We start from the raw sequence: 71192 nt of genomic DNA on the forward strand, positions 1-71192 counted from the left end.
AACCCTCTCGAGAAGAAACCCACGCTGAAGTCAGCAACTACAGACCGGTCTCTCTTCTTCCTTTTCTCTCCAAAACTCTAGCTATCTTGAGCCAAGTGTCCTCCTATCTCCACAGTAACAACCTTCTTGACCCTCACCAGTCTGGATTCAAGGGCCACTGACAGAGACGGCCCTCCTTGCTGTCTCTGAGCAGCTCCACACTCCTAGAGCAGCCTCACTCTCCTCTGTCCTTATCCTCCGCGACCCTTCTGCAGCATTTGACACCGTGAACCACCAGATCTTGATCGCTTCTCTTCAGGACCTGGGGATCTCAGGCACTGCACTCGCTCTTTCTCTTCCTACCTTAAAGACCGCACCTACGGGTAACTTGGAGAGGATCTGTGTCTGATCCTTGTCCTCTCACTACTGGGGTTCCTCAAGGCTCCGTCCTGGGTCCCTCCTCTCTCTCTGTATACAAATTCTCTCGGCTCTGTCAATGGCTTCTCCTACCATAGCTATGCTGATGACACCCAACTGATCTTCTCGTTTCCACCGTCCGAAACACAGGTGGCATCTCTGCCTGTCTGACTGACATCTCTCAGTGGATGTCTGCTCACCACCTGAAGATCAACCCTGACAAGACTGAGCTACTATTCCTTCCAGGAAAGGCTCCCCACCCACGACCTGACTATCACCTTCAACAGCTCTGTGTTGGCCCCTACCCGGACTGCCAGGAACCTCGGGTGACACTCGACAGTCAACTCTCCCTGACGGCCAACATCGCTTTCCTGTAGGTACATGCTGCACAACATCAGGAGAATCGGCCTCTTCTTACTCAGAAGGCGCAGGTTCTGATCCAGGCTCTGGTCATTTCACGCCGACTACTGCAACTCCTCCTGGCTGGTCTACCTGCTAAGGCCATCCGACCCCTGCAGCTCATCCAGAATGCAGCAGCTCGACTGGTCTTCAGCCTCCCGAAATTCACCCACACCACTCCGCTCCTCCGCGCTCTCCACTGGTTACCGTGGCTGCTCGCATCCGCTTCAAAACACTGGTCCTGGCGACGGATCGGGCCCGTCTACATCCGGGATATGGTCACACCGCTGCAACAGCCAATCGACTTGTGACTACTGCACCGAGCTAATCACTCAAATCCAGACTGTTTGCTGTCCTGGCTCCTCAGTGGTGGAACGAGCTCCCCACTGACATCAGGACAGCAGAAAGTCTCTACATCTTCCGTCGCAGACTGAAAACACACCTTGTCCGACTATCTGGATTAAAACACAGATTAGCACTTCAGTGGCACTTAGATAGCACTTACTTATGGTACTTTTGTAGTTCGACTATGTTGAGGAAATGTTACTTCCTGTATTCTTGTTGTTCTTAGTTTGTACTCTAGGTTGAAATGCACTTATTGTAAGTCGCTTTGGATAAAAGCGTCTGCTAAAAATGACATGTAATGTAATGTAAAAGGAGGGATTGTTGAATTAGATAATTTACTAAAGCAATATGTAAATTAGGATTTACTAATATACCATAACTTCATACATGTTGTTATAGAATGTGTGTTATTGTTTAATAATTTACAATGTTGTTTGGTAAGTGTCTGTGTATTATTGTTTAATGCATTGCTGTAACACACTGGTGAAGACGAATCTCTTTGTGTTCCAAGAACACAGATCAGTGGCAGAAAGGAATCCCCTCCCCCTCCCCGGCATGGAGAGAGCCCCTGAAGGAAACCACATTCCTGCAGTGGACCGCATGGCAGAGGGCAAATGGTGGCCGGAGTGATGACGTCATGTGGATATGCAAATCTACCAACAGCCAGACGGCTCGGCCAATGAGCGAATTGGGGAAAGGTGTTACCAAGACAATGTATCCAATGAGAAGTGGATATTTCCCCTGGGGCGGGACGCCCGGGAAATATAAAATGAACTTTCGGAGGCTGCGAGACACTTCTTTTCGGTGAAGCAAGAGACAGTTAACTACAAATGGTTTAGCCAGGAGTGGTCTGTGGATTGTGAAGCCTTAGAAGTCCTCGGCCGAGAATTTATACTCTGTATCTGAACAGTTATTAGTTATTATCAACGATTGGTTATACTTTTTATTAAATACATTTTATTATAACTTTTCGACTCCGGACATTTTCTTCGGTTCAGCACCAGGGGATTTCTGAATACTTAACACTTCTATGAACTATACATACACTCTGTCACATTCATTGAATGTATTTTAACTCTAATCCGTCCTTCTGGTCACATGACATCTATTGTTCTGTCCATCCTGGAGAGGGATCCTCCTCTGTTCTCTCCTCCAGGTTTCTTCCCTTTTTTTCCCCCTGAAGGGTTATTTGGGAGTTTTTCCTGGTCCGATGTGAGGTTTTGGGGCAGGGATGTCTATGTGTACAGATTGTAAAGCACTCCGAGACAAATTTGTAATTTGTGAAATTGGGCTATACAAATAAACTGAATTGAATTGAATTGAATGTAGAAGATCACGTGGTCCAGGTCACATGTAGAAGGTCACGTGGTCCAGGTCACATGTAGAAGGTCACGTGTAGAAGGTCACATGGTCCAGGTCACGTGTAGAAGGTCACGTGTAGAAGGTCACGTGGTCCAGGTCAGGTGTAGAAGGTCAAGTGGTCCAGGTCACATGTAGAAGGTCACGTGTAGAAGGTCACGTGGTCCAGGTCACATGTAGAAGGTCACGTGGTCCAGGTCACATGTAGAAGGTCACGTGTAGAAGGTCACGTGGTCCAGGTCACATGTAGAAGGTCACATGTAGAAGGTCACATGTAGAAGGTCACATGTAGAAGGTCACGTGTAGAAGGTCACACGGTCCAGGTCACATGTAGAAGGTCACGTGGTCCAGGTCACATGTAGAAGGTCACGTGGTCCAGGTCACATGTAGAAGGTCACGTGGTCCAGGTCACATGTAGAAGGTCACGTGTAGAAGGTCACGTGGTCCAGGTCACATGTAGAAGGTCACGTGGTCCAGGTCACATGTAGAAGGTCACGTGGTCCAGGTCACATGTAGAAGGTCACGTGGTCCAGGCCACGTGTAGAAGGTCACGTGGTCCAGGTCACGTGTAGAAGGTCACATGTAGAAGGTCACGTGGTCCAGGTCACATATAGAAGGTCACGTGTAGAAGGTCACGTGGTCCAGGTCACATGTAGAAGGTCACGTGTAGAAGGTCACGTGGTCCAGGTCACATGTAGAAGGTCACGTGTAGAAGGTCACGTGGTCCAGGTCACGTGTAGAAGGTCATGTGGTCCAGGTCACATGTAGAAGGTCACGTGTAGAAGGTCACGTGTAGAAGGTCACATGTAGAAGGTCACGTGGTCCAGGTCACATGTAGAAGGTCACGTGGTCCAGGTCACGTGTAGAAGGTCACGTGGTCCAGGTCACATGTAGAAGGTCACGTGTAGAAGGTCACGTGGTCCAGGTCACGTGTAGAAGGTCATGTGGTCCAGGTCACATGTAGAAGGTCACGTGGTCCAGGTCACATGTAGAAGGTCACATGTAGAAGGTCACGTGGTCCAGGTCACATGTAGAAGGTCACATGTAGAAGGTCACGCGGTCCAGGTCACATGTAGAAGGTCACATGTAGAAGGTCACGTGGTCCAGGTCACATGTAGAAGGTCAAATGTAGAAGGTCATGCGGTCCAGGTCACATGTAGAAGGTCACATGTAGAAGGTCACGTGGTCCAGGTCACATGTAGAAGGTCACATGTAGAAGGTCACGCGGTCCAGGTCACATGTAGAAGGTCACGTGGTCCAGGTCACATGTAGAAGGTCACATGTAGAAGGTCACGCGGTCCAGGTCACATGTAGAAGGTCACGTGTAGAAGGTCACATGTAGAAGGTCACATGTAGAAGGTCACGTGGTCCAGGTCACATGTAGAAGGTCACGCGTTCCAGGTCACATGTAGAAGGTCACGTGGTCCAGGTCACATGTAGAAGGTCACGTGGTCCTACACGTAGCTTCAGATGGCCTCTGTCCTCCGGCAGTGATGCGGCTCTCCGTCCCGGAGGACCTCCAGGTCTGCCTGCCGTGCGCCGGCTCCGACGGCTCCGACGTGATCTGGACTCACCGAGACCAGAAGGTCGGCTTCGGGGCCCAGGAGGAGGGCCGGCGCTACCGGCTGCTGCCGGACGGCGGCCTCTGCCTCCGGCGGCTCCACGACTCCGACGGCGGAATGTTCAGCTGCAATCGGCAGCCGGTGGCCGAGCTGCAGGTGCTAACAGGTACGCTGGAGGCGGAGCTAGGAGCAATGCATTATGGGAACCAGAGTGTGTCTTTAAAACTTTAGTCCTGGTCCTCTGTAGACCTCCATCAGTAAACAGACCACCAGAGAGAAGATGGTCTGGTTCTAGAAACTTCTTTAAACTGTTGGACTGATTGAAGCAGAACCAACACTACCCCTTTAGTCCACAGGGGGCACCAGAACCAACACTACCCCTTTAGTCCACAGGGGGCACCAGAACCAACACTACCACTTTAGTCCACAGGGGGCGTCAGAACCAACACTACCACTTTAGTCCACAGGGGGCACCAGAACCAACACGACCACTTTAGTCCACAGGGGGCACCAGAACCAACACTACCACTTTAGTCCACAGGGGGCGCCAGAACCAACACTACCACTTTAGTCCACAGGGGGCGCCAGAACCACCACTACCACTTTAGTCCACAGGGGGCGCCAGAACAACACTACCCCTTTAGTCCACAGGGGGCGCCAGAAACAACACTACCACTTTAGTCCACAGGGGGCGCCAGAACCATCACTACCACTTTAGTCCACAGGGGGCACCAGAACCACCACTACCACTTTAGTCCACAGGGGGCACCAGAACCACCACTACCACTTTAGTCCACAGGGGGCACCAGAACCATCACTACCACTTTAGTCCACAGGGGGCACCAGAACCATCACTACCACTTTAGTCCACAGGGGGCACCAGAACCAACACTACCACTTTAGTCCACAGGGGGCACCAGAACCACCACTACCCCTTTAGTCCACAGGGGGCACCAGAACCAACACTACCACTTTAGTCCACAGGGGGCACCAGAACCAACACTACCACTTTAGTCCACAGGGGGCATCAGAACCAACACTACCACTTTAGTCCACAGGGGGCGACAGAACCAACACTACCACTTTAGTCCACAGGGGGCGCCAGAACCAACACTACCACTTTAGTCCACAGGGGGCACCAGAACCAACACTACCACTTTAGTCCACAGGGGGCACCAGAACCAACACTACCACTTTAGTCCACAGGGGGCGCCAGAATCATCACTACCACTTTAGTCCACAGGGGGCACCAGAACCACCACTACCCCTTTAGTCCACAGGGGGCACCAGAACCATCACTACCACTTTAGTCCACAGGGGGCACCAGAACCACCACTACCCCTTTAGTCCACAGGGGGCACCAGAACCACCACTACCCCTTTAGTCCACAGGGGGCAGCAGAACCACCACTACCCCTTTAGTCCACAGGGGGCGCCAGAACCATCACTACCACTTTAGTCCACAGGGGGCACAAGAACCATCACTACCACCTTAGTCCACAGGGGGCACCAGAACCACCACTACCCCTTTAGTCCACAGGGGGCACCAGAACCATCACTACCACTTTAGTCCACAGGGGGCACCAGAACCAACACTACCACTTTAGTCCACAGGGGGCACCAGAACCATCACTACCACTTTAGTCCACAGGGGGCACCAGAACCACCACTACCACTTTAGTCCACAGGGGGCACCAGAACCAACACTACCACTTTAGTCCACAGGGGGCACCAGAACCAACACTACCACTTTAGTCCACAGGGGGCACCAGAACCAACACTACCCCTTTAGTCCACAGGGGCACCAGAACCAACACTACCACTTTAGTCCACTGGGGGCAGAACCAACAAACCAACACTACCACTTTAGTCCACAGGGGGCACCAGAACCAACACTACTACTTTACTCCACAGGGGGCACCAGAACCAACACTGCCACTTTAGTCCACAGGGGGCAGCAGAACCAACACTACCACTTTAGTCCACAGGTGGCACCGGAACCTACACTACCACTTTAGTCCACAGGGGCACCAGAACCAACACTACCACTTTAGTCCACAGGGGCACCAGAACCAACACTACCACTTTAGTCCACAGGGGCACCAGAACCAACACTACCACTTTAGTCCACAGGGGGCACCAGAACCAACACTACCACTTTAGTCCACAGGGGGCAGCAGAACCAACACTACCACTTTAGTCCACAGGGGGCACCAGAACCAACACTACCACTTTAGTCCACAGGGGGCGCCAGAACCAACACTACCACTTTAGTCCACAGGGGGCGCCAGAACCAACACTACCACTTTAGTCCACAGGGGGCAGCAGAACCAACACTACTACTTTAGTCCACAGGGGGCGCCAGAACCACCACTACCACTTTAGTCCACAGGGGGCAGCAGAACCACCACTACCACTTTAGTCCACAGGGGGCACCAGAACCACCACTACTACTTTAGTCCACAGGGGGCGCCAGAACCACCACTACTACTTTAGTCCACAGGGGGCGCCAGAACCACCACTACCACTTTAGTCCACAGGGGGCACCAGAACCACCACTACCACTTTAGTCCACAGGGGGCACCAGAACCACCACTACCACTTTAGTCCACAGGGGGCACCAGAACCACCACTACTACTTTAGTCCACAGGGGGTGCCAGAACCAACACTACCACTTTAGTCCACAGGGGGCACCAGAACCACCACTACCACTTTAGTCCACAGGGGGCGCCAGAACCAACACTACCACTTTAGTCCACAGGGGGCACCAGAACCACCACTACCACTTTAGTCCACAGGGGGCAGCAGAACCAGAGTATTTAATAGTGGCGAACAATTATATTTGTATTTGTTTATGTCGGCTGATAAAAACAAATAAATTAAAAATAAATTTCTCGGTTTGTGAACTACTTAAAAGTTTTAAGAAATTGTGTAAAATGGAGGAAATGAGTCCAGTCCCCACGGAGTAAATAAACATCTTGTTTTTATTTGTAAGAGACATTATATGATATATAATATATAATAGAGATATTCAGTGTGATATTCGTCACCAGCCGTCTGGAGGGAAGTAAACACGTCTGTTGTTGATCTCTATGTTTAACCGTTAAAGTTCCCACGCTCTGAACGTGACACTCAACTCATCATAAATGTTCACAACTCGCACGTGAAATACCGACTGAGCGCATGTTCACGCGTTAGCTGGAGGATGGCGGCCATCTTGGATTTATCAACGTGGCGGATGGTCCTCAGTGACTCATCAGATGTTTTTTGGGGTTTTTTTGCATAAAATTACAAATAAAGAGCGTCATGGCATCTTCATGTTGTCCAGCAGGACGTTAGAATCTCCAGGATGATCTTTGCTAATAACATCATTTTAATGATGAAGTGTAAAGTGAGGAGCTAACGCTAGTCGGTAGAAGAACTCTACCACGGTCCAGGAGGTCAGGAGGACTAGGGAGGACGCTTAGTGTCTCCTTCAGAGGGGCGTTCACTGACCCGTTTTATAAATCAGACGACTCTCACAGACCTCGTTACTGGACTATTACCCAAAATCCCTCTGGTGTCTCCGCCCCTTCAGGCCGTGACTTCCGGGTGTCCGCGGGCCGCACGCTGCTGCTGCCCTGCAGCCGCTCCCCGAAGCCCAGAAAGAGGTGGTCCCCCGGAGGGCGGGGGGGCGGTGGGAGGCCGTGCTCACCTGGTTCAGGAACGGCACGGTGAAGCCGGAGAGGAGCCGGATCGGCATCGGGAACCGGGCCCTGCAGATCCAGGACCTGCAGCCGGGGGACGCCGGAGAGTACAAGTGCAACGGAGAGCCTCAGGGCCGACTCACCGTCACAGGTCGGCTTCACGGAAACAATCCTGTTATACTTTTTATATTTTATTCATTTATCTTGCTAAAAAGATAAAATGCTTATAGTGTGTTTTGACTGAAATGAATTCCCTTAATTATACTACTTATGTACCTCAGCTGCATTGAGTAGCAGGCTTTAGGGGCGGGGCTACAAGGTGATTGACAGGCCTCGTCATATATTTTTTTGGCCTCTACATTTAGCTCCTCCCTCTTTTGTGTTTCCCGTCAGATGCACATCTCAATAAACAAACAGATGTTTCTGGTTCTCAGGGCGGCCTCAGCCGACCTCCATCCAGAGGACCACCAGCACGCCGGTAACGGCCGTTGTCATGGAAACAGGTCGGATGCTTTAAAAAAAAAAAAAAGGACGGAAAACATTTAGGAGATAAACTTTTAACGGTGAACGAATGAATCTGCTTTGTGTTTGTCAGACGAGGAGAAGAAGAGACCTGAGAACGGTCAGTCAGCCCCTCCCCCCACACTGAACCTCCACCACAGATCACCACAGATCATTACAGATCATCACAGATCACCACAGATCATCACAGATCACCACAGATCACCACAGATGATCACAGATCACCACAGATCATTACAGATCATCACAGATCACCACAGATCATTACAGATGATCACAGATCACCACAGATCATGACAGAATTCCCGTCCCCTCTCAGCCGTGCTGCTGGTCTCGGTGGGGGGCTCGGAGCTGGTGGTCTTTCTGCTGGTCGCCGTCTGCGTCCTGCTGACCAGCCTGAAGTGCAGCAGCAAGAAATACAGACCTGCAGGTATCTGATGATGTCACTGGTTCTACAGGTCCAGACCCTGACCAGACCCTGACCTACACCCTGACCCCGACCAGATCAGACCTATTTCCCTGATTTTATCAAAACGTGTACATTTGAACGTTTCTTTGACATTTTAAGTTGAATTGAAAGAATTTCTTCAACCTGTCCATCAAATATCTCCAGCAGAGCGGCGTGAAGACACCGAGCTGCAGCCGTGGACCACGTCCACCGCACCACCCGGTAACACCGTCACACCTTTAGCCGGTAACACTATCACTTTATATGGTAACACGTCAGACCCTTAGCTGGTAACACGTCACACTGTTAGCCGGTAACACGGGCACTTTATACAGTAACACGTCATACCGTTAGCCGGTAACACATCACTCCGTTAGCCGGTAACATGTCACACAGTTAGCCGGTAACACGTCACACCGTTAGCCGGTAACACATCACACCGTTAGCCGGTTACACGTCACACCGTTAGCCGGTAACACATCACACCGTTAGCCGGTAACATGTCACACAGTTAGCCGGTAACACGTCACACCGTTAGCCGGTAACATGTCACACAGTTAGCCGGTAACACGTCACACCGTTAGCCGGTAACACGTCACACCGTTAGCCGGTTACATGTCACACCGTTAGCCGGTAACACGTCACACCGTTAGCTGGTAACATGTCACACAGTTAGCCGGTAACACGTCACACCGTTAGCCGGCAACACGTCACACCGTTAGCCAGTAACACGTCACACCATTAGCCAGTAACATGTCACACAGTTAGCCGGTAACACGTCACACCGTTAGCCGGTAACACGTCACACCGTTAGCCAGTAACATGTCACACAGTTAGCCGGTAACACGTCACACCATTAGCCAGTAACATGTCACACAGTTAGCCGGTAACACGTCACACCGTTAGCCGGTAACATGTCACACAGTTAGCCGGTAACACGTCACACCGTTAGCCGGTAACACGTCACACCGTTAGCCGGTTACACGTCACACCGTTAGCCGGTAACACGTCACACCGTTAGCTGGTAACACGTCACACAGTTAGCCGGTAACACGTCACACCGTTAGCCGGTAACACGTCACACCGTTAGCCAGTAACATGTCACACAGTTAGCCGGTAACACGTCACACCATTAGCCAGTAACATGTCACACAGTTAGCCGGTAACATGTCACACCGTTAGCCGGTAACATGTCACACAGTTAGCCGGTAACACGTCACACCGTTAGCCGGTAACACGTCACACCGTTAGCCAGTAACATGTCACACAGTTAGCCGGTAACGCGTCACACCATTAGCCAGTAACATGTCACACAGTTAGCCGGTAACACGTCACACCGTTAGCCGGTAACACGTCACACCGTTAGCCGGTTACACGTCACACCGTTAGCCGGTAACACGTCACACCGTTAGCTGGTAACATGTCACACAGTTAGCCGGTAACACGTCACACTGTTAGCCGGTAACACGTCACACCGTTAGCCGGTAACACGGGCACTTTATACAGTAACACGTTATACCGTTAGCCGGTAACATGTCACACCGTTAGCCGGTAACACGTCACACTGTTAGCCGGTAACACGGGCACTTTATACAGTAACACGTTATACCGTTAGCCGGTAACATGTCACACCGTTAGCCGGTAACACGTCACACTGTTAGCCGGTAACACGGGCACTTTATACAGTAACACTATACAGTAACACGTCACACCGTTAGCCGGTTACACGTCACACCGTTAGCCGGTAACACGTCACACCGTTAGCCGGTAACACGTCACACCGTTAGCCGGTAACACGTCACACCGTTAGCCGGTAACATGTCACACAGTTAGCCGGTAACATGTCACACCGTTAGCCGGTAACACGTCACACTGTTAGCCGGTAACACGGGCACTTTATACAGTAACACGTCACACCGTTAGCCGGTTACACGTCACACCGTTAGCCGGTAACACGTCACACCGTTAGCCGGTAACATGTCACACAGTTAGCCGGTAACACGTCACACCGTTAGCCGGTAACACGTCACACCGTTAGCCGGTAACACGTCACACCGTTAGCCGGCGGCTGTGTTTCCCGTGGTCACCGCCTGTGTCTCTGCAGAGCGGCTGCAGGTCCACGAGAGTCCGACTCCGCCGGAGGAGGCGGTCCATTACGCCTCTCTGGGTCGACAGAACTGGAGGGAGAGACCCGCCAGGACTCCACCGGACCAGAACCAGAACCAGGACCAGGACCAGGACTGCCACCACGTCATCTACTCCTCTGTCGTCACCAGGCCGGCCGCCGAGCAGAAACGTTACCCGTGAAACCGCGACCGGCTCTACGACTGAGTGGTGCATTGGGGAGAGCCTCCGCGATGACGTCATCAGTTTCCTCAATATGCAAATGAGCGATGACATCTTAATAAATGTGCTGCACCTGAACGCTTTAAAATGTTTTGATCTTGTTTTTACAGAAAATTCATCTTTTTATCAGAGAATAAAACATGTCATCCTTACTTCAGGAACAAAGAGCCGTATAAATCAGGTTAATACTACTCATTACATGAACAAGAGGAGCTGTGATTTATAAATCATAAAGTATTTATTAAAACAACAAAGTGAGACACAGTGGATGCGGCGTATTAAATATTATATATTGGGTTTGTATAAATATACTTTCACCGTGATGTGAGTTTGTCTCGTCACATTTTAACTTTTCTGCTGTATTTGTACGTTAATTATAATAAAGAAGCAAAAGTACAGAGCATCATTCAGTCGATTAGATGAGAAGAAAAGAGAAATAGATTAACGTCGTAATAAAAGAGATTAAAGGAGTTCTTTATTTAAATTAAAGTCTCCCAGTGTTTCTCTGGACCAATCACAGCTCTACCTGAGGTCACGTGACGCGTTCTCACGCCTCATCACTGCCGAGTACGTGACGTCGTCTTCGACCAATCCCGTGCCTCCTCGGCCGGTGGGGCGTGGCTTGTGAGCGTGCCTCAGGCTGGAGTAGTGCAGGGACTCTTCCTGGAGACGGAACACACGATGTTCACGAAGACAAAGAGAATGTTTAACCTTTGTGAAGAAAGATGACCCATTCAATACAAGTGTGTCACTAAGTTATGGAGGTCAAAGGTCAACGCTTTAACAGTGAAGGAAAGAGGGAAGGAAAAGAAGAAGGGAACGAATAAGGACACAAAGAGTGAAACATTAAACTGATATTAACAGAAGAGAAGAGGAGGAAGAGGAGTGAGAGGAGGGAAAGGAGGAAGAGGAGTGAGAGGAGGAAAATGAGGGAGAGGAGGAAAAGGAGGGAGAGGAGGAAGAGGATGGAGAAAAGGGAGAGGAGGAAGATGAGGGAGAGGAGTGAGGAGGAAGAGGAGTGAGAGAAGGAAGAGGAGGGAGAGGATGGAGAAAAGGGAGAGGATGAAGAGGAGGGAGAGGATGGAGAAGAGGAAAAGGAGGGTGAGGAGAAAGAGGAGTGAGAGGAGGAAGAGGAGGAAAATGAGGGAGAGGAGGAAGAGGAGGGAGAGGATGAGAAGAGGAAAAGGAGGAAGAGGAGAAAGAGGAGGAAGAGTAGTGAGAGGAGGGAGAGGAAGAAGAGGAGGAGGAAGAGGAGGGAGAGGATGAGAAGAGGAAAAGGAGGAATAGGAGAAAGAGGAGGAAGAGGAGTGAGAGGAGAAAGAGGAGGAAGAGGAGTGAGAGGAGTGAGAGGAGGAAGAGGAGGGAGAGGAGGAAGAGGAGTGAGAGGAGGAAGATGAGTGAGAGGAGGGAGAGGAGGAAGAGGAGGGAGAGGAGGAAGAGGAGGAAGAGGAGAGCCGTGGTCTTCACACTGACCTCTGTGACCCTCTGACTCTGTGGATGACAGCAAACAGCTTGTTTACCTGAAGTAAACAAAAGGAGATCTATTAGTTATTCATTAATTATATTTAATGGTATATTATTATAGTAGACGTACCAGGTTTATCAGAAATAATAAAGTTATAAAGAATAAATAAAAAACAACTTAAAAGCAGCTACACCCCTTTAATTATTAATATATAACTGTTGTTGTTATATTATTACCTTCGCATTGAAAATGCCGGAAGGTTATGTTTTGATCGCCGTGTATTTATTTATTTATTTATTTGTATGCGTGTTATTCGCAAAACTCAAAAAGTATTGAACCGAATCGCATGAAATTTGGTGGGATGATTGTTTATTATCCGGGGACCAGTTGATTAGATTTTGGGATCAATCGGGTCAAAGGTCAAAGGTCATGAACAGGTCAAAATCTTTCGCAGAACTCAAAAAGTATTGAACCGAATCGCATGAAATTTGGTGGGATGATTGTTTATTATCCGGGGACCAGTTGATTAGATTTTGGGATCGATCGGGTCAAAGGTCATGAACAGGTCAAAATCTTTCGCAGAACTCAAAAAGTATTGAACCGAATCGCATGAAATTTGGTGGGATGATTGTTTATTATCCGGGGACCAGTTGATTAGATTTTGGGATCGATCGGGTCAAAAGTCAAAGGTCATGAACAGGTCAAAATCTTTCGCAGAACTCAAAAAGTATTGAACCGAATCGCATGAAATTTGGTGGGATGATTGTTTATTATCCGAGGACCAGTTGATTAGATTTTGGGATCGATCGGGTCAAAGGTCATGAACAGGTCAAAATCTTTCCCAGAACTCAAAAAGTATTGAACCGAATCGCATGAAATTTGGTGGGATGATTGTTTATTATCCGGGGACCAGTTGACTAGATTTTGGGATCGATCGGGTCAAAGGTCAAGGTCAAAGGTCATGAAAAGGTCAAAATGTTCTTGAATCGCATGCAATTTGGTGGGATGATTGGTTATTATCCGGGGACCATTGTATTAGATTTTGGGATCAATCGGGTCAAAGGTCAAGGTCAAGGTTATGGAAAGGTCTTTTTTTACCATAGCACGATACATTTTTGTCCAATTCAAGATTCAAGATGTTTTATTTGTCACATACACACACAGGGTGTGCAGTGAAATGAAAGTGGCAATGCTCAGCAGGAATGTGCAAGGGCAACAAGAACACACTATTTACAATAAAAAACAACACAATATTTACAGTAAGTGTGTGTGTGTGTGTGTGTGTGTGTGTGTGCCTAAGAGGGGCAGTTGTGTGGGTCTATGTGGGGGTCCTGGTGAGGTCGGAGTTCACAGTCCTGATGGCCTGAGGAAAGAAACTCCGTCTCAGTCTCTCTGTTCTTGCAGCGTGACTACGGAGGCGCCTGCCTGACCGCAGCAGCTGAAACAGTCTGTTGTTGGGGTGGTGAGGATCCTTCATGATCCTGCCGGCTCTGGTTCTGCACCTCCTGGTGTACAAGTCCTGCAGGGTGGGGAGTGTAGTTCCAATAGTGCGTTCAGCCGAACGCACTACTCTCTGCAGAGCCTTCCTGTCCTGAGCGGAGCAGTTGCCAAACCAGGCTGTGATGCTTCCTGTCAGGACGCTCTACAGCTCCAGAGTAGAAGGACTGAAGGATCCTCTGGGAAACTTTAAATTTCCTCAGCTGCCTGAGGTGGTAGAGGCGCTGCCTTGCCTTTCTCACCAGAGTGTCTGTGTTTGTTGACCATGTCAGATCCTCGGTGATGTGGACTCCCAGGTATTTATACCCGCTCACCCTCTCCACAGTAGTCCCGTTAATCCCCAGTGGTGAGTACGTCCTCTGTTGTTGTACCCTCCTAAAGTCCACAATCAGCTCCTTAGTTTTGGTGACATTCATGATGAGGCTGTTGTCCTGGCACCAGAGTGACAGATCAGCAACTTCCTCCAGGTAGGCCTTCTCGTCGTTGTCGGAGATCAGGCCCACCACCACTGTGTCATCCGCAAACTTGATGATGGTGTTGAGCTGAACCTGGCCACACAGTCATGTGTGTACAGGGAGTACAGTAGGGGCTGAGGACGCAACCCTGGGGATCCTGTGTTCAGGGTGAGGGATTTGGAGGTGTGTCTGCCCACCCTGACCACCTGTGGCCTGGCGGTCAGGAAGTCCAGGATCCAAGCACACAGGGGGTGTTCAGTCCCAGCTCAATCAGCTTGCCGGCCAGTCTGGAGGGACTATGGTGTTGAAAGCTGAACTATAATCAATGAACAGCAGTCTCACATAGCCCCCTCTGGCTGTCCAGATGAGAGAGTGTGGTGTGCAGTACCTGGGAGACAGCATCATCTGTGGATCTGTTTGGGCGATAAGCAAACTGCAGCGGGTCCATGGAGGAAGGGAGGAAGGCGCAGATGTAGTCCTTTATCAGCCTCTCAAAGCATTTCATGACCACCGAGGTGAGGGCCACCGGTCGGTAGTCATTCATACATGCTGGAGAAGCATTCTTGGGCACAGGGACAATAGTGGATCTCTTGAAGCAGGCGGGGACCACGGACTCAGCCAGGTAGAGGTTGAATATTGTGGTGAACACTGGAGCTAGCTGGTTAGCACAGGTCTTCAGTACTCGCCCAGATATGCCATCTGGACCTGCAGCTTTCCTGGTGTTCACCCTCAACAGAGCCCTCCTCACACTGTGCTCGGTCACAGAGAGTGTGTGTTCATCCCCAGCGGTAGAACTCACCGCTACGCTTAACGGTGTTGTTGTTAGCGGCGAGCTAGCGCTGTTGTTGCTAGCCTCAAACCGTGCATAAAATGAGTTCAGGTCGTCCGCTAGGGATGCGTCGGCACTCACCATAGCGCGGGGTCTGCTCTGGTAGTCTGTGATAGTCCGTAGCCCCTGCCATAGGCGCCTGGTGTCGCGCTGCTCCATCTGTGATTCCACTCTGTCTCGGTACTTCCTCTTGGCCTCCTTCACCGCCCTCCTCAGTCCATAGACCGCTGCCTTGTACTGCCCATGTTGCCGGATACAAGACCGGAGTTATAGGCAGCAGTACGGGCGTTCACAGCTTCACGGATGGATCTATCAACCCACGGCTTTTGGTTAGGAAAGACCCTAACTTTTACCGTGGGGACGATGGTGTCCGTTAGCGTTGCTATGAGGCTCATTGCTACTTCCGCAAACTCGCTGACGTCACTGGAACTGGATTGGATCATGTCCCAGTCGGCGACACGCAGAGCGTCCTGTAGCTCAGCCTCTGATTGGTCAGACCACCGCTTCACGTTCCTCGTCACTACCGCTTCCCGCGCGATCTTTTGCCGGTATCCCGGAAGCAGAAAAATGGCGGCATGGTCTGATTTTCCGAACGGAGGGAGAGAGACAGCCTTGTAGCCTCTCTTGAATGGCGTATAGCAGTGGTCCAACGTTCTTTCCCCTCTGGTAGCACACGTAATGTGCTGGTGAAAGTTCGGCATGACTTTTTTTAGGTTTGCCTTGTTAAAGTCCCCAGCCACCACCACAGCCGCGTCGGGATACTTGTTCTGATGCCGACATAACACATCATGTAGGTCCGATAGTGCTACGTCGGTGTCCGCTTGTGGTGGTATGTAGACGGCTGTGGTGATGACCGAGCTGAACTCCCGGGGAAGGTAGAATGGACGGCATGAGATCGTCAGATGTTCCAGGTTCGGCGAGCAGGAACGAGAAAGAGTCTTAATGTTCTTGGGGTCGCACCACATGTTGTTCGTCATGAAGCAAACCCCTCCACCCTTGGCATGCAACTAATGCCAAAATGTTCATAATTCAATGCCCAATCTTGTGATATGCGAAGGTATGCGCTCTACCGAGTGCCCATTCTAGTTATCATTATTATGATCATTATTATTATTATTGTTGTTATTATTAATAATAATAATAATATCCATGCCCAGCCCTGCAGTACCCGACTCCTCCTCTAGTGTGGACTTTAAACCTTCAGCTGGTTCCATAGCTGGTCCTGATCCGCTGTTTTAACCTGGGTTAGATGCTCTGGCTCTGAATGCTTTATTGTACAGGTGGGTCAGGTGATCTCTGACGCGCCCCCAGGACCCTGTCCGGGTCCGGGTCTGACCCCATACCGCAGCCCAGGAAGTGAAAGTGAAAGCCAGACTTGTTTGTGTCCGCAGCAACAAGGCGCACTTCTTCCCCGCAGCTCGAGCTCCGTCTGCAGGTCTCTCTCTCTCTCTCTCTCTGCGGGCTTCCCTCTCACAGGTTCGAGTCCCGCCGCCGCAGCATGGCCGACCCTTGTGTTTTGCTGGAGGCGCTGTCGGCCCTGTCGGGCTGTGCCGTGCGGCCCACCGCCGGCCCCTCGCAGGCGTGAGGAGGAGGCGTGGGGAGGAGGCGTGAGGAGGAGGCGTGAGGAAGAGGCGTGAGGAGGAGGCGTGGGGAGGAGGCGTGGGGAGGAGGCCTGGGGAGGAGGCGTGAGGAGGAGGCGTGGGGAGGAGGCGTGGGGAGGAGGCCTGGGGAGGAGGCGTGAGGAGGCGTGGGGAGGAGGCGTGAGGAGGAGGCCTGGGGAGGAGGCCTGGGGAGGAGGCGTGAGGAGGAGGCCTGGGGAGGAGGCCTGGGGAGGAGGCCTGGGGAGGAGGCCTGGGGAGGAGGCGTGAGGAGGAGGCGTGAGGAGGAAGCGTGGGGAGGAGGCGTGGGGAGGAGGCCTGAGGAGGAGGCCTGGGGAGGAGGCCTGGGGAGGAGGCCTGGGGAGGAGGCGTGAGGAGGAGGCGTGGGGAGGAGGCCTGAGGAGGAGGCATGAGGAGGAGGCCTGGGGAGGAGGCGTGAGGAGGAGGCGTGAGGAGGAGACTTGAGGAGGAGGCGTGAGGAGGCGTGAGGAGGAGGCGTGAGGAGGAGGCGTGAGGAGGAGGCGTGAGGAGGAGGCATGAGGAGGAGGCGTGGGGAGGAGGCGTGGGGAGGAGGCGTGGGGAGGAGGCGTGAGGAGGAAGCCTGGGGAGGAGGCGTGAGGAGGAGGCGTGAGGAGGAAGCCTGGGGAGGAGGCGTGAGGAGGAGGCGTGGGGAGGAGGCGTGGGGAGAAGGCGTGAGGAGGAGGCGTGAGGAGGAGGCATGAGGAGGCGTGAGGAGGAGGCGTGAGGAGGAGGCGTGAGGAGGAGGCGTGAGGAGGAGGCCTGGGGAGGAGGCGTGAGGAGGAGGCGTGAGGAGGCCGATGGTCCTCGGGCCTCCTCCTAAATAAAAGTTCTCCTGCATTTCGAGATTTTCTTACTTTTAATCCTAAATATTTTAAATAATCAGAATCATCGTTATTTCACTTCCTGTTCCTCAAACCTTAGAAATAAAAGTCACTTTATTTGATGAGTGGATGACTAGTGGAAAATAAAAACACTTCAATAAAGTTTGGTTTGAATCCAGTTTGTTCAGGATGTGGGAAGAAGAGACGCTTCCATCTAGTGGAGGACTCCAGGATCTCTGTTTTCCTCTCTTGGGAATCAAATAAATGAGAAATAGATTAACTTAATGAGTTTAATGTGTGTGTGTGTGTGTGTGTGTGTGTGTGTGTGTGTGTGTGTGTGTGTGTGTGTGTGTGTGTGTGTGTGTGTGTGTGTGTGTGTGTGTGTGTGTGTGTGTGTGTGTGTGTGTGTGTGTGTGTGTATGTGTGAGTGCAAGGCCTTCTCTGCTGGCCTAAACATCATCAGAATATATATTTTTTTCTAAATATATTTTTCCACAAATATGTATTCAATTATTTCCCAGAGTAAGAGTTATTCTCTTAATTTCATAGCGTTCCTCTTGGTTGCACTGCTTCCAGACCCAGGTTGAGATTTGGAGGGCTGGTCTTTATGTTAGATCTTTTATCCAATCATATTCAGCCATCGTGTGTTGCCAGGGGGCTAACATCTGCCCTTAGGCCTTCAGAATCAACATTGCGAGCGCTGGTAGCTTCAAGTGAATGGGAATGACAATGTTGTGTCAACCAATCAGCTTTAGAGTTGGCTCCTCTAGGCCTTCTAGAAGGCCCCGGAACCGGCACAGGAGCCAGCTAGCAGGCGGAGTGCTGCAGGTCTTTTGATTGGATTACCAATATTGAGAGGCGGGTCCTATGGGCAGGTAGATGCAGAACCTCAGAACTAGGAAACTGAATTTGATAAAGGAATTAATTCGCGGACTACAAAGCTGTTTTTTCAACCCACAATGGCGGAAGGAGGAGAAGATGTCGATTTGGTCGAGCATATACTTGAAATCTGCTTTGGGTGCGACAATGCCCTGTTTAGTGAACAAACGAGTGCAAGTGACTTTTTTTCTTCTTTTTCTCCGTCATGATGCGCGCATTCTGCAGCGGGCGAGACGGAGAGCCGAGAGAAATGACATGCTGTTGTGTAGATACGATCAACATCAGACGGCTGTTTAGTTTAATAAATGAACAAAGACGTGCTATAGAGAAAATGACGGGGGCGGGCCAATTGTTTTTAATGTCATGCGATCTACCAATACTACGCCGCGATGGACGCATTGAGCCCTGGTCAAGAGCCATGGCATCATAATGATGTAATAAGAGGTGGATTAATTCGGGTGGGACTGTAGGACCTCACTGAAGGCCCAGGCCCCAGGCCCACGGCCCGCCACTGATGTATATGTGTGTGTGTGTCAACCTTAAATGTAATGAAACATGTGCACACATCGTGGCATGAGGACACTTTAACGTTATTCAATACTTCACCAGATGCTTTTATTGTGAAAAAAAGTATGCAGAACTATTCCAGACTATATGCACTAAAACTAGGAAATACACACACACACACACACCTGAGTGCAGGCAGAGTCCAGCGATGAAGACGAGGATGAGGAGGAGCAGAGCAGGAAGAACACAGATGCCCAGACTCCAACATGGCGGCCGGCCCGCCTCCTCACCGAGGCCTGGAACTGAAGAATGAGAACAACACGCGTGTCTCCTATTACATCCTTCACATGTTCAACATCTTTTATATATATATATATATATATATATATATATATATATATATATATATATATATATTTATATATAATATATACTGTATATATAATATATATGAATATAATATATATATATAATATATATATTATATATACATATATATAATATACATATATATATTATATACATATATTATAAATACATATATATTATATACATATATAATAAATACATATATATATAAATATATATTATATATATATATTTATAAAATATACCGAATTTAAAGATTCTGCATGAAGCCAAAAGCTGCAACACGTAGTGAAGTGAACGCAGCTCTCGAGGATGTGACCCATTTGTGGCTATTAAAGCCCCCCCCCACACCCCCTGCCCACTGCCCCCCCCCCACACTGCCCGCTTCCTGCAAACACAGTCGGATTAGAAGAAACGTCCTCACCACGGAAACTTCACTGTTCACAGAAGCACCAGCAAGAAGAAGTCTGTGTGTGTGTGTGTGTGTCTGTGTGAGTGTGTGTGTGTCTGTGTGAGTGTGTGTGTGTCTGTGTGAGTGTGTGTGTCTGTGTGAGTGTGTGTGTGTCTGTGTGTCTGTGTGTGTGTCTGTGTGAGTGTGTGTGTGTGTGTCTGTGTGAGTGTGTGTGTGTCTGTGTGTGTGTGTGTGTCTGTGTGAGTGTGTGTGTGTGTCTGTGTGAGTGTGTGTGTGTCTGTGTGAGTGTGTGTGTGTCTGTGTGAGTGTGTGTGTGTGTGTGTCTGTGTGAGTGTGTGTGTGTCTGTGTGTGTGTGAGTGTGTCTGTGTGAGTGTGTGTGTCTGTGTGAGTGTGTGTGTCTGTGAGTGTGTGTGTGTCTGTGTGAGTGTGTGTGTGTGTCTGTGTGTGTGTGTCTGTGTGAGTGTGTGTGTGTCTGTGTGAGTGTGTGTGTGTGTGTCTGTGTGAGTGTGTGTGTGTCTGTGTGAGTGTGTGTGTGTCTGTGTGAGTGTGTGTGTGGGTGTGTGTGAGTGTGCGTGCGTGTGTGTGTGATTGTGTCACACTGCTTCTCTTAATCTGGGTTTAGTTTGGACCTGTGTTTCTCGTGGAGGGTCCTGACGCTTCCAAAGAGACCAACTGCATTCTGGGTAAACGTGGAAAGTTTCCCCGTTTGATTTCATTTTCAATTCTCTGGTGCAGAAACCAGATGAGATTAGTTTTAGTATATATATATATATATATATATATATATATATATATATATATATATACTTATATATATATTTATAAGTATGCATATATATAAATATATATAAGTATATATATATAATTATATTCATATATATATGTATAATCATATTCTTATATATAAATATATATAATTATATTCATATATAAATATATATAATTATATTCATATATATAAGTTTATATATATAAGTATATATATAATTATATTCATATATATATAAATATATATAGTTATATTCATATATATATAAATATGTATATATATAAGTATATATATGATTATAGTCATATATATAAATATATATAATTATATACATATTCATATATATAATTATATTCAAATATAAATATATATATAATTATATTCATATATATACTAATATACATATAATTATATTCATATATATATAAATATATATATAATTGTATTCATATTCATATATATATTAGGGCTGTGAAACGAGTAACATTTTTAATCAGGTTAATCACAGGTTTCTGTGGATTAATCATGATTAATCACATATTACCGATATTCTCGGTATATTTTTGTGAGAACATAAAGATTTATGACAAAAGACGGATATATACATTTATACACAGGGGTGTGCATAACTTGCTCACCAGTGTGTGCGCATCGCGGCATCCGAGCTCTGCGGCGCGCGAGACGGAGATCGGAGTCGTGTTAACGCGACACTAGAGACAGAATGACACGCTGCTGGAGAGACGACCAACAACAGACGGACTGGAAGCTCATTCTGTGCATGTGTTAAATGCGTTAAAAGAAATTAACTTATTAATCCTGTAATTTAATTATTTTTCACAGCACTAATATATATATATATTCTTTTCATATATATATATATTTAGACTTTTCATCATTTAAAGAGAAATTCAATAAGAAGTCACATGATGTTTGATCGTAGACTTCATATCATAACGATGGCTTCATTTAAAGGGCCAGTGTGCAGCACTGATGGAATATATTGTTAATAAGCATGTTTTTCATTCAAGTATAATCTAAAACATATACCTTTGTGTCTACATATGGAGCCGGAGGCGGAGCCTACCATGTTTCTACAGAACTATGTCCCCTGAAGGCCACTGGAGATCTCTTGTTAGGGGGGTTGTCTCTTTAAGACCATCTCTTTTGTCCCTGAAGGCCACCGTAGTTCTCTTATGATGACATAAACAGTAAAGTCCTCCTCACCATCGACCACCAGACGGATGGCAGCAACACCAAGGCTCCTTCCGCAGCGGGCGGTGCAGAAGTACAGCCCGGCGTCCTGCGGCGCCACCTGGTGGAGGCTCAGGTGCACCGGGTCTCCCACCACGGCGCCCCCTGTGGCGGAGAGACGCCGGTCCTCAGAGTGGAAGTTGATTGCCGGTCCAGCCAGCTGGGTGGGCCTGACCGTCAGCAGAGGCAGCAGCCGGTCCGAGTGCAGGCGGTACCAGGTGACCTCGGAGGTAGAGGTCAGGTTACAGGTGACCTCGGAGGTAGAGGTCGGGTTACAGGTGAGCGAAGCGTTGCCTCCCACCGGGGCCGCCAGGGCCGAGGCCGAGGACAGGAGACGTCCTGCGACACCTGAGGAGAGACACATCTATATTGCCACGCCCCTGGAGTTGAAGCCATGCCCCTGAAGTTGATGCCACGCCCCTGGAGTTGAAGCCATGCCCCTGGAGTTGATGCCACGCCCCTGGAGTTGAAGCCACGCCCCTGGAGTTGATGCCACGCCCCTGAAGTTGATGCCACACCCCTGGAGTTGAAGCCACGCCCCTGGAGTTGATGCCACGCCCCTGGAGTTGAAGCCACGCCCCTGTAGTTGATCCCACGCCCCTATAGTTGAAGCCACGCCCCTGGAGTTGATGCCACGCCCCTATAGTTGATGCCATGCCCCTATAATTGATGCCACACCCCTTTAGTTTAGGCCACGCCCCTGTAGTTGACACCACTCCTCTATAGTTAATGCCACGCCCCTTTAGTTTAGGCCACGCCCCCACACTAGATCCGGGCCATAATTCTGAACCAGAAAAAAATAGATTCGAAACTGTAGAGAAAATCTGCTACTGAATAGTAAAAATAAATTAAATATATAGATATATTTAAATATAGAATATTTTATTATATTTATACAATTTATAAATATTCAATTCCATTCAGTTTTATCGTCCATTTTCACAGATTCCAGATCCCCTCTGCTTTACGATCAACACGGACATCCTGACACAAACTGAACACATTAAACGGATTTGTATTCAGAATATATTTTAAACTTTAATTTTCATGTTCAAATCTTTTTTCAAAACAAACTGGATTTCATTTCCTAAATGACCAGGAGCATGCACGACATAAACCACTCAGAGGTCGTATCAACAACAACAACAACAACAAGCTGCATTTAAAATCAACAAACACACAAAACCTTCGGTAACTTACTGATGAAGACGAGGATCCAGCTGACAGCCGCCATCACGCTGAGAGCCACAGAGCTGCCGGGGGACTGGGGCCCCGGGGCCGCAGGGCCATGAGTAGCAGGAGGGGGCGGGACTTCATTGAGCCGCAGGACACGCCTTCATGTGGAGGGGGGAGGGGGGGCAGGGTGGAGGAGGGTGGAGGGTGCAGGCGGTTTAGGTTTCGTTTCTGCAGCCTTTGGCTGGTATTACAAAATAAAAGCCCAACAGCTCGGGTTGTTCAACAGGACACTTTCATATCTCACTCACTGAATTAATATTATAAATATCTCGACGGTTTGTTGTTGTCATTCCAGTGACGTTGAGAAGAGAATACTCATTTTAATATTTAGATGATGTCATAAAACCACATAAACACAAAGAAAAGAAAAAAGAGACGCACATTAAAAAAGATATAGAACAATTAATGTAGTTAATTAACCCTTCACCATTTCAATCATGTTTGTTAAACTGATGATTTGTCAAGACTTTAGGCGAATTAAGATATTATCATGTATATTTGTTTTGTACTTCGCAAGAAAAACATATTTTAAAGAAAAAATACATATACAATTACATTGATGTAAAGTGTACGTAAAGTAACATAAAGTTTTACCTTTTAAATTATAATACATATGTGAAGAAAGGAGATGCTTTTATTTTCTTATCGCATACCGGAAGTGACGCTCGATGATAAATAGTGATCTCGCCTAGAGAGTAAACATCCTTCAGAAGTGGTCCTAAGGACGAGGAGATAAGTGAGGAGAGGAGAGGAGACAAGAGGAGAGGAGACGAGACGAGAGGATCGAGGAGACTTGACCCGCCGCCGCAGGATGCAACGCGTCTTAAAGCCTCGATGGTAAGAAGCTCGACACTTTATTTTGAAATCTAAAAGCTTCCCGAAGTGTTTTCTGTCTTTGTTGTTGTTGTTATTGTTTTCTCTTTTTTCATGCACAATGAACTGAATAAGAAGAATAAACACGTGCAGAATAAAAACTATCTGCTTGGTTTGAGTCCCTCGCGCAGATCAACGGGCATGCGCACTGCGGAGAGGCGCGTTTCGTTTATAAAGAAACGAAACTTAGTGAGAATGAAACTCAGGAGCTTATGTAATGTTTTTAAAGAATAAGGAATAATAATAATAATAATAATAAGTAGGTTAAATGGTTTAGTTCATATTAATATACATTAAAAATAAATGATTAAATTAATAAAATAGGATTTCTCAATCCTCATTCTTTTTTAGTACAAACAATAACACATATACTAAATACTTTCTTTAGTTCAACTATATCATATATATATATATTATATATAATACATTAATGCAATCTACAATTTATTTAATTCAACAGTTTAAATAAAAAATGTAATTGATTATTACAAATAATTAAATAAATAAGGAATCCTCCCTATCTCATGGTTTTAATAACAACTGAATAAAAACAAAACATATTAATATATTCGTTAATTTAGTTCAGCTATATAAATAAACAAAGTAAAAAATGAATACAAATACATATTTAAATAAACAAGCTCCTCACTGTCTCATGGTTTTAATAACAACTGAATAATAAGAACAAATAACAATAAATAAATAAGATACTTTATTTCATAGACAAATATTTATCAGAAGAATAAGCATCTGAAACGTATTGCTTCATGTTGTTTTAACATGTTTATTAGTTTGGGCCTTTATGAATATTCACAACTCAAATGAAAAGATGAAGATTTAAAGTTCAGTTTTATTTCATAATAAATGAATGGAGTCTTCAGAGTTTCACCTGGAGACAGGAAGAGGAAGTTCAAACCCACCGGACCGGCTCGCTTGTTCCTCTGGCTCAGAACACGGCTCCTTGTGTGACATGTTGACGTGTGACGTGTTGACGTGTTGACATGTGACGTGTTGACGTGTGACATGTTGACGTGTTGACATGTCGACGTGTGACATGTGACGTGTTGACGTGTGACATGTTGACGTGTGACGTGTTGACGTGTGACATGTTGACGTGTTGACATGTTGACGTGTGACATGTCGACGTGTGACGTGTCGACGTGTGACATGTTGACGTGTGACACGTTGACGTGTGACACGTTGACGTGTGACATGTGACGTGTGACATGTGACGTGTGACGTGTTGACGTGTGACATGTCGACGTGTTGACGTGTGACATGTTGACGTGTGACACGTTGACGTGTGACATGTTGACGTGTGACACGTTGACGTGTGACATGTTGACATGTTGACGTGTGACGTGTTGACGTGTGACATGTTGACGTGTTGACGTGTGACATGTTGACGTGTGACATGTTGACATGTTGACGTGTGACATGTTGACGTGTGACATGTTGACGTGTGACATGTTGACATGTTGACGTGTTGACGTGTGACATGTTGACGTGTTGACATGTTGACGTGTGACATGTTGACGTGTTGACGTGTGACATGTTGACGTGTGACATGTTGACGTGTGACATGTTGACGTGTGACATGTTGACGTGTTGACGTGTTGACGTGTTGACGTGTGACGTGTTGACGTGTTGACGTGTGACGTGTGACGTGTTGACGTGTTGACGTGTGACGTGTTGACGTGTGACATGTTGACGTGTGACATGTTGACGTGTGACATGTTGACATGTTGACGTGTTGACGTGTTGACGTGTTGACATGTTGACGTGTGACATGTTGACGTGTGACATGTTGACGTGTGACATGTTGACGTGTGACGTGTTGACATGTTGACGTGTGACATGTTGACATGTTGACGTGTGACATGTTGACGTGTGACATGTTGACGTGTGACATGTTGACGTGTTGACGTGTGACACGTCGACATGTGACGTGTGACATGTCGACATGTTGACGTGTGACATGTTGGCGTGTGACATGTTGACGTGTGACATGTTGACGTGTGACATGTTGACGTGTGACATGTTGACGTGTTGACGTGTGACATGTTGACGTGTGACATGTTGACGTGTTGACATGTGACATGTTGACGTGTGACGTGTTGACGTGTGACATGTTGACGTGTGACATGTTGACGTGTGACATGTTGACGTGTTTACATGTTGACATGGAACTCACCTGGCTCTGTTTGTGTTTCCTCAGGACCCTCATGTTGACGTGCTTCCTGGTCGGCGGCTCAGTGGGTGAGTTTCATCCTGTGATGTTTTGTTTACTGAATTCTCTTGTTGTCAGAAAGAAGAAACACAACAACACAACAACACAACAACACATCTCTCCAACACACAACCACTTTCTTTAAAACATAATATTCACAATATTCAGAGTTTGATAGCTGGCTTTGGGCTCTTATTTTGAAAGAATAAACATTTCTGGAAGGAGATTCAGAAAACTTGTTCATATTCATACTTTTTTATACGCCGCAGTGTCTCCCCTCGTTCTCTACCCTCCTTAACCCTTCCTCTGCCTTTATTTTGAAAAGCCTGCACCCTCCTCCCTCCAGTCGTCTACTCCGCTCGTCAATGTCACTTTATTTTGAAAAGCCTGCCCCCCCCCCCCCCAGAGGCGTCGGCCCCGCCCCCCCTCCACCTGTCCGTCTCCTGCAGCGTGGGCCACCGGGCCGTGCTGCCCTGCAGCTGGCGGCGGCTCCTGGGCTCGGTGGCGCCCCCTGCCTGCCACCTGCAGTGGGCCACGCCGGACGCCGCGGTGCTGGAGCAGCTCGGCGCGCAGCGCTGGGAGGCCCCCGGCTTCCGGGGCCGCCTGCAGGGCCCCGGGGACCGGCTGGGGGCCGGCGACTGCTCCCTGGTCATCAGCGACGCCCAGATCGGAGACGCCGGCCAATACGAGAGCTTCATGGTGCTGGAGGGGCCCCGGGGCCCCACACAGGTCTTCATCCAGAGCGTCAGGCTGGCGGTGCACGGTCAGTCGGACGCACTCTAGTGTCACTCTAGTGTTCTATTGCTACTCTAGTGTTCTATTGTCACTCTAGTGTTCTATTGTTACTCTAGTGTTATATTGCTACTCTAGTGTTCTATTGCTACTCTAGTGTTCTATTGTTACTCTATTGTTCTATTGCTACTCTAGTGTTCTATTGTCACTCTATTGTTCTATTGTCACTCTATTGTTCTATTGTTACTCTAGTGTTCTATTGTTACTCTAGTGTTCTATTGTTACTCTAGTGTTCTATTGCTACTCTAGTGTTCTATTGCTACTCCAGTGTTCTATTGCTACTCTAGTGTTCTATTGCTACTCTAGTGTTCTATTGTTACTCTAGTGTTATATTGTTACTCTATTGTTCTATTGCTACTCTAGTGTTCTATTGTCACTCTATTGTTCTATTGTCACTCTATTGTTCTATTGTTACTCTAGTGTTCTATTGTTACTCTAGTGTTACTCTAGTGTTCTATTGTTACTCTAGTGTCACTAGTGTTCTATTGCTACTCTAGTGTTACTCCAGTGTTCTATTGCTACTCTAGTGTCACTAGTGTGCTATTGCTACTCTAGTGTTACTCTATTGTTACTCTAGTGTTCTATTGCTACTCTAGTGTTCTATTGTTACTCTAGTGTCACTAGTGTTCTATTGCTACTCTAGTGTTACTCTAGTGTTACTCTAGTGTCACTCTATTGTTACTCTAGTGTTCTATTGTTACTCTATTTCTACTCTATTGTTCTATTTCTACTCTATTGTTGTTATCTTGTTACTCTATTGTTGTTCTATTTCTACTCTATTGTTACTCTAGTGCTACTCTATTTTGGTTCTATTGTTACTCTAGTGTTCTATTGTTACTCTAGTGTTCTATTGTCACTCTAGTGTTCTATTGTTACTCTATTGTTACTCTAGTGTTCTATTGTCACTCTATTGTTCTATTGTTACTCTAGTGTTCTATTGTCACTCTATTGTTCTATTGCTACTCTAGTGTTCTATTGTTACTCTAGTGTCAGTCTCGTGTTCTATTGTTACTCTATTGTTCTATTGTCACTCTAGTGTTCTATTGTTACTCTAGTGTCACTAGTGTTCTATTGCTACTCTAGTGTTACTCCAGTGTTCTATTGCTACTCTAGTGTCACTAGTGTTCTATTGCTACTCTAGTGTTACTCTATTGTTACTCTAGTGTTCTATTGTTACTCTATTTCTACTCTATTGTTGTTCTCTTGTTACTCTATTGTTGTTCTATTGTTCTATTTCTACTCTATTGTTACTCTAGTGCTACTCTATGTTGGTTCTATTGCTACTCTAGTGTTCTATTGTTACTATATTGCTCTATTGTTACTCTAGTGTTCTATTGTAACTCTATTGTTCTATTGCTACTCTAGTGTTCTATTGTTACTCTAGTGTCAGTCTCATGTTCTATTGTTACTCTATTGTTCTATTGTCACTCTAGTGTTCTATTGTTACTCTAGTGTTCTATTGTTACTCTAGTGTCACTCTTGTTACTCTAGTGGTGTATTGTTACTCTAGTGTCACTAGTGTTCTATTGCTACTCTAGTGTTCTATTGTTACTCTAGTGTTCTATTGTTACTCTATTTCTACTCTATTGTTGTTCTATTGTTCTATTTCTACTCTATTGTTACTCTAGTGCTAATCTATTTTGGTTCGATTGTTACTCTAGTGTTCTATTGCTACTCTATTTCTACTCTATTGTTGTTCTATTTCTACTCTATTATTGTTCTCTTGTTACTCTATTGTTTTTCTATTTGTACTCTATTGTTCTATTGTTAGTCTAGTGTTCTATGGTTATTCTAATTTTCTTGAATACCTTCTGTCCTTCCCTTAGTTTTTGTTTTCTATTGTTCTTGACTTCTACTTTCTGGGTTTATCGTAGACCACGAGTCCCAGGAGTCTCGGGGTCTCGGTGAGGACCTGGTCCTGGACCTCTACACCCGCCACTCGGAGCGAGTCGTGTTCCAGAACAGGTGAGCCCCTCCCCCTGAAGCCCCGCCCCCTGAAGCCCCCCCCCCCTGCTGGCTGCTTCCAGCAGGACTCGACGCGTCCCGATGTAGTCGATAACACGGTGTTGGCTCCGCCCCCAGGAGCGGCGCCCCGTGGGCGGAGCTGTGGTCGAGGGGCGGCGGTGGCGGCGAGCGTCTGGTGAAGCGTCCGCAGGCGGAGCAGCTGACCCTGAAGGAGCTTCACCTGGAGGACCAGGGGACCTACCGGGTCCTGGACCAGCACGGCCTCACCGTCAGCACCGTGCAGCTGTCCGTGGGAGGTGAGCCGCGAGCTCGTCAACAACAACAACAACAACAAGCTGTGGTTTCACTTGTTTGTGAATCGATTCTCTTCAGCTTGTTGGTCCAGAGCTGCTGACCCCACCCATCGTGTTTTAAATACATAAAATGACCTGTTTCCTGCTCCACAGGAAGCCCCCCAGCTGCCTCCCCCCATCTGGGAGAACGAGCTCCGACAGGTGAGAGAAACATTTCTGTTAAAGCTGTTTTTAAATAAACAACACAAACATGAACTTGTGTGTCTCCAGGTGACGGAGTCAGAGACGGCTGCTCCACTTTCTTCTTCTCTCTTCTCCTCACAATCTTCATTCACCTGGTCTGACTACAAAGAGCTCTGCTAATAATAATATATATTATAATATATATATATTATAATATCAGGGCTCTCAAGTGTCACGCATTGAGCGTGAGACTCACGTCTTAAGTCACGCACTCCCGCCACACATCGTATTTCTCACGCTGAAACAACTCTCGGCTATTTAATGTTTTAATGTGCCGCAGCGCGCCAACATGAGCCGCGCTGCCCTCACCGTGGAGGAATCAAGCGCTCCCCTGGAGTTCTGCTGCGAGGAGCCACTTATCAGCCAATCCAACAAACAAAAAAACTTGCCTGTCTACAAAACTTGAGAGCCCTGTAATATATATATATATATTATAATAATTATAATATATATATATTATAATTTGGACGGTTTGTTGGGAATATAAATCATGTCATGTTAATGTTTCTGTGAGAGCTACCGTTTTATAAATGTATTAAATGAAAACAATAAATACCAGAAAACAACTTCATGTTCAAATCACTCCCCGCAGCGCCGAGTGGGATCCATCCGCCGAGGGAAATAGTCCCAAACAACCGCTCAGCCTGCTTTATAGAAATAACTATAAACAACATTTATATGTCCAGAGGAGCAGAGAGAGAAGTGAGACCGCATAGAGAGACGGACAGGAAGTGGGACCGCATTGAGAGACGGACAGGAAGTGAGACCGGACAGGAAGTGGGACCGCATTGAGAGACGGACAGGAAGTGGGACCGCATTGAGAGACGGACAGGAAGTCAGACCGCATTGAGAGACGGACAGGAATTCAGATCGCATTGAGAGACGGACAGGAAGTGGGACCGCATTAAGAGACGGACAGGAAGTAGCTTCTCACAAGTTACGAATGATTTATTAATGCACATTAAATAAAATCACACTTTCAGTGTTTAATAAAATAATTTGTTTTATATTATTTCAGTTTTCTTGTTTTTTTTATCACATTTCAATGAGAAAGAAAATAAGTAGAAACATTCAGAGACTTCATGGACAGAGACCTCAGACCCCATGTGACCCGAGGTGACCCCATGTGACCCCATGTGACCCGAGGTGACTCCAGGTGACCCCATGTGACCCGAGGTGACTCCAGGTGACTCCATGTGACCCTAGGTGACCCCATGTGACCCCATGTGACCCGAGGTGACTCCATGTGACCCCATGTGACTCCATGTGACCCGAGCTGACCCCATGTGACCCCATGTGACCCCATGTGACCCGAGCTGACCCCATGTGACCCCATGTGACCCGAGCTGACCCCATGTGACTCCATGTGACCCCATGTGACCCCATGTGACCCCATGTGACCCCATGTGACTCCATGTGACCCGAGCTGACCCCATGTGACCCCATGTGACCCGAGGTGACTCCATGTGACCCGAGGTGACTCCATGTGACCCCATGTGACCCCATGTGACCCGAGGTGACTCCATGTGACCCCATGTGACCCGAGCTGACCCCATGTGACTCCATGTGACCCCATGTGACCCGAGGTGACCCCATGTGACCCCATGTGACCCCATGTGACCCGAGGTGACTCCATGTGACTCCATGTGACCCCATGTGACCCCATGTTAGAAGTTGGGCTTGTGCTTCTTCACCTCCACCATGAGGTGGTGCAGGTTGATGAGCTCCGAGCGGACGGCCAGGCTGCGGAAGGCGGGCTGGTTGAGGATCTTGTGGAAGCCGTGGTAGTACTGGATCAGCTGGGTCAGGGCGCCCTGCGGCACAAACAGGAAGTGGAGTCACTTCCTGTTTGGAACTCTTCCACACAGGAAGTGACTAGAGAACTAATCAAGACAGGAAGGAGAACACAACCTTCACCAAGGAGATCCCTTCACATCATCGCATCTAAGTTCTGTGTTTTGGGACTATGGTCAACAGCTGTTGTTGTTGTTGTTGTCGTGGCTCACCTGGATGATGCTGGTTCCATTTTTGAAGTTGGTGAAGGACCTCATGACGTCCTGACTCATGGACTCCACCGACTGCTTCCACGAGCTGGAGAAGCCCCGAACCAGCTGAGTGATGCGAACTACACACACACACACACACAGAGAGAGACACACACAGGAAGTCATGTGTTGAACAGGAAGTTGTGTGTGAAACAGGAAGTCTTCTCACCTTCGTCGTTCTTCAGTCGGTCCAGCTGACCTTTCTCCATCAACGCCTCGGCCTCCTTCACGAAGGAGATCATCCCTCCGAAGGGAGGAGACAGGATCTCCTCGATGAACTCCTGGAGGAGGAGCAGGAAGAGGAGGAGCAAGAGGAGGAGGTGGAGGAGCAAGAGGAGGAGGAGCAGGGGGAGGAGGAGGAGGATAACTTGTGGTAAAAGAACTGAAGTGAAGAACAACAACTCCATGATGCAAGGCTTTTCAAAATAAAAGCTCGAGCACAAAGAGGAAGGGAGCCCAGGGGAGCTTCAGATTTCCCACAATGCACCTGTGAGGTTTACCTGAGTGCGGGCCAGGAGCAGCTGTTGGAATCCCTCCACCTCTTTGCTGTCGTCTGCCGCCCTCTCCTGGACAAACAGGGAACAACAAGCGGTTTAGAGGAGGGGGGAGGGGTCACGTGGTCACATGGTCACGTGACCCACCATGAGGACGCTGAGCATCATGTCGTAGTTGTTCATGAGGAAGATCAGCTGGTCTCTCCTGGAGGGAAACTCAGCCGCCATCTTCAGCACAAAGTTCTCCACCTCCACCTGGAACACACAGCTTCATCTTTAGGATATTATATTATTATTATTATTAATAAATATAATATTTATAATACATATTATAAAAACAACAATAATAAAAAATATTATAATAAAGTTCTCCACCTGGAACACACAGCTTAATCTTTAGGATATTATATTTTTAATAATAATAAATATAATAATAATAAATATAATAATAATAATACAGTTCTCCACATGGAACAGACAGCTACATCTCTATGATATTATTATGATTAATAATAATTAATATAACAATATTAATACATATAATAATAATACATATAATAATAAAGTTCTCCACCTGGAACACACAGCTTCATCTTAATGATAATAATAATAAATATAGTGATAAGAATAATAATTATTACTATTATATATTATGATGATGATAACAATGATTATTATTATAACAATAATATGAATAATAATGATAATCATAACATTGATACTAATGATAATAATAATACTATTAATAATATTGATAATAATACTATTATTAATGAGAATAATGAAACAGTAATAATAAAGAAAATAATAATGACAATATAATTATTAATAATGATAATTATAATATGGGGCCCCGTGTATTTCATCCGTAGTCCAATAAAATAATATATAGAATGATAATACAAATAATAATAAAAGAAAATCTACGGCACTAGATTCAGTGTGTGTGTGTGTGTGTCCCTTTGTGTGTCCCAGTGTGTGCGTGTGTCTCTTTGTGTGTCCCAGTGTGTGTGTGTGTGTGTACCAGCAGCTGTCCCAGCAGGGTGTTGGTCCTCTCGTTGGGAAACGTCTGGTTGATGCTGACGATGGCCGACGAGAACTCTGCGTAGCGACGAGTGATCTTAGGAAACAACAATAAATAAACAAACGCACAGAAACAGTGTGTGTGTGTGTGTGTGTGTGTGGCCTACGTAGTGGGGTCTGGTGTCCAGGACTCCCAGCTTCTGGGGGTCTGTGTTCCGGATGCTGTGGATGTTCATCTCCAGGATGAGCTCGAACCTCGGCCACAGCAGCTCCAGCACCGCCTCCCAGTACCTGAGCACAAGCGAGGAAGACACGCCCACAGGTGAGGAAGACACACCCACATATGAGGAAGACACGCCCACAGATGAGGAAGAGACGCTGACGAGAAGACACGCCCACAAGAGAGGAAGAGACGCCCATATGAGGAAGAAATTATAATAAATGAAAATGCATTACATTATAATACATTAAAGTTTATTAAATTATAATAAATGTAAATGCATTAAATTATAATAAATGAAAATTTATTAAATTATAATAAGTGAAAATGCATTATAATTATAATAAATGAGAGTTTATGAAGTGGACTGACTTGTCGAGGGCCGGGATGCTCCTCTTGGCCGTGACGGCCCTGAAGCGCAGCACGATGTGGATGCAGAGGAACACGGCGATGCTGTCGAAGCAGTCGGACGCGTACGCAGACAAGCTCTTCTGTAGGGGGGGAGAGGTCGATGTGAGGAGGAGGAGGAGGAGGAGCAGCAGCAGGAGCAGCTTCCTACCAGGAACATGCTGAGCGTCTTCCCCATGATGCTGTTGAACAGGTCCAGGGCCGAGTTCCCCGCCACCATGAAGAAGTCGGCCAGGAACAGGAACTCCCTGCAGCCGTTGTCCAGCAGCGCGTAGTGCTGGCTGCGGAACAGCGTCTCGTACGGGTACTGGGGGAGGGGACGCAGTTACCACGGGCCGCCACACGGGGGCGCCCTCGGCCACATTTAAAATTCACCAAGCGCTCGGTTATTACGTTTCATTTATTTAATTCACAACGCCACAGATTTTTTTTTTAAAGGAGATAATAATAAGTTAGTTAGTTAGAGTTTGGAGGACGTTTTGATGCTTTAGGGTTCGACTTGACAGGAGTCAAAGGGGTCGCGACCTTTGACGCCTGAGGTCAAAGGTCACGACCGCAACTTTCCTTTAAATGCTGAGTTTTATTTTACTTCAGTTTAGTTATTATTTCTTAATTTAGTTTCATTTCAGTTCAGTTTGAGTTTTTTCTGAATAATAATTCATATTTTATAATGTTAGTGTTCCTGAAACATTTAATATGTTTACTCCACCTGCTGGAGGACAATAATTATGGAGTCTATTTATGTTTCTAAATATTTCAGGTCGTCTTTGATACAGAGACTAATAATATTTCGTTGAACTTCTATTGTTTGCTCACGTCGGCGGCTCATTTCTTTGTTTCTTTTGGTTTCCTGTTCGTTCGTCGTGGAGCCAGAAGAACCAGTTCAGACCGGTTTACAACATATGAAAACAGCATATATAAATTACATTACATTTTGAGATAAATTACATTACATTCAATGTTGTTAAATTACAATAAATTAAATATTTTTATTATATTACATATAATTTAAATTAAATTACACTATATTTCATTTGTATTATATTAGATAAAATTAGATAAACTAAATTATATTTTACTGTTATTAAATCATAATATAATACATATTTTATGATATTAAATACAATTTAAATAACATTATATTACATATTTTATAATTTTATATTACATACAACTGAAATTCAGGAAGTTACATTATATTATATTTTACTGTTATTAAATTACAATATAAAAAATATTTTATTATATTACATAAATAACTAAATTATATTATATTTGACTGTTATTAAATTACAATGTATTAAATTACACTAATTTCATTTTAGTATATTAGATCAAATTATTAATTATATTTTACTGTTATTAAATATAATATTACATACAAATTAAATTACATTCTACTGTTATTAAATGACAACATATTAAATATTATACTAAAGTTGATCAAACTAAAGTATTTAAATGCCACTCTAGTTCTAATATATAAAACGTCATTACATCTTACTGTTGGTGGACTTTAGTTTTTGTAATACATGCTGGACAACTCTTCTGGTTTTAAGGAACAAGAGGTCTGGATGTGGACCAGGTCCCGCCTCACCCTGCTGTCCCCCCTCTGGGCCGTGTGGGGGACCAGGATGGGCCCCTCCAGCTCCGCGGGGCTCAGTACCGCCCCCCGCTGGCCCAGCGTGAAGATGGTGTTCCTGCTCCTCAGAGACGGTTTGGAGAAGAAGCCTGCAGCAGGAAGTCAAGGAAACCAGCAACAGGAAGTCTCCCCAATGCATGATGGGAAACACCGGGCTACCGACCCCAATGCATGATGGGAAACACCGGGCTCCCGACCCCAATGCATGATGGGAAACACCGGGCTACCGACCCCAATGCATGATGGGAAACACCAAGCCACCGACACCAATGCATGATGGGAAACTCCGGACTACCGACCCCAATGCATGATGGGAAACACCAAGCTACCGACCCCAATGCATGATGGGAAACTCCGGCTACCGACCCCAATGCATGTTGGGAAACACCAAGCTACCGACCCCAATGCATGATGGGAAACACCAAGCCACCGACACCAATGCATGATGGGAAACTCCAGACTACCGACCCCAATGCATGATGGGAAACACCAAGCTACCGACCCCAATGCATGATGGGAAACACCAAGCCACCGACACCAATGCATGATGGGAAACACCAAGCTACCGACCCCAATGCATGATGGGAAACACCGGGCTACCGACCCCAATGCATGATGGGAAACACCAAGCTACCGACCCCAATGCATGATGGGAAACACCAAGCCCCCGACACCAATGCATGATGGGAAACACCAAGCTACCGACCCCAATGCATGATGGGAAACACCGGGCTACCGACCCCAATGCATGATGGGAAACACCAAGCCCCGACCCCAATGCATGATGGGAAACACCAAGCCCCCGACACCAATGCATGATGGGAAACTCCGGGCTACCGACCCCAATGCATGATGGGAAACACCAAGCTACCGACCCCAATGCATGATGGGGAAACACCAAGCCCCCGACACCAATGCATGATGGGAAACTCCGGACTACCGACACCAATGCATGATGGGAAACACCAAGCTACCGACCCCAATGCATGATGGGAAACACCAAGCCACCGACACCAATGCATGATGGGAAACTCCAAGCCGACACCAATGCATGATGGGAAACTCCGGACTACCGACCCCAATGCATGATAGGAAACACCAAGCCACCGACACCAATGCATGATGGGAAACTCCGGACTACCGACCCCAATGCATGATAGGAAACACCAAGCCACCGACACCAATGCATGATGGGAAACTCCGGACTACCGACCCCAATGCATGATGGGAAACTCCGGACTACCGACCCCAATGCATGATGGGAAACACCAAGCCACCGACACCAATGCATGATGGGAAACTCCGGACTACCGACACCAATGCATGATGGGAAACTCCGGACTACCGACCCCAATGCATGATGGGAAACACCAAGCCACCGACACCAATGCATGATGGGAAACTCCGGACTACTGACCCCAATGCATGATGGGAAACACCGGGCTACCGACACCAATGCATGATAGGAAACACCAAGCCACCGACACCAATGCATGATGGGAAACTCCGGACTACCGACCCCAATGCATGATGGGAAACACCGGGCTACCGACCCCAATGCATGATGGGAAACATCGGGCTACTTGAAGAATAATTCAGTGCAATTGTAAAATTATGAAACAACGGTTCCATTTAAAAACAAATCCTGTGATTAATAATAATATTAATACAAATACAAATAATATTAATAATAAAATATAATCTAAAAAAATAATTAGAATAATACATAATAAATATACATAACAATATTAATAACAATAATACTATTAATAATGCTAATACAAATAATAACAAATATTATTTCTAATAAAAGTAATATCAATAAAAAAAAAATACAATACATATAATATATACATATAATATATATAAATACATATAAATACACACAAGACCCGGTGTTTAAACTACAGGTTTAAAGTTCTACAGCTTTTCTTCAGACGTAAATATGAAATCCTTCCTGAAGCGAGCGGGTTGAACAGGTGAGTCCAAAAGGTGAACATGTGTGTTATGTGAACAAATGTGTGTTATGTGGACATATGCGTGTGTGTGTGTTATGTGGACGTGTGTGTGCGTGTTATGTGTGTTATGTGGATGTGTGTGTTATGTGGACGTGTGTGTGTGTGCCGGAGGGTCAGAGGATTACTGATCGCTTTAGAGACAGTTAATGAGCAGGTTGGTGTGTTTTTGGTATTCTGTGACGCACACACACACGCGTGATCCTCACACCTGTTGAACTAGGCCATCAAACACACACACACACTGGGCGTAACCGAGTTCCTCTCGTTGCTTGGCGAGGAGCCAACAAACACCCAGTGGAAGTGAAGCGAGACGTCCGATTGGATCATAGCCAAAGTAACACACACACACACAAGGAAGGATATCTTTCTTGGCCGTGTCTTCGACTCCCATCAGGTCGTCTTTGTCTGCCACTTCCTCGTACTGAAGGGACCATGAGAGGATTTAAATATAAATAAATGAGTGTCATTAGAAAATGAGGAAACGAGCTGTGAAGAGGGCGGCGGTGCCGCTCTGACCTGCACTTTGAGCAACCTGCCGCTGTAGGACTTGAAGTAGCTGTAGTAGATCTTACTCATCGTGTCCACGTACTCGTCTCGGATCTCCTTCGCCACCGTCCTCTCATTGGCCAGAAGGAACTGGTAGAAGAACCTGGAGGGGAAGAGTCATGTGACGTCGATGAGGTCACGTTGTGACTCCTCCCCTAATATGAGAGAAGAGTCATGTGATGTCGATGAGGTCACGTTGTGACTCCTCCCCTAATATGAGAGAAGAGTCATGTGATGTCGATGAGGTCACGTTGTGACTCCTCCCCTAATATGAGAGAAGAGTCATGTGACGTCGATGAGGTCACGTTGTGACTCCTCCCCTAATATGAGAGAAGAGTCATGTGACGTCGATGAGGTCACGTTGTGACTCCTCCCCTAATATGAGAGAAGAGTCATGTGATGTCGATGAGGTCACGCTGTGACTCCTCCCCTAATGTGAGAGAAGAGTCATGTGACGTCGATGAGGTCACGCTGTGACTCCTCCCCTAATGTGAGAGAAGAGTCATGTGACGTCGAAGAGGTCACGTTGTGACTCCTCCCCTAATGTGAGAGAAGAGTCATGTGACGTCGAAGAGGTCACGTTGTGACTCCTCCCCTAATGTGAGAGAAGAGTCATGTGACGTCGAAGAGGTCACGTTGTGACTCCTCCCCTAATGTGAGAGAAGAGTCATGTGATGTCGATGAGGTCACGCTGTGACTCCTCCCCTAATATGAGAGAAGAGTCATGTGACGTCGAAGAGGTCACGTTGTGACTCCTCCCCTAATGTGAGAGAAGAGTCATGTGACGTCGAAGAGGTCACATTGTGACTCCTCCCCTAATGTGAGAGAAGAGTCATGTGACGCCGATGAGGTCACGCCAGACTCCTCCCCTAATGTGAGAGAAGAGTCATGTGACGTCGAAGAGGTCACGTTGTGACTCCTCCCCTAATGTGAGAGAAGAGTCATGTGACGTCGAAGAGGTCACGTTGTGACTCCTCCCCTAATGTGAGAGAAGAGTCATGTGACGTCAATGAGGTCATGTTGTGACTCCTCCTCTAATGTAAGTGAAGAGTCATGTGATGTCGATGAGGTCACGTTGTGACTCCTCCTCTAATGTAAGTGAAGAGTCATGTGACGTCGATGAGGTCACGTTGTGACTCCTCCCCTAATGTGAGGGGCGGGGCTTCACCTGAACTTCAGCAGTGTGTTCTGGGGGATCTGGTAGTTGGTCATGGGCTTCCTGAAGGAGTAGATCTTCTGGAGGATGAACTCTCGGATCTTCGACACGGCCTGAAGGAAGACGAAACCGCTAAAACCCCCAAATGACATCTACAAGAGAGGCTGTGGTTCTGCTGGGTTCTGCACCTTGAGCTTCAGCCGGTCCACGATGTCCTGGATGTCGGAGCAGGCCAGCGTCTCCCTGAAGCTCAGCTCCTTAGCGAAGTTGATCTTGTTGTTGAGCTCGTGGAGCTGCTCCAGGAACTCCTGCTCCGTCACGGGGCTGTCCAGGATGGAGCTGCATGGGGGGGGCACGTCAGACCCTCAGAGACCACCACACTACCCGCCACTCCCCCACTCACGAGATCATGGCCCCGGGCACCACCAGCTCGTCCACCAGCTGGCTGAGGTGGCTGCGCACCGCCTGCCGGTTCTTCAGCCGCACGTTCATGCTGACGGACTGCTGCTGCAGCGTCTGGATCTCACTGCTGATGGAGGACAGGTCGCTCTGGAAGCCGCTCAGCATGCCCTCCATGCGCTGGGGAGACAAACGCATCAGGGCCTCTATACAACCGGAGGAGGCGCCCCCTGGTGGGCAGGGGAGAGAATGCAGCTTTAACTCATGAAGCATTGACTTCTATACAACCAGAGGAGTCGCCCCCTGGTGGTCAGGAGAGAGAATGCAGCTTTAACACATGAAACATAAACTTCTATACAACCAGATGAGTCGCCCCCTGGTGGTCAGGGGAGAGAATGCAGCTTTAACATATGAAGCAGACTGACTCTACAACCAGATGAGTCGCCCCCTGGTGGTCAGGGGAGAGAATGCAGCTTTAACACATGAAGCAGAGACTTCTATACAACCAGATGAGTCGCCCCCTGGTGGTCAGGGGAGAGAATGCAGCTTTAACATATGAAGCATAGACTTCTCTACAACCAGAGGAGTCGCCCCCTGGTGGTCAGGGGAGAGAATGCAGCTTTAACACATGAAGCAGAGACTTCTATACAACCGGAGGAGGCGCCCCCTGGTGGGCAGGGGAGAGAATGCAGCTTTAACACATGAAGCATAGACTTCTATACAACCGGAGGAGGCGCCCCCTGGTGGTCAGGAGAGAGAATGCAGCTTTAACACATGAAACATAAACTTCTATACAACCAGATGAGTCGCCCCCTGGTGGTCAGGGGAGAGAATGCAGCTTTAACACATGAAGCATAGACTTCTCTACAACCAGAGGAGTCGCCCCCTGGTGGTCAAGGGAGAGAATGCAGCTTTAACACATGAAGCATATACTTCTATACAACCAGAGGAGTCGCCCCCTGGTGGGCAGGGGAGAGAATGCAGCTTTAACTCATGAAGCATAGACTTCTATACAACCAGAGGGGTCTCAGGAGAGAGAATGCCGCCTGGTGCATTGTGGGTCTCACCTCCAGTATGGAGTCACAGGCGGTGATCTGGTTGTGCAGGAGAGCGATGTTTTGACTCTCTTTGATGTCTGACGGGTGAACGGTCAGGAAAATAAACAACAACAACAACCTCTCGAAATATTCATAGAATGTTTGAATTAAAAAAACTAAATGATGATAATGATGATGCCGATGATGATGAAGCACCGGGCTGAAGGACAGGATACAGTCTTTGATGGACGCCTGTTCGATCCTCTGTAGCTCCGCCTCCACCTGCTTGGAGTACTGCCGGAGGTCCACGCCCTGCACACAGAGCACACGTTCAGGTGGTCCACTCCGGACTCACAGACGTCCGAGTGTGGACACGGAGCGCTCACCGTTCTGAGCGCCTCCTTCACGAGGTCGTCCTCCAGGTTGGCCTGGATGTGAACTGCAGAGGAGACACAGGTCAGCTCTTAAAGCTACAGCATCTTCAACAAGATACATGAGCTGAAACTCTTAAAGCTACAGCGTCTTCAACAAGATACATGAGCTGAAACTCTTAAAGCTACAGCGTCTTCAACAAGATACATGAGCTGAAACTCTTAAAGCTACAGCGTCTTCAACAAGATACATGAGCTGAAACTTTTAAGGCTACAGTTTCTTCAAAACAATACATGAGCTGAAACTCAAATAGAAAAAGTAGTGTGATTTAAAATGTTGAAATATATATATATATGTAAATAATATATTTTATTTAAATTAAATATACATAAATACATTTTATTTAAAGTAAATATATATAAATATATTTTATGTGGCCTTACTACTTAAATAAAGATAATACAAATTTAAGTAAAATATTGTTTTAAATTATAAATAAAATTGAATTTAAATTAAATATATTTCTATAATAAATGCTAGAAAAAAAGAGACGTCTTTCTTTATATATGTATTTAAATATATTGTTATATATATATATTAATTTTTTTCAAGAAGTTTTTTCTTTTTTTATTGTTTATATTACTTTTTTATATCCAGTTCCTCTGCCTCCTTATCTTATTAATTATTCATATATTACATATTTCAATAAGCTGTTTAGCTGCCGGTTTTTCCTTCATATGAAACATGAACAGTAAACGTTGTCTTACTACTTAAAAAAAGAAAGAAATAATACAAATGTAACTAAAATGTAAAACGTTGTATAAATTAAATTGAAATTAATTATCTAAATATATTTTCTATGACAAATTTAAAAAATGATATATATATATATACAGTATATATAATTTTTTTCAAGAAAATGTATTTATTTATTTTAATATGTGATATAGAATTTTTTTTATCAGGTCCCTCTGCCTCCTTATATTATAAATTCTTAATACATTACATATTTCAATGAAACATGTATGTAAACGTGGCCTTACTGTCCACTTCGTCCAGGATGAACTCGTCCGTGGTGAGGTCCAGCTCCCCCAGGTTCAGGTTGGGCATTTCTCCATCAGTGTTCTAGAAAAGCAAACAGCAGAGGAGAATGAACGTCTAATAATTTATCTTGTAAGTTTACGCCTATAATGATAGTTCAACTCTACTATTCCCCAAATTAAAATGATGTTTTCTTATGATGTGCTAATACGTTTGATTTTAAATTGTAACATGAATAATACAATCCGTCAAATAACCGTATATTCCCATTTTTATTTAAGTTTCTACGTTGAATCTTACCAGAATTACCAAATGGTGCCAGTTTCATTAATAAACAGAAGAAATGCGACAGAATAAAAATATAAATAAATAGCAACAAAAGAATAATAATGACCAATCGTAAATAAATAATACTGACATTTCTGCGAAATAAAAACACAAGAATAAAGTAAAGAAATTATTTTTTATAGTTTCTAAAATTAAAAAAATAAAATACAAAAACGACGATTAAATACAAGAGTACAAATAAAAAGTGTATATACTGACTGACAGTAGTACATGAGGAAGATAATCTGTTAAAAAAAATTATAAACATATACATATACATAGACATTTCATTTGAGTTAAAATACACCTTTAACAGAAAAAACGCTTTTCCTGTCACATTTTTTAAGCTCTTCAGTCAGATGAACGTGACGTCACATCTCGTAATGATGCCAGTGAACAGGAAACGGGAACGAAAAACAGCGAATAAACAGTCGTATGTTTTATTTAGCTTCACTACAAATGAAGCTGTAAGTACTCAGACGTCACCTCGTCTTGTAAATACGCCATGGCCATGTCGGTCGAGTTTCCGGCTGTGTTTACATCGAGCCCAGCTCCAACGGCTGCAGCAGCTACGTCCACCATTACGGCGAATTCACCCCGACGTCATATAGCAAAAAGAAAATGAAGGGTCAGTTCCGCCTTGTTGGCCCCTTTAGTTTAGTTTTACAGAAACAAGCTACTAATATTACTATGTATCAAGTGAATCAAATTAAAATGTTTCTTTAATATCAATTTAGCGAGACTACGTTAACATTGCTATGAATATATATTATTTAGTTTTTTATTTGCGCCGGTGTTCAATTATCTCGCCGGATGGATTAAAAACGGCGCACCGACTTCCGTTCTCCGACGTGAACAAACTCTCGCGAGAACCTTGCGGCTTCCTCTTCGCTCGGAACCTACTTCCAAGATGGTGAGTGTGTTTTCTGTCATCCCGATATCGGTTTCAAATCTTCAATCATCTCGCTCCTAACACTCTCGTTTATTAACTTTGCAGCCTTAATAAATTCTGTACAATTTGAGCGAGCGAACCGATGTTGAATTGTTTGGATATTGGTTGGAAATCGGAGTTTTAACGCAGTTTCAGTGTCTGCTGCGCTGAGCCGTACGGACACACTGGTTACGTATTTTCTGTCTTCACAACGTTATGAACGTGTTTCCTCCCGGTGAGAGCAGAGCTGCCTCCGGGCCGCGGCTCCACGGGGCCGGCGTCTACAAACAGAAACACCGGGTCATATTGTGAAGGCGGTTAGCTTGTAGCTTCATACGTTCTCACGGCATCACTCCGGCGGGGAGACAAGTCCGCGTTACACCGGCGGACACGCCGCTGCAGCCGGACCTGGTGGTTCTGGTGGTTCTGGCTGTGTTTCTATGGACTTTTAAGTAGTTTTTGAAGTTGGAAGATGTTGGAAACTAACTGGAGCTAAAGTGTTTCTGCAGAGGCTCATGTTCGAATATTAACCACGAGAAGACTCTTTAAGATGAGTGTTGGAGATTGAATGTGTTAAATCATTATTATATTAGCTTAAGCTGCAAGTTAATTTGTTCCTGTTTCTCATGTGAGATAGATCTGGTGGCTGAAGTATGAAACATGGGTGTCTGCAGCTTTTGATGAGCATTGTGTCCCGTGTGTGTGTGTGTGTGTGTATACATGTTGTGTGTATACATTTTGTAATGCAGCTGTGCTCTTGTGTTTTCAGTCTCTGGTCATTCCTGAGAAGTTCCAGCACATTCTTCGTGTTCTTAACACGAACATCGATGGCAGGAGGAAAATCGCCTTCGCCATCACCGCCATCAAGGTGAGTTCCTCTGTAGAACCTCGCGGGCGCCTCGCCGGTACCTGAATGATGATAACAACGAGCGCTGCGTCTGGTCTCAGGGGGTCGGCAGACGTTACGCTCACGTGGTCCTGAGGAAGGCCGACATCGACCTCAACAAACGGGCCGGAGAGCTGAGCGACGACGAGGTGAGGACCGCCGCCTGAGCCGCCGCGCGGGTTCTCCACGGGGAACCGTCGCTGACGGTTTGTTTCCTCAGGTGGAGCGTGTGGTGACCATCATGCAGAACCCTCGCCAGTACAAAATCCCCGACTGGTTCCTCAACAGGCAGAAGGACATCAAGGACGGCAAATACAGCCAGGTGGGTCCAGAGTAGAGATGCACCGATCAGGTTTTTGGTGCCGATCACCGAAATCAGTATCTGCCGATCCGATAATACCGATCACGGTGTCGATTGAAGCATTCTATTTATTGTGTAGCATTATTGCCTAAGACTATGAGGAAATACATATATAAAGCAACTCAAACATTAAAGAAATTACAGATTTCTTTAAACATTTATGACTTACTTTGAAAAATGTCCTAATCGATACATTAAAATAGTTTGATTGCTATTGTAGGGGATTTCAGATATGTATGGAACACATCTGCATCATTCATTTCCTGGAACTCTTGGGGAAATCTATTTACAGGACTTTTTTTAACATACAAAAGTCTCACTTATTTTTTATAAACTCTTCCTTGGTACAGTAAAAATGTTTTAATGTTAGCATAATTTAAGCTAAATCTCAGAAACGATCTCTAAAGATACAAAATCAGTTCATTGTTTACTTTGATATGTTAGTGTATGATTTGTCGACATCTTATTTTGAAAAACGGATGTTTCACGTGGTTCTTTCCGCTAACTTTATTAAAACCCTCCGATGGAATGTGTTTAGCGTGAGCATCAGTCTATAGGGGCTCAGAGCCTCAGACATGTGAGTCGGCTGAGTCGACCCAGAGATTCAACTCGGGGGACGGGGAGCCGCTCGGTGGTGAGGATCCCCTCTGACCTCTCACTCTGCGGCCCTCGCCGGGCGCATCGTCTCCGTTGCGCGGCGATTGAAACGTCTCTGATAGTTCTCGCAGATGTTACGTCATCTGATCGGCCGTGTTGAGAACGCCGATCAAAACCGATAATGGGAATATCGGCCGATATGGATCGGCGCATCCCTAGTCCAGAGCGCCGCTGGTCACGTGACATCACGCCGTGGTCACCGCATGGCACTTCCAGGGGAACACGACTGCTCCACGGCGCTCACGGTGACCGCCTCTCTGTTTCAGGTCCTCGCCAACGGTCTGGACAACAAGCTGAGAGAAGATCTGGAGAGGCTGAAGAAGATCAGGGCTCACCGCGGGCTGCGGCACTTCTGGGGGTAAGACCTGTGTGTGAGAGACGCTTGTCGAGGCGTTGCCGTTCTAACGCTCACGTCTTCTCTCCTCCAGTCTGCGTGTGCGTGGTCAACACACCAAGACCACCGGGCGCCGCGGTCGCACCGTGGGCGTGTCCAAGAAGAAGTAAACGCCGCTTCCCTTTGTTCAATAAAAAGCTCAAAATCCACTCGTGCCGTTTCATTGTTTTGAACTTTTTAAATCAAAATGATTTCACGCCAAATGGGATTTTATTGTTTAATTATACAAATGGGAAATATTGCATTCTTAATATACAAATATTCAATAAACTAAACAGGCAGTTGATGAAATGAAGAGACTTTATGACTTAAGATCCAACTATCGTAAAATAGAGCGGCCCCCCCAGTGCATGCTGGGAAGGCTCCAGCAGTTATGTAATGTTTGAGTCATTAAACACACGAAGGACAGTCATGTTTAAATAAAGACTTGATAAATAATCATGAAGACTCAGTTATTTGAAATGGACAAATTTGTCAACAAGGACGTAGTTCTCTTGAGGCTCCACTTCCGCTTTGAAGTCCCTCATGTGGGCGGGGGCCTCCCTCTGAGGGGCGGGGCTCTGCAGTGGGGGTGGCTGCTCCATGGTGGGAGCGTAGAACAACTCCAGAGGCTTCCGGAGCTTCCAGTACTTCTCATTGACGAGCTCCAGCGTCAGAGAGCCGTTCAGGGTCTGAGGACGGGGTATTAAGTTAATATAACCCGTAATATGAAGTTAGTATAGTCAGGGGTTCACATAACAGGTACGCATGGGCAAAAATAGTCAATGCCACTTGTGTTACTTTGCGTACTGACCGATCTGATATTGATCGTCTCTACAGCAGCATGTCACTCTCTAGTGTCGCGTTAACACTTCTCGGCTCTGTCTCGCGCGCCGCATCGCTCAGCACTAAAACAGTTATGTGCACCCCTGGTTAGAGTTAGGATATTCAGTGTCAAGTTAATATAGTAAAATAAAGTTGCCCTCCCACTCACAGAGAACTGGCCCCCTCTGGTCACAATGTAGATGGTGTATTGTTTCTCGCTGATGTTCCTCAGACTCGTCCCCTCTCCTCCTTCCTTGCCTCCTGCCTCCTCGCGTCCTCTGTCCTGGGCCCTGCGGTCCTCCAGCGCGATGCGCAGCGCCAGGTACTTGGACAGGTGGTCCACGGTGGCGTTGCCGGTGGTCTTCACGAACCTGGAGGAGCATCCGCTGGAGACGCTTTACATTAAAGAGGACCTCCTGGACAGGAAGTCCACCATGTAGGACCTCCTGGACAGGAAGTCCACCATGTAGGACCTCATGTACAAGTACCTCCGGGACCGGTTCCCTATAAAGACCCGGTCTCACCCTCAGGAGGTCCCGGTTCCCTTTAAAGACCCGGTCTCACCCTCAGGAGGTCCCGGTTCCCTATAAAGACCCGGTCTCACCCTCAGGAGGTCCCGGTTCCCTATAAAGACCCGGTCTCACCCTCAGGAGGTCCCGGTTCCCCTTAAAGACCCGGTCTCACACTCAGGAGGTCCCGGTTCCCCTTAAAGACCCGGTCTCACCCTCAGGAGGTCCCGGTTCCCTTTAAAGACCCGGTCTCACCCTCAGGAGGTCCCGGTTCCCTTTAAAGACCCGGTCTCACCCTCAGGAGGTCCCGGTTCCCTTTAAAGACCCGGTCTCACCCTCAGGAGGTCCCGGTTCCCTTGAAGACCCGGTCTCACCCTCAGGAGGTCCCGGTTCCCTTTAAAGACCCGGTCTCACCCTCAGGAGGTCCCGGGTCCCCTTAAAGACCCGGTCTCACACTCAGGAGGTCCCGGTTCCCCTTAAAGACCCGGTCTCACCTCAGGAGGTCCGGTTCCCTTTAAAGACCCGGTCTCACCCTCAGGAGGTCCCGGTTCCCTTAAAGACCCGGGTCTCACCCTCAGGAGGTCCCGGTTCCTTAAAGACCCGGTCTCACCTCAGGAGGTCCTGGTTCCCTTAAAGACCCGGTCTCACCCTCAGGTGGTCCCGGTGCCCTTTAGGGACCCGGTCTCACCTCAGGAGGTCCGGTTCCCTTAAAGACCCGGTCTCACCTCAGGAGGTCCCGGTTCCCTTTAAAGACCCGGTCTCACCCTCAGGAGGTCCCGGTTCCCTTTAAAGACCCGGTCTCACCCTCAGGAGGTCCCGGTTCCCTTTAAAGACCCGGTCTCACACTCAGGAGGTCCCGGTTCCCCTTAAAGACCCGGTCTCACCCTCAGGAGGTCCCGGTTCCCCTTAAAGACCCGGTCTCACACTCAGGAGGTCCCGGTTCCCTATAAAGACCCGGTCTCACCCTCAGGAGGTCCCGGTTCCCTTTAAAGACCCGGTCTCACCCTCAGGAGGTCCCGGTTCCCTTTAAAGACCCGGTCTCACCCTCAGGAGGTCCCGGTTCCCTTTAAAGACCCGGTCTCACACTCAGGAGGTCCCGGTTCCCTTTAAAGACCCGGTCTCACACTCAGGAGGTCCTGGTTCCCTTTAAAGACCCGGTCTCACCCTCAGGAGGTCCTGGTTCCCTTTAAAGACCTGGTCTCACCCTCAGGAGGTCCCGGTTCCCTTTAAAGACCCGGTCTCACCCTCAGGAGGTCCTGGTTCCCTTTAAAGACCTGGTCTCACCTGGTCTGGCTGTAGTCCTGGTCCTGGACCAGCTGGGGGTGCGGCTTGAAGACCAGCTCGATCTCGGAGGCCGGCCCCTCCTTGCGGCGCCGGAGCGTCGGCGTCGGGCTGCCGCTGTCCGCCTCAGCGGCCGAGCCCTCGTCCGATGCCCGCGGCCGCTTGCAGCTCGGCCCCGCCCCCTCCGACGGCGTCTGGCCTGGGGGGGGCGGGGCGTGCGAGGGGGCGGAGTCATGGGACAGGTGCGAGCGGGCGTCGGCGTTCTCCCCGCCGCTGAAGGTGGTGTTGTCGCTCTCCTGCGTCGGCTTCTTCACGCGGTGGTTCCTGCGGTGCCGGGAAGGTTCTGGTTAGTTCACGCGTGTGGCCCCGCCCCCTCCCCTCTTAAGCCCCGCCCCTCGTACCTGTAGCGCGCCTGCTGCCGCAGCCCCTCCTCGATGCTGGAGCTCAGCGCCTCCTGGTTGTGCAGCCGGTTGAGGCGCTCCAATACGCGGCGCTGGTGCGCCTCGTACTCGTCGCGGCTCGGGTAGATCTTCGAGATCAGGGCGTCGAAGTTCGAGTCGCGGCGCAGCGAACGCCGCGAGACCAGCTTCTTCCTGCAGGTGGGGCACTCCTTGTTCCTGAGGGGGCGGAGTCAGCAACGCCGGTTGAGTCCAAGATCTTTGTCCGTTACTTTATTTATCGTTTGCCGTGTCAGTGTTTATTTTCCATTTCATGAAAAAATGCACACAAAAAATAGGGAATCTTTCTTATTTTTCATTATATATATATATATACACACATAAATATATAGTGACATTTTCTTTTTATTATTTGTATATATTGTTCCCTATTAATATTATATTTTCTTGTATATATCAGGCATGAAAACGGGTCAGGGGTGAAAAAAGTGAGAAGGATAGGCGCGGGGGGGGGGGGGGGGTGACTTCCACGAACATCGATGTTGGACGTTGTATGATAATCTGTAGTTCCTCCATTCTGACACCAAGTCAGTGATCGGGCCCTATAATAATAGTAATATTGTGTATAATATGGTCATTCATGAACCAACTTCCTTTTTTTTGTTGGCGTGAACAAGTCTTCAAGTCTTGTGTATTTTTAAAGCCAAACATTCCGCCACTGAACGCTTCTCGCTGTGAGCGCAGACAGCTCGACACGGAGCAGCGCGTGCGCTCTGATCGCTCTTTTAATGAATTATCGATACTAAAAATATGCTAAATCACATGGTGATTAACGTACAGGTACTTTGTTAGTATCGCTACACCGTGCAGCGTGACAGCAGCAGATGTAGCGGGCTAACATTCAAGCTAACCTGAACCCCCAAACGCTGAAGACATCTTGACGCTGATTGACACGTCCCATCAAAGATGTTTTATTGTGAAGAGCACCACTCCACATTTTCTCCGTGTCCCACTCCAATCTCATAAACGCCGGCCGGCCAATTGACCACCCCCCCCCCCCCCCAAAAACAAAAACTCTTCAGATCTACACGATTCACGTAAGTCACCTATTTTGGTTTAAAAACTGCGAATATATTGTAAATTTTTCATCTTTTTTACATTTTGTTAATATTTTTATTAAAGCAACACTATGTAACTTTTGGCACCTTAAAATAACAGCTTGAAAAAAATTGTGCCGCTACAATGACTTTTAATATGACGATTTGCGCCTCCGCCATCGGGGGTCTGTGGGGAAATAACTCCGCTATGTAGGATTCTGGAGCCGCCCGCTCCGGGGCGGATGTACTTCGACCTGCTTTCTGGCAGTGATTACGCAATGTCATATAGTGCCAGTCCACGCTCGCAGCTCCAGTATAAGGGGAGCTTTTTTATGTAGCTTTTTGGTGTTGTCAACAATATTGTATTCGATCACACGTACTCCACATTTGCAGTCCCCCAAAACAAAAGTAAATGACTGCACGCGCGCACCCCCCCCCCCCCCCCAAAAAAAGCCGGCAAACAGCTGATCGACCAAGCGATAACATGGCGAGGCGCAGCGTTCAATCCCCGCGCTCCTTCACCCTAGTCCGGTCGGTGCTGGCCCAGTTCAGTGTTCCTGCGCAGTCTTCTATTAGTGATCCCGCCCGTTGGTATGAATCCAAAATAGAAACAGTCGCCGGATTGCTGCCGTTCTGAGTCCGCCGCCTGTCAGTGCGCTCCAAACAAAAAACCCTCGCGTCACCTCCCCCTCGTCACCTTTTATAACCCGTGACACGTACAAATAATAATAATATTATAATACAGGACAACACATGATCCCAACTCAATACAAGTGTATGCGAGGCTGCATCTATCGTAACTGGGTATTTACGACACTGAAGTAAACGTTAAATACCTAAAAACCTGACGGGGGCGCTAAAAGGGAAAAACTACATAGTGGGGCTTTAAGACATCTGATAAAATAATGCAACTTTTCCTCTTTTCATGTTTCTTTTCCTGAACATTTGATTTTTGTGGTTATAAATCAATAAACACGATAACAATGTGTCCATTGTTCCTTATTAATATATTATATTTATTGTATATGTTGTGCATCTTTATTATTTGTATAACTTGTGTATTTTTCTTATTCTATCTTTAGATTTTCTTATTATAGTTTGTATATATTGTTCCTTATTAATACATTATATTTCTTGTATACATTGTACGTTTGACCTATTTTCTATATATTATGTATCTTTATTTGGATATATATATTCTGTTCCTTATTATATATATATAGTTATAATTCTATTATTTGTATATATTGTTCTTTATCATTATTATTTTACAATATATTTTTTCTATAGTGTGCGTCAACGCGGTCATTTTATCTTTTACTTTAAATACGCCGCATTCAAAATTATTATCATCTTGCGTTCTTCCAGTTGCTGAGGTTCCACGTGTCCGCGCTCACCCTGAACGCAGCGCGGTGACGATGCAGTCGGAGCAGAAGCGGTGCAGACACTCTTTGGTCGTCATGGTGTTCTTCAGCATGTCCAGACAGATCGGACACATGAGCTCATTGTGCAGAGAGCGAGGAGACACGGCCACCTCAGTGCTGTCCATGATGGCCTCCTGGAGAGAGAGAGAGACAGACAGTCAGACAGACAGACGGCCCAAGCCCCGCCCCCAGCTCCAAGCCGGACGCCGATTGGCCCGTGCTCCCGCTTCACAAACACGTCGCCTGACTCCCGGAGGCGACTTCCACCTGATTTATGAGCGTGTAGGACATATATAGCAGGGCTCCAGACTAACTTTTTTTACTAGGAGCACAGTGGCCCCTAACTTAAAATTTTAGGGGCGCAAGCAGAAAATTTAGGGGCGCACACAGGATTTTTCCTGGGTCAAAATGGGTCTTCGGTGCTCCCCAAAAAAAATGTTCGTGCAGGTCGAGCTATTGAGTGAGTGATCAGCAGCTGGCCGCTCTGTCCATTCACGCACCTCACAGTTGTGTATTGATCAGACAAGAAGACACGCTTATCAACTCCAGTGTTTCCCCTACCATTATAACAGGGTATGCAGCACGTTCTCTTTTCAAAACCATCTAGGGTTTGATGATGTTATGATTAGAGATGCACGATCAGGTTTTTGGTGCCGATCACCGATCACTGAAATCAGTATCTGCCGATCACCGATAATACCGATCACCGAGTCGATTGAAGCATTCTATTTATTGTGTAGCAGTATTGCCTAGGACTGAGGAAATACATGTATAAAGCAACTCAAACATTAAAGAAATTACAGATTTCTTTAAACATTTAGGACTTTTACTTTGAAAAATGTCCTAATTGATACATTAAAATTGTTTGATTGCTATTGTAGGGGATTTCAGATATGTATGGAACACATCTGCATTATTCATTTCCTGAAACTCTTGGGGAAATCTATTTACAGGACTTTTCTTAACATACAAAAGACTGACTAATTTTTATAAACTCTTCCTTGGTACAGTAAAAATGTTTTAATGTTAGCATAATGTAAGCTAAATCTCAGAAATGATCTATAAAGATACATCAGTTCATTGTTTACTTTTATATGTTCGTGTATGATTTGTCGACATCTTATTTTGATAAACGGATGTTGTTTCACGTGGTTCTTTCCGCTAACTTTGCAAAACCGGATGTTGTCACTTAAATCCTTCCGCTAACGTTATCAAAACCCTCGCGCGCTCCAGATGGAATGTGTTTACCGTGAACATCAGTCTATAAGGGCTCAGACATGTGAGAGTCGGCTGAGTTGACCCAGAGATTCAACTCGGGGGACGGGGACGCCGCTCGGTGGTGAGGATCCCCTCGTGGACCTCTCACTCTGCGGCCCTCGTTGCGTCTCCGCTGCGGTGCGCCTCTTTTCACACATTAGCCCCCCCCCCCCCCTCTCACACACAGGCCAGCCTTCTGCTTCGGTTTTCGTCTCCTTTCTTCTTCTTCTGGAGTTAATGTCGGTTAGCAAACCAGTCATTCAGGCATTATCGCTAACTGTAGTGGGCTGAAGTGTAGAACAAGTTTGTAAGCAACACAAATATTTAATAACAAAAAAAAGAAATCTGCTAATTTACTGGTCGCGCATGCGCGAGTTGATGAAAAATTTACTCGCACTGTGTCTAATTTTAGGCGCAAAATGCGACCATTTGGTCGCAGTCTGGAGCCCTGTATAGGCCTATTAAATATCTGATGATCCAACAACAGATTGATAAAGGGCACACCCACGCTTACCTGAGGGCTCCTGTGGAGCTCGTACAGACTCAGCTCCCAGGTCTTACTGGGAGTCTGGATGTTCCCCGGAGCCGCCATGACGACTGGTTCCCACAATCCTCTCTGGGCCGAGAGAGAAGACACACACAAATAAATGGACACATATATTTTAAAAAACTGTACACATTAATCTGCAATGGAGAACTGCTTCAACTTAAAACAGCAGTGCGTGTGTCTCCATCAAAAACTAACCAATGAGCCACGCTGGAGTTTATTTTGACATATTCGATCTTTATTATATCTAATATTGTGCATTTTTTAAATTATTATATATATTTTAATTATCTATATTGTGAATTTCTCTTAATATATTATTTGTATATATTGTTCCTTATTAATATGATATTTTGTGGATGAAGTGTGATTTTTTTCATTTTTTTCCAATCTATGTTTATATATATATATATATATATATATATTAGGGCTGCAACAACGAATCGATAAAATTGCTAAAAATCGATTATTAAAATAGTTGGCAACGAATTTCATTATCGATTCGTTGTGTCGCGTGATTATTACAGCGCTCAATAAGTCACGGAGTGTAAACAAAGTTGAGTTGAGCGCAGAGCGGAGGGAGGACAGAACGCTGCGTTGTGAGAGCCAATCAGCGCTGAGCTGCTCCTCTGTTGATGAATCTAATTGGCTGCTGCTGCTCACGTGGCGCTGGAAGCGGAAGTCATTCACGTAGTCGGAGACGTTCACGGAGCTGAGTGCGCCTCCGGGTGACGTTATGAACCCAGACACCAGGGCGCTACATGTCACCACGTGTGTGGCATTTCCACAAGAGGATAACGTAGACAACGTGGTTATTTATTCCGTGGCGGAGAGCGGAAAATATTTTTCCACGGAGAAAGGCAACGGAGATAAGCCCCGCCCCCACTCGCTGTGTGAGCGCTGCGCTGCGCGTGCAGACAACATTTAACGGAGCGGAGCAGCGTGAGCTCTGATCGCTCTTTTAATGAAGTATCGATTCTAAAAATATGCTAAATCACATCGTGTTTAACGTACGGGTACTTTGTTAGCATCGCTACACCGTGCAGCGTGCCAGCAGCAGATGTAGCGGACTAACATTCAAGCTAACCTAACTTCCCAAACGCTGTGGACATCTGAACGCTGATTGGCCGAGACGCGACACATCCCATCAAAGATGTTTTATTGCTTAGAGCACCACTTCACATTTTTTCCGCGTCTCACTGCAATCTCAATGGCAGCGGGCCAGGTGACAAAAATAATGAATGGGAACGCGTCTCTGATATTGTTCAGGGGGCGGGGCCACATGGGGACCACTGCTCAGGAGAGGAGAGCTGTCAGTCTGTTTGTGACGGTTCATCACCATGGTGACCAGTGAACAGGTTAATCACCATGGTGACCAGTGAACAGGTTCATCACCATGGTGACCAGTGAACAGGTTCATCACATGCTGACCAGTGAACAGGTTCATCACCATGGTGACCAGTGAACAGGTTCATCATCACCATGGTGACCAGTGAACAGGTTCATCCACATGCTGACCAGTGGATCTCCAGGACCTTTCCATGACTTTAAACCAAATTTCTATGATTAAACATTTTGTGAAAACTCTGTCTATACATGACAAAGTGAGATGTAGTATTTAAAATAACAATAAGAATTCCAAAGCATACCGCATATATACCGTGTAAATTAACATTTTAATAAAACAAATTTGCATTACTTTTCCAAATATTTTGGGATTTTATTTGTTCAATTACTTTTCTAGGCCTGCTAATAGCCATTTAAAAATGCCATGACTTTTCCAGGTTTTCCATGACCGTACGAACCCTGTTTTGAATAAAGGGTTGAAAATTAAAGTTTTTTTGTTTTTTTATCCGATTAATCGATAAAATAATGAACCGATTAATCGATTATCAAAATAATCGTTAGTTGCAGCCCTAATATATATTGTGCATTCTTTTGTATTCTGTTCAGTTTTTTTATATATTGTCTAATTTTCTTATGATACACATTAATATATATATATTGTGCATTTCTTATTACATATATATATATATAGTGATTTTTCTTATTATTCTATTATTTGTATATATTGTTCCTGATCAATATATATTTTTTTGTATGCATTTTTCCTTTTATTATATTATCTATTTCATATATATTGTGTGCATCTTTCTTAGTTTTCTATTCTTATTTTTATATATTGTGATTATTTTCTTATTCTGCTATTATATACATATATATTTATATATATTGTGCCTTCCTCTTATTCTATGTGTGTATATATTGTGCATCTTTCTTACTTTTCTATATTGTGATTTCTTATTCTATTTACAATATATATATATATCTCTATCTACGCATTTCTACACACATTGTGTTATTGTTGTTATTACATTGTCTTTGTGTCTATATTGTGAGTGACACGCTGCCCTGAGAGGCTCAGTGCATGCAGAAGTCTCCACAGCAGCTCGATGGAGGCTTTAAAGAAGAGGAACTAGGGACTCACCTGACGACCAGCTGACCCGAGGAGACCCCTCAAAGACCCACAGAAAATACTCAAGAAGTCCCCCGGACGACCTCCTGCGCTGCTGCTTCTCTGACGCCGTCGACGGGTCTCTGTCGTCACGAACGAGCCGCCGCAGGAGAAACAACACGAAGAAATAAACGCGAGCGCAGCATTATTCGAGCCCCAGAAGCTAGCTGACGTTAGCTGTGGCCATCTTTCTTCTTCTTCCCGGAAGTACTCGTTCCGTCCTCCCGGCTGCTCGGAGGACGCGTCGGTCCCGTGGCAGCGACAGCGACCCCAGTGGCCAGTTGGTGTATAACAACGTAAAGAAAGAAAGATAGATATCAGGGCTCTCAAGTAACGCATTTCGGTCTCATCTCACGCACTCCCAACACACATCGAATTCCTCACGCTGAAAAAACCTCTCGGCTATTTAATGCTTGAATGCAGGGGTGCTCAATACGCCGATCGATTGTTCCGCTGCAGAGCTCCGACGCCGGTCTGCGCGCATTGGGATTTGGGATGGAGCAAAAATAGTCACTAGCACCACCCCCCCCCCCCCCCCGTCAACAACTTTTCTCGGAGTAGAAATAGTCACGAAATAGTGGAACACGCCGCACCACACCTGAACGCAGCACGAGCACCAGGTTGGGGGTCAGTGGTCCTTGCCGCGTGTTTTCTCTTCCCAGTGATGCCCAGGATGCGAGCGAGCGGCTACAGATACGACTCATTTCATGTGGAGCAGCAATGGAAGCTACTCGAACAACCACGGGGACCAAGATCAACGTCCGTGGCCATATTTGGGCGAACTCTTTTCTTTTGTCGGAGTGAAAGTTTCTTCCTACCGGATGAAGTGCCTCTTATGCCGACCGAAAGCTACGGAGATATGGCCTTCAACAACTCACCAACCTCAGGAAACACATTGAGGTAAATTAAGATTAACCCCAAGGGCCGCAACGTTAATGTTTAGTTATCATAATTATCATAAACCTGTTAAGATATGTCATGTCTCGTCGATTGTGTTAAGTTTTAGGTTTAAGTCCTGTTTTCCATGTCTGCTTTTATTTTGTAGTGACTGTCCTCTCTCATTTCAGAAACTTTATTTCCTGCACTGGTGTTTCCTCGTTAGTGTGATTGTCTGCTCCACCCCTGATTGTGTCCACCTGTTCCCCGTTTACTCATGTATTTAAGCCTGTGTCTACCTGTGTCTTGTGTCAGATCGTCTTGTCTCTTGTCTCGTCATGATCGTTCTTTATATATATATATCTTTATTCCAGACTCATGGGTCCATAAAACAACAAACACAAATACAACAACAATATACAACACGAGGACATCGGTCCAGCCATTGCAGCTGGTATCACTCAGTGCTGCGTCAGCCAAGGCTTTTATAACTACTTTCTCCGAAACATTTAGTCGACATTTAAATGTATACATAAAATTCCTCAAAACAGCATGAAAAGTGGGAACATTCCGGCTCACAAACATCTGACTTGCACTTGTCCATCTCGGAAGCTTGAGCAGGATTCTGAAGGCATCATTGAAAGCCACCTGCATCTTTTTCATTTTCCCTTGACTATAACTGCACCACAGGTGGGCTGTATAGAGGAGAGCAGTCGGCTCCAAACAGAGCGGTTTGAACGTCTTCTGTACACATGTGACATTACGTGCCAGCATGTTGGCTTGTGCATACAGTTTGCAACACTGCCGCTGCACCTCGTCATCATCACTGAGGTCGTTCCTGATGATATGACCCAAATACCTGTATTTTTGAACCACATTTAGCTCCTGGTCTCCCAAAAAGAATGAAGGAAAATGTAGCTTCTGATCCTCCCTGGTTTTTGCTATCATGATAACACTTTTTATAGTTGAACTCGATATCACAGTCCACCCCATACCTTGAGCACACTGAGCAGTTGCTGTAAGCCAGCACTATAGGGTGACAGGACCACTAAGTCGTCAGCGTAGAGGAGATGATAAATGAGACTTTCTCCCACCACACATCCTGTCTTACACTTTGTTAACTCCTTCGAGAGGTCATCCATATAGAGATTAAACAGTGCAGGGGACAGTATTCCACCTTGTCGGACACCATTTGTCACTAGGAAGGGTGCAGATACACTCTGACCCCATCTCACTCGCATGGTTTGACGTGCATACCAAAAGTGCAAAATCCTAATCAAATATGGTGGCTCCCCTCGCTCTTGTAATTTGACAAACAATTTGGAATGATTAATTCGATCAAAAGCTTTAGATGCATCCAGGAAACACATAAATACTGTGGTGTTATGTCTCCTGTACTTACTAACAACTTCCTTCAGTGCATATATACATAAGTCTGTGCTATGTTTACTTTTAAAACCAAATTGATTATCGGTGGTTAAGATGTAATCTTGAAGCCTAACTAAGAGGATTCGTTCTAATACTTTAGAAAGTATACTGGTCAGAGCAATTGGTCGATAGTTGTCAATGCTAGATATTTTACAGGTTTTATTTTTGATTACTGGCACTAACAACACGGTGAGCATAGAGTCAGGAAGTACGCCGTGCATTAAAAAACCAGAAAAACACACAGCAAGTAACACTGACAGCCTGTTGCTCGCATGCCTCAGATGTTCTGCTGTTATTTGGTCAAGGCCACATGCTTTGTTCAATGACAATTTTTCAATAGCATACAACACGTCATCAGGTCTAATACACACACCAGCATCATTAGGAACATCACCAATATTAAATGTGTCACTCTTAACACTATTGAAAATGTCCCTATAGTGTTTACTCCACAGATCTGCAATACTGTCCGAACCAACTGCCCCATCAATACTGGATGGCAGAGGCGTCTTCATGTTATTGACAACTTTAACTTCTTTCCAGAAGTCAAGGGCATTATTCTGCTGAAAATGTTTGGCCATGGAGTTTGCCCTCATGGCCTGTTCATTTCTTTTAATGAAGTGCACAGCATATTTAAATCGTGCATTTGTGTGTTTCTTGTGTTCGCACTCTGGACCATGTCTTGCTTTTCCTGATAAAACCCAGTTTTTAAAAGCTTCTCTAGCTTCTCTATGGAGTTCAGACACATATTCATTCCATCCTGGCCTAAGATGATGTTGTTTAGCCTTTTTTTTACTAAATGATTTGCTTATATTATTTAGACAATTCACAATGTTATCATACATTACACAGAGATTATTATTGTGGTTTTGATTTTTACAGTTGATGCTGCCACACAGAATCGCATCAAGCGGTATATCAATATTTCTGAGGCTCTTATCAGTTTGTGAATTGTAATACAATAAATCATCTTCTGTGAGCTTTGACCAATCTACTTTAAAGTGGTGTTCATGGTTATCATCATTACTGGTCAACTCAGGTAGACTCTCAACATGCAGTGTCATAGAGACAGGGAGTGATCTGCTGTAGCTCAGACAAGATGCAACATCCTGGAGACATCATGAGCATCAGCTGGACACAGTGATGCAGCCAAGACGCGGTACGCCTGCTTCACTGGGAGACGTGGAGCTATTTACTGGCAAGAGCACTTTGCTGGAAAGAACCAACTTATTATCGTGACAAAATTGCATTAGGTGTTGACCAAACAGGGAGATATTATCTGAAATATCAGCGTTCATATCCCCCAAAATAAATATATTTGTATATGCACTTTCTTTGACAAAGGAACTAATAAAAGCGAGCCTATGAAGGTATTCATCCTCGTTTTGGTTACTTTCATAAGGGGTGTAAACATTTAAAATGACAAAAACAGTCTTATTATGTACAACTTTAATTGCTATGCACCAGTCCACCTCTAGCCTAATCACACTGATCAGGGGATCATACTTTTTATGCCACAGAATGGCGACCCCACCCGGTATTCTGCCACGCACTATTCTCTGGCTTAGATCTGTTGTGGATTCTCCTGCCCCATGAAAGTCTGTATTGATAGAATTAAGTTTATCCAGGTCTTGTTTGGCTAAAAAAGTCTCCTGTATACACAATATATCAGCACTCTCCATTAAAGTGTCAATAACAATGCGTCGCGCTTTGTCCCCGGCGGACTGTCCTAGGCGCAAGCCACGAGTTATAGGACACAACTCTAATACTCATGTTTTCACAATCATAACTGCATAGCAGCAGATGTCCCAACCTCAAGCATGTCCCTTACTGCAACACGTGTTTTTACCCCCAGTGACCCCACAACCGCAGCCTTGCGGGCTTCATAGAAACGCCGTACAAAAGTCCCTTCAGGCCAAAGCTGTGGCTCGTACATTTCGCCTACGTCATTGCATTCGGCGGTAATTTTAAAGGAACTAAACCGACTTGAAGCCGTGTCTATCTTTTGACAGGTTACATCGCGGCACAGTTTATCCCTTAGATACCTTGCCAGAGCCTCGGAGTCCGAATCGGGCAAAAATTTTGGAGCGAACACACTCACCAGTTTAGTCTTTATAGTTTGTATGTTTCCCCCAGAACCAGTTCCAACAATACCAGGAGTCTTCTTCTTTCTTGGGGGATGTGGACGAGCTCCAGGCTGTAATTCAGTGGCAGGTTTCAGGCGGCGACCCTCTCTGACCACACGGCTCCACACAGGTGACATTGCCGCCGCGTCGTTTTTCCGCTCCGCACTCCAGGGTCCCTCTGCTGCGCTGGCATCCAGGGCGGAGGACCCAGTCGCCGGCGCTACACTCCGCATACTCCGGCTCGGTGCCTCCTCGTTCTCGCGGTGAATGGGCGCAACCCCTCGGCTGAGATGATGTTGCTCCAGCACCGAGTTACACCTTCCATACCCCGACTCGGGGCCTCCTCGTTAACCTGGTGAATCGGTGCATCCCTTCCGCTCAACACAGGCTGTTCAACCCGGCATATGCGTTGATTCATATCCGCCGTTATCTCTCGGTGATCCTCACAGATATTTGTCTGCATACACATAGCATGTTTCATTGAGGTCATGTCTGCACTTAAACGCTCAATTTTCCCAAGCAGGCAAGAAACATCCAGGGAGTTGAACGTCACAGGCGGAAATTCGTCTATGTAATGAGACACAAAACGAGGGATATTCTCACCCGCCTCATTAAGTAGTTTCAAACAACTCTTTACGTTATTCACGTCTTGTTGAGCCCCTTATGTGCTACAAATCGTTGACTGGAGCTTGGACAGAGTTCAAAAAGAACTTTCTTTGAACTCTCAATCCAATCCGATCCGAAGTGGTTCACAACTAATAAAATAATATCGTCATGACTCAGAGTCTTCATTTTTATGACGAGGAAGTTTAAAAGTTCATCTTCCACAATGACTTTACCATCAATAGCCTTGTAGATTTCTGGTTTAATTCGAGATCTACTCGGAGCAGCTGCACTTCCACCAGCTCCCTCCGCCATCTTAGTTTATAGTGTAGTTTTTGTCCTAGTTTGCTTTTCCAGCATAGCTGTAATTTTCTGTTTTTCTTATAAACCCTTTTTGATACCCCTGAACTTTGGAGTCGTGCTCTTGGGTCCTGCTTTTTGAGTCGTGACAATATCTAGCAGTGTTGCCCACAGGATTGGAGTAAGATATTGTTGAAGTTGGACAGGATCACACCACCTGGACGACACTCACTGGAAGAAAGAGCGGTAGACTTCTACGTTACATCTATAAGCGTTTTATTCAGAAATCAGGATACAAGTGGACATCATGCATGGACCCCCCTCCTGAGCTCTGACCGATGGCCTCAGCGCTGGAGAAAGGACGCCGGTTCAGAGTGTGCAGCCATTTTAAATAGCCGAAAGGAACAGTTCTGATTCGTCAGGAGATAAGGGGGTGGGGTTTTCTCATTGGCTCTTGCTCCTCTGCTTCCGCCGTTGTCGCTCCTTCATTGGTTCTTCTCGTCTGCCAATGAGTGCATATGTTGTGAAAAGAAGTGTGGGAAGGGGAGATAGTTGATTTAATAGTCCCTCTCTTGTAAGAAGACTCCCTTCGGGGCCTTATCTCTTCAGGAATGGGGCCTGGATCTTCTCCGAAGGTCGTCCACACACCGGGGGCTTCTTCCCATGTGTGAGTGTGTGAGCGTGTGAGGGGGATAGGTGAAGGGGGGGAAAGTGAGGAGGGACAGGGAAGGCCTAAAGTGTCTAAAAGGAGAATAATGGCCCCATCTGGACCCTTCGTTATCTATCCTCCCGACGAGGTAAGGACTGTGATTGCTCTTTCTAAACAATGAATACAATGAGCTCTTTCTCTAGTCATCTTCTTGGATGAGTGCAGTGCAGAGGGGGGTTTACATCAAAATTCCTTAGGTGTCACTGTTATCTTTCTTTAGATCAGCTCAGACACCAGAGTGCTCCGCTGGAGATTTTAACTTCCATTCAGTGTTGTCCACCTTACACATAATCTATATGCAAACAATACTAAACTATGCTAAACTATAATATATATTCTTTACAATATATCTTTGGCAGGAGAGCGGGTGTCTGATTTTCCTATGCATGTTGTATGTTAAGGTGTGTTCACATCAAATGCGTAACTATTTTTTCGCGCGACCGAATCTCATGAAAAGTCAACCTTTGGGGCGACGCAATGTGGGCGACGCGTTTTCAGCGGCGCAATTTTCGCCCCGAGTTGAAATATTTCAACTTTGAGGCGTCATCTCGCAACTCGGGCCAATCAGCTCTTGAGTTCTCTCTCGTAGCTGGAAGCGGAAGTCTTTCAGACGTAACTTCATCGGTGAAAGTGACCGAGCTGAGTGAGCCTACGGGTGATGTCATGTATAAATATATATATATGATATTAATGTCATGAACTCAAACACGAGGGCGGTAGTGTGTGAGACGTCCACGACAAGTATAAAGCAGAACTAGTGGTTAGTTATTCTGGTGGATGAAGGAGATGATAACGGTCTTTACGCAGACGAGACACAGATGAAGAATAACCTCTTGGCTAACTCTGGCACATTTACTGCAATGTTTTTATAAATGTGCACTGTCCCTTATTAAATAAACCATTTAAAAAACAACAACACAGAGATAAGCCCCGCCCCTCGCGGAGCGTCTCGACGCTCATGGTGAGAACACGGTGAACGGTCGAGCGAGTAAACTCACGCGTTTTGGGCGACGTGAAAAATAGTTTCGCTTTTGGTGTGAACGCACCTTTAGGCTAACGTTCGCTATCTATCGTCAATTAAATGAGACAATTAGCGTTAGTGCAGCAGACAGATCGCTAGCGAGTTAATGAGTTGAAAAAGTGTTGACAGTTGTGAGAATTTGTTGATTTGAGTCGTCTTGGCTATAATATAATGCTAATCATTACAGCATTATTAGGGTCCTCGTCGTAGAGGAACCTATTGTATTTCTAAGAGTTATTAGGGTCCTCTACTACGACTTCGTCGTAGAGGAACCTATTGTTTTTCAAATGATTATTATTAGGGTCCTCTACTACGACTTCGTCGTAGAGGAACCTATTGTTTTTCAAATGATTATTATAGGGTCCTCTACTACGACTTCGTCGTCGAGGAACCTATTGTTTTTCTAAGAGTTATTATTTTCTCTAAGGAATGTTGCCCTTTTGAGGCCTTTATCATATTCCAAAAGTTGTCAAATTTGACATGCATATCAGGACTGGCGAAAAACACGATATTTTCAAGGTTTCGCATTTTTGTATTTAGAAATGTTTCTCTAGCGCCCCCTTGAGGTAGAAAGCTCATACTTTTTTTTCAACAATGACCGATTGACCTGAAATTTGATATACAGGTTCACCTGGACCTGCTCTACAAATAAGTTCACAGTGGCCATCAAATGCGCCTAATTAGATTTTCCGCCATTTTGAATTTTGTAAAAAAATATTTTTTTCACTTTTTTCCAAAACGCTTTGTCCGATTCATCCGAAAATTTCTGGGGTCCATTATTGGTTCAATGGCATCATAAATACTGAAAATCTTGTTGACATCTCATTGCGTTCAGAGAATATAGACCAATGAACATTTAAGGGGTGTGGCCTCATATTTGAAGTCACACAACTTCTAAATTAATTGGCCTATCCTCACCAAATTGCTAGCCTATGTCCATATCGCATCCCTTAAACTACTTTATTTTTTTCAGAATATTTGAACATTAGGGGGCGCTGCAATTAAACCCTAAATATCGGCATTTTTAACCTTTTTCATGTTTTGGGCAGTTGTAAAACTGTTAACTCCTCCTAGAGTTTACACCCGATCCATTCCAAACTTGCCCAGTATGATCTTGAGACCTTTGCCGTGAAAAATCTTTGAAAGATTTAAAAAATATTAAACTTTGTGCGGTGGGTTGAACATCAAAAAACACCATTCGCCATAAAAATCAAAGTTGATGTAACTCCCCCATACATTATCTAATCTGCTCCATATTTCTCATATATCATGACATCCTGAGCCTGAAGACATCCATATGGTAATTTTGAAGAATAGTCATAGCGCCACCTCGTGGCAAGAGGAAGTTACATGTTTTCTACTTGTTTACCCTTCTCCTCACAGATTATTCATATCCCTCTCAAAATATACCATAATAGATGTAAGACCTTGATAATGCTTCCCTATGAAGGTCGTAATGACACGTTGAAGTGTGATGAGTCGTAGCATCAGCAAACTTTGATCCTTTGCCGTGAACAAATAAACAATCTAATATGCTCTATACGGCATCCGGCCAGCACCCCCGACGTGCGAAGCAGGAACGAGGACCCGTTCATCGCTGCTTGCAGCTTTAATTATTATGATTATTTGTATTAATATTATAAGAATGACGGTCCAGTAATGCCGACGATATTGATTTGGGACTGTTGTTGTGTTTAACTACAGAGATACAAGTGCATATTCACAAATCAACTATGGATGCACGGACAGTGCATGAAACTAAATGTATGAACCTCAAATTAAAACAAACTATTTTGTACAAAACTTTAGGTTGGGGTCATGACATGTTAGGAAGTGTTTTTAATTCTATCATTTATACAGGACTGTCTCAGAAAATTAGAATATTGTGATAAAGTTCTTTATTTTCTGTAATGCAATTAAAAAATTATTAAATATTGAAAGAATAAAAGGCTTGCAATATTTCAATTGATTTGTAATGAATCCAGAATGCATGACATTTTTGTTTTTTTAATTGCATTACAGAAAATAAAGAACTTTATCACAATATTCTAATTTTCTGAGACAGTCCTGTATAATACTCTCACTTTATTTCAGGAATGGACTACATCAAGCAGCACATGGAAGAACCCTCCCTGCAGCTAGGTGATGCCACCAGGTCCAGTTCATCTGATGAAGAGGACTTCTTCTTCGTCATCTCAAGCCGTGACAGCAGCAAACAGCTGGATGGAGACGTGACCTGTTCAGCAGATCATTGACTTGCTGAAATGCTTCCCAACTGTGTGCTGCTGTCTGTGAAGCTAGACACACTCTACCTGCACCTGGGCCTGTGAAGCTAGACACACTCTAATTCTGACACTTTGTTTTTTTTTATTAACAGCATTTACTTTTACTTTTACTTTCAATACTTAAAGCCCCATAATGGAGTTTTTCGCTTTTAGCGCCCCCTTCAGTTTTGGAGGTATTTAACGTTTACTTCAGTGTCGTAAATACCCAGTTACGATAGATGCAGCCTCGCATACACTTGTATTGATGACCAGACGAAGACAGAAACCAACAAATGATGTCAACCGATAAGGTAAGAATATTCAAAGATTTTACATAAATATGACTGCATAGTTTTATTCATTGTGATATCGGAGATGAATGCTAACATAACCAAAAGAATGACAACATTTAGTTTAGATGAAATACCGATCGCGTTTTCAGCCTATATATGTTGTTTTCTAAATGTTTGAATGTGGAGTACGTGTGATCGAATACAATATTGTTGACAACACCAAAAAGGTACATATTCATAATTTACATAGGAACGTGTAATTCATTACAAGAGACTTCGCTTGCTTCGCCCTTATACTGTAGCTGCGAGCGTGGACTGGCACTATATGACATTGCGTAATCACTGCCAGAAAGCAGGTCGAAGTACATCCGCCCCGGATCGGGCGGCCCCAGAATCCTACATAGCGGAGTTATTTCCCCACAGACCCCCGATGGCAATAGCGGCGGCGCAAATCGCCATATTAAAGGTCATTGTAGCGGCACAATTTTTTTCAAGCTGTTATTTTAAGGTACAATTGTTGCATAATGTTACTTTAAGTACATTTAATATCAGAAAATTACTTTTGATACTTAAGTACAATAAATATAAGATACTTTAATACTTTTACTCAAGTAGTATTCTCATAGGTGACTTTTACTTTTACTTGAGTAATTTTCCAGTCAAGTATCTTTACTTTTACTCAAGTATGGCTTTTGGGTACTTTATACACCACTGGTTGTATGTGATATGTTTCTTTGTTTGGTCTGTTCCAGTTTAGTAATTGCAGAGGATGAAAAGAGTAAACACAAGAAAAAACAACACTTGTAAAAACTACTTGCTAACCTCGACCGTATGCTGGGAAATATCAAACTGAGGCTTTAACGTTTTTACGGAAGTTTGATAATTCCTGGCATGACCGAACAATCGAGTTTAGTAAGTTGTTTATTATATGGCATCTTTCACTCCTGTCATTTTGTAAATAACACTAACTTGTAATAGTTAATATAAAACATGTCATTTTGTTCAGCTCTCGTGTCTTCTCATGACACAATGTCTTGCTAACTTAGTTACACTGATCAATAGAAAATGGACAACACGGCTCAGCTAAAATAGGTTTAATTTACAGTAAAGAAACAACACGTGATCTAAACTATAGTTTCTAGTCTTCATCACTTTCAATAACACATTTTCGCTGCTTCTGAATTTCCTCTTGGCTGTTGATGTCCATCAACTTCAATGTTTCCCCCAAGGTGGGAGCCCGCCCCCTAAAATCTCCGCCCGCCACCCTGTAATTTTCTCTATCGCGCCAGATTACAGCAGAAGTAATTTAAGGTCCCTTTTCTGAAAGAGCACGTCTTTGTTCTTTTATTAAACTAAACGTCTGTTATTGATCGTATCTACACAACAGCATGTCATTTCTGTCTCTACGTGTCGCGTTAACACTTCTCGGCTCGCCGTCTCGCATGCGCAGAGCTCCGATGCCGGCGTGTCTGCGAGCATCTGGACGGAGCCCCCCTCCCCGTCGTCGTCGTCGTCACCCTTTTCACCCCTCATGAGTTTGCAGGTATGTGAACACCAACATGTTTCAAGTGTTTGTGTCGGTCGGTCCCGCCCCCCTGAAGCTGTAAACCTAGGGGAAACACTAAACATCGCTCATTTTGAAAATGACGTCAGAGGGCAATACGGATCCGTCTCAGACCGGCGAGGAGGGCGATACGTCGCTGGCATGACGACCCATTAGCCAATCAGAACACTTGTACTGTAGTTGCCATATAATAATTCATCTATATTTATAAGGAAAACGTAAGCTAGCTGTTTAATCCTACCCAGAGGAAACGAAGGTCGTCGACAGCATAATTAGTTTAATGCTGCTTATGCTTCAACTCTGTCACAAAACATCTTTGAAGGTTAGTGCCCTTTTTGTGTTTGAGCAATTGCCCCCTAAAATGTCTGTGCACGTGCCTGGATAGATAGATAGATAAGTAGGTAGGAAGGTAGGTAGCGTGCATCTTTACCTGTGAGACTAAACTACTGGACCACTTTGATCCTGGCTAAGTACCTTCTTTCAATAAGTTCATCTGCTAGAGTACTTTTGTATTTGCTATATTGTTACTGGATTAGCTAGTCTGTACCGTCTGGTCCTATCTTTGGCAGAAAGTAGAAATTCTTGTCCACCTCGATATTCACTGATTTAAGAGGAGGGTTATTGTTCTAAGCCAACTGGGTCTCACGAGCTGGTGTGGTGGTTAAAATGTTTCAAATTGGGGGCTTCCACAACATATATATATAGGGTGTATTAAACTTTTACATTGTGTTATATTAGGCTTAAATTACATCTACAAAGATGATTGAGAGGGCACACACAGCTCTCTCCCTCAGACAAGGGTCAACAACGCCAGACAGATAGACCCAGCGGCCTTGTGCTGCTCCAGTCTTAACCGGTAGAGAGGAGACTGCAGAGCGAGGACCAGGAGGCTCAGACACAATAACGATCAGAGAAGTAACGAGGGGGGAGACGTCAGCAAGAAACCTCCACATTCCTTAAAGTAACCGGCTTGGACTGGGACAGGGGTCACACTGAGTGACGAGAACTAATATGTAATGAGGGAGTGGACGGAGGCGGCACCTGCATTGAGGCTGATGTATAAATAATATGTCAATGTGTTTGTTCGGGGGTTGGGAAAGACAGATGTGGGGGGAGGTTGTTGTCTTTAATACCGGACCCAGCCCAGGTTTATTGGTGAAACTTGGTTACAAATAAATCTGAGTGAATTGAACTCTGATCCAAACTCTTTGTGTTCTGTGGGTGTTTGATTACTGAGGTCCAGTGTGTGAGTCTCCTGTGGCATCTCACCAGCAGTCAGATAGGAGAGAGAAACAAGTTTATATGATCAGGTTAAGAGATTAGTCAGAATGGACCAAAGAGGAAGAAATCCAGCCACAACACTGGCCGTTCCACTAACGACTAACTGGGGGAGTGGCTGACATAGCTGTAGCGAATTATCGTCAACTAGGGTGCATAACCAGGTAGAGTCTTAAAGCGTTAGCTTTTTATTTCTGCCAGTGGATACTCGTCATATGAAAACTCGGAGGATAAAGATCTGCCCGCCTATCAATCTCTTCTTTCCTCCTTCTCTGCCTCAGTAAAAAGCTTGTTCCACCAAACCTAAATTCAATCTTCTTTCTCTGATCCCCAAAAACTCTTCTCTATCTTTTCCACTGTCCTTGATCCCCTCTGTCCCCTTCCTCCTTCCACCTTTCTACTGAGTCACTTCATCGACTCCTTTACAAACAAGATAGTACAGGTTCTTAGCTTGGCAACCTCAGCCCCCCCCCCGACCTCCTGCCCCCTTGACCCCGTCCCATCTCACATGCTCCAGGCTGTTGCTCCTGACCTTCTGACCTTTCTCATCCAACTTATTAACAGCTCCCTCTGAACTGGCTGTTTCCCTAACTCTCTGAAGGAGGCGAGAGTCAACCCTCTCCTGAAGAAACCCACCCTCAACCGAGTGTCCTCCTATCTCCACAGCAACAACCTTCTTGACCCTCACCAGTCTGGATTCAAGGCCGGCCACTCAACACAGACTTCCCTCCTTGCTGTCTCTGAGCAGCTTCACACTGCTAGAGCAGCCTCTCTCTCCTCTGTCCTTATCCTTCACTCTGCTAGAGCATCCTCTCTGTCCTTATCCTTCTGGACCTTTCTGCTGTATTTGACACAGTGAACCACCAGATCCGTACCTCCTCTCTTCAGGACCTGGTATCTCAAGCAGATCCGTATCTCGTCCCTTCAGGAACTGGTATCTCAGGCAATGCACTCTCCCTTTTCTCATCCTACCCCAACGACCGCACTTTCTGGGTAACTTGGAGAGGAGCTGTATCTGATCCTCTTCCTCTCACTATGGGGTTCCTCAAGGCTCCGTCCTGGGTCTCCTCCTCTTCTCTCGGCTCTGTCATTCGTTCGCATGGCGTCTCCTACCATAGCTATGCTGATGACACCCAACTGATCTTCTCGTTTCCACCGTCCGAAACACAGGTGGCGGCACGAATCTCTGCCTGTCTGACCGACATCTCTCAGTGGATGTCTGCGCACCACCTGAAGATCAACCCTGACAAAACTGAGCTACTATTCCTTTCAGGGAAAGGCTCCCCCACCCACGACCTGACTACCACCTTCAACAGCTCTGTGTTGGCCCCTACCCTGACTGCCAGGAACCTCGGGGTGACACTAGACAGTCAACTCTCCCTGACGTCCAACATTACTGCGACAACGTGTTCCTGTAGGTCCATGCTGCACAACATCAGGAGAATACGGCCTCTTCTTACTCAGAAGTCGGCACAGGTTCTGGTCCAGGTTCTGGTCCAGGCTCTGGTCATTTCACGCCTTGACCTTTGCAACTCCCTTCTGGCTGGTCTACCTGCTAAGGCCATCCGACCTCTGTAGCTCGTCCAGAACGCAGCAGCTTGACTGGTCTTCAGCCTCCCGAAATACCCCCACACCACTCCGCTCCTTCGATCTCTTCACTGGTTACCGGTGGAGCAGCATCCGCTTCAAAACATTGGTTCTGGCGTACCGTGCTCTGAACGGATCGGGCCCCGTCTACATCCGGGATATGGTCACACCGTACACCCCGGCACGTTCGCTCCACTCGGCAACAGCCAATCGACTTGTGACTCCTGCACCTCGAAATCCAGACTGTTTGCTGTCCTGGCTCCTGATTGGTGGAACCAGCTCCCCACTGACATCAGGACAGCAGGAAGTCTCTACATTTTCACCCGGAGACTAAAAACACATCTTTTCCGACTATCTGGATTAAAACACAGATTAGCACTTCAGTGGCACTTAAATGGCTCTTACTTATGTTATTACTTAAGGTACTTTTGTAGTTCAACTTTCTTTAAGAAATGTTACTTTCTGTATTCTTGTTGTTCTTAGTTTGTACTCTTGGTTGATGCACTTATTGTAAGTCGCTTTGGATAAAAGTGTCTGCTAAATGACATGTGATGTAATGTAACTTGGTCCTTTCACTGCTGGAGAAAATGTAAAAGTAAGATAGTCGTAAGTATTCGTTTTCTATGTGTTTCATTGACAGTAATGAATGTGTTCAGTCCAGCTAACCTAGCTAACACGAACGTGGCGCCGTCTTTCTAGAACGGAGCATGCGCAGTCGCCCACAGTAGTTGATGACTTATTCTGTCCCTTGTGTATGAATGCAGGTATGTTACAGTGTGTTGTTACATGTAAATCCACGAGACGATCACTTTATGTTTAGATCACTGTTTAGTATATCATTTTATTTTACTGTATTGAAATGGGTAATTCCCCAGAGCAACTCGGGATTCCTCAATAGAACGGAGCACGCGCCGTTGCCTACAGGAGATGACAAACTATTCTGTCCCTTTTGTATGAATGCAGAATAAACCCAGTTACTACAATCCTGCCCAGCTCCATGAGATTCATTGACCAGGAGACATCTCACAGGGGTTACATAAAGATGTTTGATGGAGTCAGAGGAATACGTAGGATTAGTTTCATTCGGCTACAAGAGGAGTTGTATTTGAAGCAGTGGTGTTCATGAAAACTCTGTTCAAATTGACTCAATACGAAAACAAGTTACAGAGAAGTTAATTTATTGTGGTTCATTGTTTGAATGACTTGTGAAATATGTTCAAGTTAAACTGTGAAATGTGTCAGGTTAAAGGGTGTGTCAGTGTGTGTGTGTGTGTGTGTTTGTGGAGGTCACAGTTGTTGCATGGGTGTGTAGGAAGCGGCCTTATTGTTGATGTCCTGTGGCCTTAATTGCCCTGATTATACGAACAACTACAACACTGGTACACTAGGTGGGGTTTTTAAATATGCTTCCTGCCCTACATTATTCTCCTAATACAGAAGGACATTTTAAACAATAGTTTTATGAAAGGTGAAGTGATGTGTGTTCCCGGGCGTGTTCAGGGAGTGCAGTGCGTCTGCGTCCTCACATTTCTTTTGTCAAGGTAGGATATTTGGAATGTACTAATTGATTGGTATTTATTCGTTAGCTTTTATTGCCGGTGCCTCGCCTTGTTCAACCAACCACCTCAGAGGAATGTGTCGGAGCCTGCCAGAACATCGTTGGCGTGCTGCCGCCGCTCATTTAGTTTTCCTCTGCGTCAGGGAGTGTGCTTTTGTTAAAAACAAAAGTTTCCGACTTGGCGAGCCAAAGAACACATTAATACATTCATCTGTGCTGTTCTTTAA

General features: G+C 45.8%; 4 protein-coding genes and 1 long non-coding RNA gene across 6 annotated transcripts; 2 read left to right on the forward strand and 3 right to left on the reverse strand.

Annotated features, from left to right (window-relative positions):
• Positions 1-11373: 11373 nt before the first annotated feature.
• Positions 11374-19420, reverse strand: LOC130191848 (uncharacterized). Its single transcript, XR_008831268.1, has 3 exons — positions 19321-19420; positions 12537-12583; positions 11374-11726 (listed from the first exon to the last, which is right to left on the reverse strand). It is a non-coding gene; the product is annotated as an uncharacterized LOC130191848 (long non-coding RNA).
• A 4429-nt stretch (positions 19421-23849) lies between these two features.
• Positions 23850-30135, forward strand: lgals17 (galectin 17). Its single transcript, XM_056410167.1, has 7 exons — positions 23850-24010; positions 26265-26305; positions 26683-27039; positions 28943-29033; positions 29151-29329; positions 29480-29527; positions 29597-30135. The coding sequence occupies exons 1-7, from the start codon at positions 23985-23987 to the stop codon at positions 29668-29670; spliced, it is 816 nt and encodes a 271-aa protein (XP_056266142.1). The 5' UTR covers positions 23850-23984; the 3' UTR covers positions 29671-30135.
• A 357-nt stretch (positions 30136-30492) lies between these two features.
• vps52 (VPS52 subunit of GARP complex) lies at positions 30493-42908 on the reverse strand. The gene is made up of 20 exons (XM_056443490.1): positions 42784-42908; positions 41973-42054; positions 40944-40996; positions 40794-40869; positions 40588-40655; positions 39525-39700; positions 39310-39460; positions 39134-39234; positions 37936-38068; positions 37783-37840; positions 35357-35490; positions 33911-34066; positions 33724-33842; positions 33299-33422; positions 33133-33228; positions 32256-32363; positions 32115-32180; positions 31784-31895; positions 31576-31694; positions 30493-31383 (listed from the first exon to the last, which is right to left on the reverse strand). The coding sequence occupies exons 1-20, from the start codon at positions 42877-42879 to the stop codon at positions 31237-31239; spliced, it is 2175 nt and encodes a 724-aa protein (XP_056299465.1). The 5' UTR covers positions 42880-42908; the 3' UTR covers positions 30493-31236.
• A 284-nt stretch (positions 42909-43192) lies between these two features.
• rps18 (ribosomal protein S18) lies at positions 43193-45675 on the forward strand. Its single transcript, XM_056411314.1, has 6 exons — positions 43193-43210; positions 43998-44096; positions 44177-44263; positions 44335-44436; positions 45399-45490; positions 45561-45675. The coding sequence occupies exons 1-6, from the start codon at positions 43208-43210 to the stop codon at positions 45634-45636; spliced, it is 459 nt and encodes a 152-aa protein (XP_056267289.1). The 5' UTR covers positions 43193-43207; the 3' UTR covers positions 45637-45675.
• Positions 45676-45729: 54 nt separating this feature from the next.
• On the reverse strand, positions 45730-55824 carry rnf2 (ring finger protein 2). 2 transcript variants are annotated; one of them, XM_056406706.1, is made up of 7 exons: positions 55332-55824; positions 52811-52912; positions 51013-51173; positions 48522-48737; positions 48124-48444; positions 46500-46701; positions 45730-46197 (listed from the first exon to the last, which is right to left on the reverse strand). In XM_056406706.1, the coding sequence occupies exons 1-7, from the start codon at positions 55695-55697 to the stop codon at positions 45979-45981; spliced, it is 1587 nt and encodes a 528-aa protein (XP_056262681.1). In that variant the 5' UTR covers positions 55698-55824; the 3' UTR covers positions 45730-45978. The 2 variants fall into 2 exon arrangements, with proteins under 2 accessions (XP_056262681.1, XP_056262595.1); XM_056406620.1 differs by having other exon boundaries at positions 46500-46716.
• Between the last annotated feature and the right edge of the window lie 15368 nt (positions 55825-71192).

The sequence above is a fragment of the Pseudoliparis swirei genome, chromosome 1 (assembly GCF_029220125.1).
Source record: "Pseudoliparis swirei isolate HS2019 ecotype Mariana Trench chromosome 1, NWPU_hadal_v1, whole genome shotgun sequence".
Lineage (NCBI taxonomy): Eukaryota > Metazoa > Chordata > Actinopteri > Perciformes > Liparidae > Pseudoliparis > Pseudoliparis swirei.

What these genes read in the sequence shown, in the direction of transcription:
- rnf2 (XM_056406620.1), bottom strand. Translation starts at nt 55,697, where the DNA reads ATGCGTTACTTGAGAGCCCTGATATCTATCTTTCTTTCTTTACGTTGT. An exon ending in GTCACCGCGCTGCGTTCAGG is followed by an intron (nt 48,738 to 51,012) that starts GTGAGCGCGGAC and finishes CCGCCCCCTCAG; the next exon opens with GAACAAGGAGTGCCCCACCT. An exon ending in CGGCAGCAGGCGCGCTACAG is followed by an intron (nt 48,445 to 48,521) that starts GTACGAGGGGCG and finishes CCGGCACCGCAG; the next exon opens with GAACCACCGCGTGAAGAAGC.
- rps18 (XM_056411314.1), top strand. An exon ending in GAGAGCTGAGCGACGACGAG is followed by an intron (nt 44,264 to 44,334) that starts GTGAGGACCGCC and finishes TTGTTTCCTCAG; the next exon opens with GTGGAGCGTGTGGTGACCAT. An exon ending in GGGCTGCGGCACTTCTGGGG is followed by an intron (nt 45,491 to 45,560) that starts GTAAGACCTGTG and finishes TCTCTCCTCCAG; the next exon opens with TCTGCGTGTGCGTGGTCAAC.
- lgals17 (XM_056410167.1), top strand. Translation starts at nt 23,985, where the DNA reads ATGCAACGCGTCTTAAAGCCTCGATG. An exon ending in CGTCAGGCTGGCGGTGCACG is followed by an intron (nt 27,040 to 28,942) that starts GTCAGTCGGACG and finishes GGTTTATCGTAG; the next exon opens with ACCACGAGTCCCAGGAGTCT. An exon ending in GGGAGAACGAGCTCCGACAG is followed by an intron (nt 29,528 to 29,596) that starts GTGAGAGAAACA and finishes GTGTGTCTCCAG; the next exon opens with GTGACGGAGTCAGAGACGGC.
- vps52 (XM_056443490.1), bottom strand. Translation starts at nt 42,879, where the DNA reads ATGGTGGACGTAGCTGCTGCAGCCGTTGGAGCTGGGCTCGATGTAAAC. An exon ending in TGGACACCAGACCCCACTAC is followed by an intron (nt 33,229 to 33,298) that starts GTAGGCCACACA and finishes TTGTTTCCTAAG; the next exon opens with ATCACTCGTCGCTACGCAGA. An exon ending in CCCTGCTGGGACAGCTGCTG is followed by an intron (nt 32,364 to 33,132) that starts GTACACACACAC and finishes TGTGTGTTCCAG; the next exon opens with GTGGAGGTGGAGAACTTTGT.